This window comes from Leucopleurus acutus, assembly GCF_964270905.1.
Source record: "Leucopleurus acutus genome assembly, chromosome: 3".
NCBI classification, from domain to species: domain Eukaryota; kingdom Metazoa; phylum Chordata; class Mammalia; order Artiodactyla; family Delphinidae; genus Leucopleurus; species Leucopleurus acutus.
In genome coordinates, this window is record NC_139145.1 from 15,671,326 (window position 1) to 15,743,414 (window position 72,089).

Sequence of the window (72,089 nt, forward strand, 5' to 3'; positions counted from 1 at the left end):
ACACCCAGTCTCCTCTTCTTTTTAGTGCATATCCATGTATTAGTTTCACATTTCTTTTTAAATCAAGGTGAAATTCACATAAGCATAAACCATTCTAAAGTGAGCAATTCAGTGGCATTTAGTACATTCACAATCACCTCTTCCTAGCTCTGAAACATTTTCATCACCCCAAAAGTGAACACTCTGTATTCCCCCCTCTACCCCCCAGCCACTGGCAACCACTGTCTACTTTCTGTCTCTATGGATTTGCCTGTTACGGATGTTTCCTATAAATGGGATCACGCAATATGTGACTTTTTGTGTCTGGCTTCTTTAACTTGGCACAGTGTTTTTTGAGGCTTATCCATGTTGTATGTGCCGTTCCTTTTTTATGGCTGAACAGTATTCCACTATATGGATAGACCACGTTTTTGTTTATCCATTCATCTGTTATGGAAATTTGGGCTATTTCCACCTTTGGGATGTTACAAATAATGCTGCTCTGAATGTGACATGGGTGCATGGGTATCTGAGTCCTTGTGTGTATCTGGGGGTGGAATTGCTGGGCCATGTGGTGCTTTCTTCTTTAAGCATGAGTCTGATGAGCTTTCTCTACCAAGGCAGGCAGCTCTGCATACTTTATGCTTCTGAACCTGATAACCCCGAGAGATGATCAGATTTTAGACCGGAGCTACCCAACAGAACTTTCTGTAATGATGGAGACCTTCTATATCTGTTTTGTCCAATGTGGTAGCCACTAGCCATGTGTGGCTAGGGTGACTGAGAAACTGCACCTTTGTATTTAATTAACTGAAAATTAAATACGCCCTGTGGCTGTATTAGCTCAGCCTTAGAAGTGACAAAAGGACTGACTACCCCTTAGAGCACCTCCCACCTCACGCTTTTAAAAAATAATTAATTAATTAATTAATTTATTGGCTGCATTGGGTCTTCCTTGCTGCTCCCGGGCTTTCTCTAGTTGCAGTGAGCAGGGGCTGCTCTTCATTGCGGTGTGCAGGCAGGCTCAGTAGCTGTAGCGCACGGGCTTAGTTGTCCCGCAGCATGTGGGATCTTCCCGGACCTGGGCTTGAACCCATGTCCCCTGCATTGGCAGGCGGATTCTTAACCACTGTGCCGCCAGGGAGGTCCTCATGCCTCCATCCACTCCACTTTAGGAAATGAAAATCTGGAGCTCCATGATGATACTTGGAAAACCCAAGCTCCCTGCTCCTGAGAAACTTCTTTCTTAAATACCGCAGAAGGGGTTGAAGATATACAATGACCTACATGAATATCAACGCAAAAATCAAATTTAAGCTAGAATTGAAGGCTGTCACTGGAAACATAATGTATACCTCTCCAGAAGGCTCTATAATCTCTTCCATAATTCCTTGCAATTTGTTTCACTGAAATGGGTCCCACTGGGTAATGTGGGTCCTGCTATCTCTACCTACACTGCAGGGGAGTCTGGTGTTTTTTCCATCCACACTGATAGTTCCTATCAATTTTTGGTGCGAATAGTCTTATAGTGCTAGGATATTTTCTAAAGACTAGCAGATATGTGGTTAGCTCCAGATAGTGTCTAGGGAGCCCTGGTTTGAGTACATCTAATTTTAGTAAGATAACTATCTATTGTATAATATTCCTAAATTAGTTTACTGGCCTGTATTTATTGTTAAAATAAAAAAATTAATGGAATCACTAAGGATAATGACAGCAGGAATAGACATTTACTGAGCTCTTATACTGGAGATTTTTAAACAAGGGGATTAGTATAGATGAACTCATTTAATCCCTTCACTCCATGAAGTAGGTGCCATTAACATTCTCATTTCTCAGTTGATTTTGCAGGAGCATCTCTGGGACACTACAACCCCTATTTATAACAGAATGTGGAATTCAGGAAGTCATCTTCTGAAATATCCACATATATATTACTTAATCTGGTCCTAACAATGTTCACTTTAAATTTACTATATTCACAAACGTAATTTTCCTCATCAAACTCAAGGTACAAATTATTTTATTGACTTTAGCGATCAGTTTAAGGGGATGTCTGATTAACGTTTGACCAACCCAAATTTAACAATTGAAATTCTTTTAAATAATTATTCTATTTACCATGAGATTTCCTTTAAAAACTTACACCTACTTTCGAAATATAATTTGACATTTTCAAATGCTGACAAACCCTTCCCAAGACCTTAGAATTCCCAGTACGTTATACAATTCTGATCACATGTTCTCTAAAAAACTAAGTCATGCACTCATACATTTTAAAATGGAAATCATGTTTACCTATCAGAACCTCAAGTGGTAAAGTTTCTTTCAAGGTTAAACACTTTCAATACCAGATCAATCTACCAGATTTTCCCTGGGATAAAACAGCTACGTATTTGTTGTCTAAATCTCAGAGTGATGACACTTTCCGGAACCAAAGTAGCTTGTCACCAGTAATAACAAAGACACCTTCAGGATGAGTGGGATTGAAACCCCATGAATTTGATGGTGGCAAAACTCAAAACGGCCGCGTGTCAGACGCTATTCCCCGCACAAAATTAACACTTGAGCCCACTGTGCGCCTAGGCGCACCCAAATCATGCCTCGGGGTCGGTTTCCCGCGAGCCCTGCCTTGCGCAGGTTCGCACAGGAACGCGCTCAAAAGGACACAGCCCTCGACCAGTGCGGCTCTTTTCTAGAAGATATGGGTGGCTCTGAAAAGAGCCTTTGGTGTCACGGGGCCCCCGGGGCGCACAGCCGTTTCCGGCCCGCCTCCGCGGCCTCACTTGCCCTTGGCCTTGTGGTGGCTCTCCGTCTTCTTGGGCAGCAACACAGCCTGGATGTTGGGCAGGACGCCGCCCTGCGCGATGGTCACGCGGCCCAACAGCTTGTTGAGCTCTTCGTCGTTGCGGATAGCCAACTGCAGGTGGCGCGGGATAATGCGAGTCTTCTTGTTGTCGCGCGCCGCGTTACCCGCCAGCTCCAGGATCTCAGCCGTCAGGTACTCCAGCACAGCTGCTAGATACACAGGCGCACCAGCACCCACACGCTCAGAGTAGTTACCTTTCCGGAGCAGCCGGTGCACTCGGCCGACAGGAAACTGCAGGCCCGCGCGCGACGAGCGCGACTTCGCTTTCGCGCGCGCCTTGCCTCCCTGTTTGCCTCGGCCGGACATCTCCCAATCAGGCGCGGGGAAAGAAGAAAGCCGAGAAACAGAACCCCAGGCAACGAGGCCGTAATACTCAGGGAGTCCTTATATATGGTCTTGAGGTAGTGGAGCCGGAGCCTCCCAATTGGGTAGCGATAGTGGCCAATCAGAAAAGGAAGCCTCCATCCCCTAATTTGCATGCGCCTTTTCCAGTGATGACGTTGCGCTGCGCTTGATCCTATCAGAAACTAGAAGCTCTTGATTCCTCATTTGAATACAGGACGTATAAGTGGAGTTGCTGGAGGTGTATCGTTTTTTCTGTTTGGAAAGATCTGCCGTAATGCCTGATCCGTCCAAATCAGCTCCGGCACCCAAGAAGGGTTCTAAGAAGGCCGTCACGAAGGCGCAGAAAAAGGATGGCAAAAAGCGAAAGCGCAGTCGGAAGGAGAGTTATTCCATCTACGTGTACAAGGTGTTAAAGCAGGTGCACCCGGACACCGGTATTTCTTCCAAGGCTATGGGTATTATGAACTCGTTCGTCAACGACATCTTCGAGCGTATTGCTAGCGAGGCCTCTCGCTTGGCGCACTACAACAAGCGGTCTACCATCACGTCCCGGGAGGTGCAGACGGCCGTGCGCCTGCTGTTGCCCGGTGAGCTAGCCAAACACGCCGTGTCCGAAGGTACCAAAGCCGTCACGAAGTATACCAGCTCCAAGTGAGGCACGCCCCGGTTCCCGGGAACCCAAAGGCTCTTTTCAGAGCCACCCACAAGATCGAGAAAGGGTTTCGAACACGTGAAGGGTTATGTAAACGCATCGATGTGTGCTCCTTAGCGGTTCTTTGGTTACTGGGAGGACGTTCTCGTTCTCCCCGCTCCCTGTAGAGGTGTGTGCGCGTGTGTATGGGAGCGGAATGGGAGAATATCTGCTTTTTACGGAGATCGGGTATGGAATGGCGACCCAAAATAACAATGTGGGAGGCAATCAGAAACTGGGTGTCCACCCTCGCCTTCGCTCAAGGTTATTGACGCTTCACTAAACAAAGTAGGAACCCTGAACTCAAGTGTCCCTAGTGTGTGGAGAGTGCCATTCCCGGGGCTTGCGGGCATGGACTCTATGTCTAGTTTTTTGTGTTCGTGTGGTGTGAGCCTGTGGGTAAGGAACGCAGGTCACCTGCCCCCAGTGGGACCTCGTGCCAGTCTCTCCACCTCCGTGTCCCCGATGGGTGAACCCGAAGGACGCAGTTGGTGAGGCCCTGGGGGTTGTCGCGCAGCTCTGGCGGTGGCGCCTGGCGCTGCATCCCTGCCTAAACCAGACACCTTTATCCTAAGGCAATGAACCTTTCCGGGAGGATGTTTGCATGTCTGCATCCTTCAACCGCAGGATGTTTGACAACCGAAAGAAAAACGGAAGCGTAGTGGAACGCAGCGCTCCTTGCACAGGAGCCGGATGTAAAAAGCCGACCCCTGCTGCAGGTAGCTTTAAGGGGGGTAGGGGAGTGGGGAGGAAGTCAATTTAAGAGGAAAAATAACGTTTTTCGAAGCAAATGTAGTTTTCCCACTTAAGCCACGTTATTTTCTGTGACGCACTAGTGACGCAGAACTTTCCCTATTCTCTGATTTCATGGCATTCATTTGGAAAGTGTCATCTTAGTTCAAGGGAAAGCGCTTTGGCATGAAGAGTCTTCACTCTGAAGAAGACATCGCCTACCTTTTTTCTTGCCTTGTTTTTTCTCATTTGTAAGAAGGAGATTTCAAATAATCACTTCCTTGAGCCGTTTTGAGAATTAGATTGAAAAGTCGTGTCATCATCTCAGGCAAGGAACAGACGTTCAGTTAAAGGCTAATAATCATGTTTTTTGTGAATCATCTCCAAAGGAAGCGGGTTGCATGCCTGGTCCGGCTGGGCGGGCGGAGCTGGGGAGGAAACGTCGCCACCCCCACCGAATGTCTTCAGCCACGGCTGCTGGAAGCCCATCGTCCCCCCACCCCGCCCGCCCCATTCCTTTTCCTACGTGGGTCCACTCTAAAAGAATTTCTAAAACCTCACACATTTTAAAGTTGGCGTCCAAAACATTTTATGGCTAGTTCAAATAGTTGCAAGGATGCAAATCCCAAGGTAGGACGTTTTACAAAACAAAATGGTCTCACATCAATCTTTTAAAGGTATCTATTGAAACAGCAATTCGATACCATAACCATAGCAACTCATAAAATACACTATTAAATTACTTGTTAACACTGAGCGATTTTAGATAATTTTTTCACCTTGAACTCATATCTTCATTCAACTTCTGCCTCCGAATTTCATCCTAATGTAAGGTATATATATATATATATATCTTTTTTTTTTTTTTTTTTTTTTTGCGGTACACGGACCCCTCACTGCTGTGGTCTCTCCCGCTGTGGAGCACAGGCTCCGGACGCGCAGGCCCAGCGGCCATGGCTCACGGGCCTAGCCGCTCCGCGGCATGTGGGATCCTCCCGGACCGGGGCACGAACCCATGTGCCCTGCATCGGCAGGCGGACTCTCAACCACTGCGCCACCAGGGAAGCCCAAGATATATATATTTTTACACTGTTTTATCTATCTCCTTTCTCTACAAAAAAGGATATTGAAATTTTAAAATACTTGTAGGTGACCAGAAGTCAGTGTTTAAAAATCATCTGGACAGTACACAATTGTTTAAACATAAATAAGTTTTGATAGGTATATGTAAAACCGAAAATAAAACTTAAGTGACACCTGCCTCATTTAAAGAGATGGATAGTGGTCCCGCGCTCCCTGCCTCTCCCTCCTTTCCTTTCTGCCTCAATTAGTTTGTGCATCCATGGGCATATATAGTATTATTATGGTTACAATGATAGCAGTGTGCAGCATCATTTCTTTTCCTTTGTTCTCTTTTATAGATACGAGCTCTGAAACAGTATTAAAAAAAATAAATACCTCGACATGGGAATTTTGTCAGAGCAGTTTAACTCATTTCTTTGCCTTCCTAGTTGTAATACAGAAATTAAACAGTGGGGCTTCCCTGGTGACGCAGTGGTTGGGAATCCACCTGCCAGTGCCGGGGACAAGGGTTCGGGCCCTGGTCCGGGAGGATCCCACGTGCCGCGGAGCAACTCAGCCCGTGCACCACAACTACTGAGCCTGTGCTCTAGAGCCCATGAACCACAACTACTGAGGCCCACGTGACAGCTGCTGAAGCCCACGCCTGGAGCCCGCGCTCCACAACTGGAGAGGACACCGCAGGGTTAGAGGCCCGTGCACCTCAGCGAGGAGTGGCACCCCGCTCACCACAACAGGAGGAAGCCTGCATGCAGCAGCGAAGACCCAACACAGCCAAAGAATAAATAAGTAAATAGATAAGTAAAATAAATCTATTAAAAAAAAGTTAAACAGCGATCTGTCATCAACAAGTCCACACCTTTAATTTTCTCAGTAGATATCTGATTCATATTAAAAACTGCAAATTTCAGTCCTCCACTTTGAAATGGGGACCTGCTGACTGGGTCCAAGCCCTCAGCCTCCTACCAAAGTAGCTTGGGAGTCAGTATCGTAATGAAAACTTCTAGTCACATGAAAGTAGTCTCGCAGATTCACGTGATTCTTTACCTTAATGAGCTTAAACCATAGGTCTAATAAGTGAAAATTGTCTCCAGCAGAGAATGTGATATATAGTGCTAGCAGTAGGCAAAAGCACTGCTTAGTACCAAAAATAAAAGAAGCAAAATGAAGATTTTACAATAATTTGCAAATACAATTCTTTAAAAAATAAATTTTTCTGCGAATAATGCAAAATATCAATTAATTTCTCAGTTCTGTTGACTTCTTTGGCACACAGAATTAGCTTGAAGTTAAAAAAAAGGCTGCCTCTATTTGCTGAACAGTCCAGTGGAGGTTGTACACACAGCCTCAGGTGCAGACTGGGCTCGATTTAGCCCTCTCCTAGGAGGGGAATCTGTTAAGGAAGAGGCAAGGTGATACAGAGTCCCTGCTATTGAGATTTTTATGATCGAAAAAACTGAGAGAAATTGTATACAGAAACCATGTCTATCATATTGTTACAACAAAGAAATACACGTTCTGTTAAGTTGAAAGTTAAACTAGGGCAGTTAACCAAGTACTTGAGAATACATAGAGGCAAGGAGAACTAGGACTCAGCACAATGGAATCATTCTCTGGATCTGAAATAACCAAGGTAAGTGCTTAAACTAAGGACCTGGAAGGAACTGGAGGAATTTTGCAGGTATACAATCTGAAATGTATCAAGGAGACTCCTTTTTCATATCAGAAATTTCAAGTCAAATTTGTTAATTATTATGGAGTAAAGAAAGTATTTACTGGAGGGGAAAAACTGTCATTTTAATAAGAAATTGCAAATGCAAAACAGTATTTACTGTATAGGAGGTTAAATATTGATTAATGAGTGGCAGGCCCTGGAAATGATGTGTGTGAGTTCCTGAGGGAGGAGTCAGACGGCCATTGTCCACCTGAGGGAACACAGCTGTGAATCCAAATCTCACATAGCATTTTGGCTCTTGGAGACTGTGTTGTTCTCTGAAGGTGTTCTTCATGGTTTGGGAGTCACCGGCACTATGAGATATTTTTTAGAGTGAGAACAGCATGGGCCCAGTAAGGCCTTGCATACCTTAGTTGTTATTAAATGTGTCATGTATTTTGCATATGGTTAACAATTTTTTTTAAAGCGCTCCATTTGTTTTATTGAAAAGCTTCTTAAAAGGAGCATAAAGGAGAAGTTACAACAGACATCACAGAATTACAAAGGATCATAAAAGATTACTGTGAACAATTATACACCAATAAAATGAGAAACCTAGAAGAAATGGATGAATTTCTAGAAATATACAATCTTCCAAGACTGAATCAGGAAGAAATAGAAAATATGAATAGACCAATCACCAGGATTGAAACTGGATAAGTAAAAACACAAACAAAGCCTCCCAACAAACAAAAGCCCAGGGCCAGACATTTTCACAGGTGAATTCTACCAAACATTTAGAGAAGAGTTAGCACCTATCCTTTTCAAACTATCCCAAAAAATTACAGAGTAAGAAATGCTTCTGAACTCAGCAACACCCTGAAACTAAAACCAAAGATATCGCAACAAAAGAAAATTACAGGCCAATATCACTTATGAACATAGATGCAAAAATTCCCAACAAAATATTAACAAACTGAATTCAACAAGACATTAAAAAGATCATACACTATGATCAAGTGGGATTTATCCCAGAAATGAAAGGTTGGTTCAATATCTACAGATCAATGAATGTGATACACCATATTAACAAACTGAAGAATAAAAATCATATGATCATCTTAATAGATGCAGCATCCATTTATGATAAAAACTCCCAATAAAGTGTAGGTATAGAGGGAACATACCTCAACAGAATAAAGGCCACAAGCTCACAGCTAACAAACATCATACTCAGCAGTGAAAAGCTGAAAGCATTTCTTCTAAGATCAGGAACAAGAAAAGGATGTCCACTCTCACCTTTTTTATTCAACATAGTATTGGAAGTCCTAGTGACAGCAATCAGATAAGAAAAACAAATGAAAGGAGTCCAAATTACAAAGGAAGGAGTAAAAATGTCACTGTTTGCAGATGACATGATACTATACATAGAAAATCATAAAGACACCACTAAAAAAATGACTTGAACTCATCAACGAATTCAGTAAAGTTGCAGGACACAAAATTAATATATAGATATCTGTTGCATTTCTATACACTAACAACAAACTGGCAGAAAAAGAAAATACTCCCATTCACAATTGCCTCAAAAAGAATAAAATACCTGGAATAAATCTAACCAAGAAGGTTAAAGATCTGTACTTGGAAAACTATAAGACACTGATGAAAGAAATTGAAGATGACACAAACATATGGAAAGATATACTGTGTTCACGGATTGGAAGAATTAATATTGTTAAAATGACTAAACTATCCAAGGCAATCTACAGGTTCAATGCAATCCCTATCAAAATACCAATGGCATTTTTTTCATAGGACTAGAATAAATAATTCTAAAATTTGTATAGAAAGTCAAAAGACCCAGAGAATCCAAAGCCCTGTTGAAAAAAAAAACAAAGCTGGAGGTATCATACTCCCTGACTTCAGTTTATGGTACAAAGCTACAGTAATCAAAACAGCATGGTACTGGCACAAAAGCAGGCACATAGGTCAATGGAACTGAATGAATAGAGAGCCCAGGAATGAACCCACATTTATATGGGCAATTAATCTATGACAAAGGAGGCAAGAATATACATTGGGGAAAAGATATCTCACTAAAAATAGACTAAATAGACTAAAATAGACTAAAATAAAGACTAAAATAGACTAAAATAAATTCAAAATGGATTAAAGACTTAAATGGATTAAGACCTGACACCATAAAACATCTAGAAGAAAACATAGGTAGTACACTCTTTGACATCAGTCTTAGCAGTATTTTTTTGAATATGTCTCCTCAGGCAAGGGCAACAAAAGCAAAAATAAACAAATGGGACTACATCAAACTAAAAAGCTTTTGAACAGTGAAGGAAACTATCAACAAAATGAAAAGACTGCCTACTGAATGGGAGAAGATGTTTGTAAACAATATATCTGCAAGGGATTAATATCCAAAGTATACAAAAAACTCATACAACTCAACATAACCTCCACCCCAACAACCCAGTTAAAAAATGGGCAGAGGGCTCTAGAGCCCGTAAGCCACAGCTACTGAAGCCCGCACGCCTAGAGCCTGTGCTTTGCAACAAGAGAAGCCACCGCAATGAGAAGCTCATGCACCGCAATGAAGAGTAGCCCCCGCTCGCCACAACTAGAGAAAGCCCATGTGCAGCAACAAAGACCCGATGCAGCCAAAAATGAAATAAACTAAGTAATTTTTAAAAAAGCAAGGTCTTACTGTATAGCACAGGGAACTATATTCAATATCTTGTGATAAACCCATAATGGAAAAGAATATGAAAAAGAATGTATATATATGTATAACTTTGCTGTACAGCAGAAATTAACACAACATTGTAAATCAACTATACTTCAACAAAATAAATTAAAAAGAAAAAAAAATGGGCAGAGGCCCTGAATAGATGTTTTTCCAAAGAAGACATAAAGATGGCCAACAGGCACATGAAAAGATGCTCAACATCACTAATCATCAGGGATATACAAACTGAAACGACAATGAGATATCACCTCAAGCTGTCAGAATTCCTATTATCAAGAAGACAACAAATAACAAGTGTTGATGAGGCTGTGGAGAACAGGGAACCCTCGTACACTCTTGGTAGGAATATAAATTGGTGCAGCCACTATGGAAAACAAGAATGGAGTTTCCTCAAAAAAATTTAAAATATCAATAGAACTGCCATGTAATACAGAAATTCCACTTCTGAGTATTTAACCAAAGAAAACAAAAACATAAATTCAAAAACACCCTGATTTTCATTTCAGCCTTATTTACAACAGCCATGATATGGAGGCAACCTAAGTGCTCATCAGTTGATGAATGGATAAACAAGATGTGGTTTATATATACAATGCAGTATTAGCCATAAAAAAGAATGAAACCTTACCATTTGCAGCAACACGGATGGACCTAGAGGGTATAATGCTAAGTGAAATAAGTCAGACAGAGAAAGACAAATACTGTATTTCACTTATATGTGGTATGTAGAAAACAAACCAAATGAACAAACATAACCAAATAGAAACGGAGTCATAGATACAGAGAACAAACAGGTGGTTTCCGGGGGGGAAGGAGGGTTGGAGGAGGAGAGAAATAGGTGAGGGAGATTAAGAGGTACAAGCTCTTAGTTACAAAATAAATGAGTCACAGATATGAAATGTACAGCATGGGGAATATAGTCAGTCAATAATTATATAATATGTTTGTATACTGACAGATGACAACTAGATTATCATGGTGATCATTTTCAAATGTTTAGAAATATGGAATCACTATGTTGTGTACCAGGAATTAACATAGTGTTGTAGGTCAATTACACTTCAAAAACAAGCAAACAAGCTCATAGAAAAACATCAGATTTGTGGTTACCAGAGGCAGGGGTGGGGAGGGGATGGGGAATTGGATGAAGGCAGTCAAAAGGTACAAACTTCCAGTTCCTTAAACTTGTGCAATGCTGTATGTCAATTATACCTCAGTAAGACTGAGGAGAAAAAAGCTCTTAAACCGTTTATGAGGCATATGTTAAAAAAGTATACACTTTTTTTCTGATAAAAGAATACCAATCTAGTTTGAAGGATTATAGCTGAGTATGAGGGTCTAGTACCTGTACCTGTCCTCCTGCTGTTTTGATATTTCAAACAGAAATAGCGTTAGTGCTTATAAGGAGCTGCTCAAACTCAATGCTGCTTAAATGTTTTGAGCAAAAGCTCATGATGCTTTGCCTTGTAAACGCAGGAAGGACGGCCCCAAAAGTCGCTGCCTAGTCTGTTACAACACCCAGAGCCTCACCCAGTGTCATGTCCAGCACACCCCGGCCTGACCCACGAGGGGGTATGGGTAGAGGAAGAGGTTGGCATTAAGCCTTCTTGAAGGTGATCCGTGCCCCTCACTCGCAGGTCTCTCGCCACACGCAGACAGAAAGGCCTGGACTGGGTTCAACGGCTCAAGCGTCAGGGCTATACCCTCTCAGGCTTCTGGCTGGGGCCTAGACTAACACAGCAGGTCTCTTTCTGGCGAATATGCCATTAAGAAAAGAAGCTTAGCTTTAGTTCAGGAGCGCACTCCATCTCTCCCATAATCCCAACTGAACAGCACTTCACGACCACAACAGGTGGCACGCTCTTTTTCTAAGCACGGAGGCGGCGGTGAAAAGAGCCTTTGGTTTCTGGAGCACAGTGGCCCGCCTCACTTGGAGCTGATGTATTTGACAGTCTTGGTACTTTCTGGCACGGCACACTGCTCGTGGGGCTGCAGCAGGTGTGCAACCCTCTGAGCCTCCCTGGACCTACAAGAGCACTTGTAGCGCGCCAGGCAGCAGGCCTCGCTGAAGCGTGAGCTGTAAAGTGTCCTTGATCCACGAGTTCATGATACCCATGGCCTTAGAAGAGGTATCTGTGTTGGGAAGCACCTGCTACAGCACCTTATAGGCGTAGATGGACTAGCTCTCCTTGTGGCCGTGCTAAGCCTCCCTAACTGCCTTCTAGGAGCTCTCCTTGGGCTGCGCCTCTGGCACAAGTGAGGCGGCGGACATCACTATTTATTTTCCTCATATTCAAATGAAGGCTCCAAATCTCTAGAATCGGATTGGACGGCCCGCCCCTCTCTGCCTGGTCCACAAAGAATGTATGTAAATAGGAGATGCCGGCTCTTCTTTCCTATTGGACAATAGCCCAACCAATCCGAAGGCGCGTCTGCTGTGTTCATGGAGTCAGGTTGAGCGTTTTTGTTTAATCCCTTTGTTGTAACGGGAGAGGGGTCTTTGTTTAATTGCCGGTCTGGACCTGGGCAAAAAAATGAAGAAGGTAATAAAAACCCGTTTTAATCCCGTGTCTCTATTTTTTCTGGATGGGAGACAAACGCAAGGGGACATTTCTTCCTTAGCCAAATAGCTAGGGACGGGAAGCTTGTGCTTATTCAGCAGAGGGGTATGGCAGCTTCCAAGTGCCATTGCAATCATTTATTTCCTATCATCCCCCCCACACCCCCCCTCACCCCCCCCGCCCCCCCCGCCCCAGTGGCCAAGGAGATAATTCCTTTCAGAATTCAAGAGTAAATGCGAACGGTTCTTTCGGAAGTACAGAAAATAGTACTGAAAACATACTAAGGTATACTAAGGTACTTACATTGGAAGCAACAGGGCAGATTTTTAACTGGAGGGAGGAAATGAATAAGTTTCAAAGGAAACACTAGTCCTTCATATTGTTGTTATTGTTAATACTGACTAGACAAACTCGTTTGAAGTGACAGCTATATGCTTAGTGTTTGATATGTATGATCTCATGTGGTCTCCTAATAACTCCAAGGGTAAGATACTATTATTGTTCTCTACTTACCCATCAGAACGTAGGTTGTGGAACCGTTAAAGGATAAACTGAGGTATATTAAAAATTTAAAGAGTTTGAGCAAAAATCGATTAGAATTGGGCAGCATCCAGTCTAGCTAATAGAAAGGACCTCAGAGGGGCTGTACAAAATGAAAGACTTTTATAGCCAGAGGGAGCAGGAACAAGGAAAATACACTAGGCAAAAAAGCAGGTGTTACTCCAAGGTTACTTCCCTGAAGGGGATGGCAGGGGTCTATGGGGCCGATTACCTAACTAGTGCTGATCAGGCGATTCCTACTGACCCGTTTAAGATGTTCTTTCTAGGAAATAAGTCAAGGCTTGATTTGGTGATGGGGAGCTTAGCATAAGAGACTCCAGGGTTTCTCTGGTGGCGCAGTAGTTGAGAGTCCGCCTGCCGATGCAGGGGACACGGGTTCGTGCCCCGGTCCGGGTAGATCCCACATGCCGCGGAGCGGCTGGGCGCGTGAGCCATGGCCACTGAGCCTGCGCGTCCGGAGCCTGTGCTCCGCAACGGGAGAGGCCACAACAGTGAGAGACCCACGTACAGCAAAAAAAAAAAAAAAAAAAAAAAAAAAAAGAGAGACTCCATTTGGGGCCTGTCTTGTTTTTATTTTTTTATTTTTATTGTTTTTTTAATTTTTTTTTTGTTTTTTCTGCCTGTCTTGTTTTTAACTGAAGTCACCAGTCCCCAAGTTTACTCCTTATTAAATTAATTCCTGTATGCACAAGTATTAATTCACATTTCTCACTTGTTTCAGCACAGGAATACCTGGGGAGTCTATTAGAAATGCAGATGCTTGGGCCCCACCCCAAATGTATTGAGTCAGAATCTGCATTTTAAACAGATTCCTATGCACATCATAGTTTTTGAAGCACGGTTGTGGAGTTCATTTACCTGGCAACTTTTTTTTTTTTTTTTTTTATCCAGAGCATTATCCAAACAGGCTAGGAAACTTAATGGCACCCACAAAAGACAAAGTGGCTCACTGCATTCAGAGAAGTTAGCGAGGTGCTTTCAAGATACCTACACAAGGGCTTCCCTGGTGGCGCAGTGGTTGAGAGTCCGCCTGCCGATGCAGGGGACACGGGTTCGTGCCCCGGTCCGGGAAGATCCCACATGCTGCAGGGCGGCTGGGCCAGTGAACCATGGCCGCTGAGCCTGCGCGTCCGGAGCCTGTGCTCCGCAACGGGAGAGGCCACAACAGTGAAAGGCCCGCGTACCGCTAAGAAAGAAAAGAAAAAAAAAAAAAAAGATACCTACACAAGCATAAGTTTGAAGAAGCCCAAATAGGACCCTATTTGCCTTAGAAGGTTTGGGTGTGAAGAAAGTGGAGGAGAGATGCCAGGGGGCCACTCTTTAGATAGCCTGTGCTTAGCTCCCTACCTGGGGCTAATAATTCACCTCTCTGCCCCTCTACTTCCTCATGTATAAAGTGAGGATATCAATGCCTACCTAATAGGATTGCTGTGAGTGAATGTGTGTCAGGCAGATGGCGAGGTGTGGGCATATATTTAGTGCTCAAGTCCTCCTGACTCCATTTCATCCATTCCTTCTCAGAAGAGACCCAGCCGCAGCCGGGGCTGCCTCAGCTGAGCTCCCTCTGAGCCATGGACAGCTCCATCACATAAATATGGAGCATAAGTCTTTCTCTTGCCCACTAGAACATGGACTAAGCTGTAATCGCCAGGGCAAGAGATGTGTCTTTCACTTCTAAATCTCCAAGGTGGAACACAGAACTTGGCACATAGCAGAGATACAATCAATGTTTGTTGAATGAATAAGTGTTTGTTGAATGAATAAGCCCTGTGAGCTGAGGCAGTGCCCCCTGCTTGCAAATCTGTCCTCTGAGGTCCATCGGACATGTTGAGATTGTGTGTCCCCTGAGCTGCTTTGGGTATGCTCAGTATTAACTATTTTATCTGTTTACCTTAAAAATATATAGTTGATTTAACAAACGTTTCTAGAGAGCTCATTATGATCTACGTAACAACTTAATGAATACTTAGTTCAATTTAGTGCTCATAACATCCCTTCCACGTATATACTATAACTTCATCTTGCAGATGGGTGACAAAAAGGCAGAAAAAAATACGTCTCAGTGAAACAGCTGATGAGGTGGGAACCTGGCCCTGGAAGTCAGGCCAGTGGTACCAAGCTCTGCACTAACCACACCTAGATATTTTTGGTTTTGGATATTGAATTTCATTTTGAAGAGGGATGTGATGTGTAGGGAAAAAATATTATCAAAATCAAGATGCATTGCTCTGTGTTTAAATGTAAGTTTCTAGGGAAAAACACCAGTCAGATATCTTAAAATTTCTACTGCAGTAGAAAGCTGAAAGTACTGCAGATGAAATTTTACTCAATTCCACAATCTCCAAATCAATTTTTTAAAAATAGTCTTTGAATACAAGGCACCTTAGTAACAACTGTGTGCTTCTGGATCATTTATTCAAACTGTTTTTGTAACCATTATTTTTTTATACCAGAGACTTAATGACCAATGTATATAAATGATTGGTCCCACCCTGACCCCCAGCACCATTAGAAGAGGTCTGAAGCTTGATCTTGCACAGGAGATACACTCAAAAATCTCTTTCCTTTCGCCTGTAGATCTAGTTGGCACAGACTTCTCTGACTGCAAGCTGCCTTTTATTCTTAAAACTCAGTTAAGGCTCATTGGTGGTAGTTATTGAAGCTGTTAACACGTTTGTAATGTTATGGAGAAAAGACTTTCCTTCCACCCTCTTGGGTTCAATAGATGGGTCTATGAAGTAAACTGACAACAGGCAGAGTAACAGGAGAAAAGTTATACAAATTTATTCATTTTTACATATTATGTGCATGGGGGCATTGCAGGGGAAAAAAGTGAATACCCCCAAAAGCGATGAGGTTTGAGACCTTATATACCATCTTAATAGGAAAAGGGGAGAAGTAGTCATCTTAGAGGAGAGTAAATGATATTAGGAAAGGTGACTGGGCCCTTAGGAGACTAGACAGGAGTTATGATATCAATAGTTTGTGACAAAGTCTGTCTGGGTGTGGCATTGACTTTTAGTCTCCTCTCCTGTGATGAATCAATCTTCCTCTGCTGATGAAACTCTCAGGAGGGAATTAATGGCAGTTGAATTCATTTTCAAGAAACTGTTTTTAGGCAGATAAGGGGAGTTCAGAGAAAGTTTTTCCCAGCATTTGCTGTTTTTCAAGTGACTTCAGCCCAAAATAATCAATATGCCAAATGCGGCATATTTTGGGTGGTATGTCCGGAACCCCTTCAGTACCAAAAGTATTTATCCCAGGCATCTGGCATAGAAAATCTGTGACTTGAGGTTTGAGTAGGATATGATTTGGGTATTTTGCGGAACCAGGAACATGATTTCCAGGGCCCAGAGGAAAATGAAAATGTGGGTGCCTTGTAAAAAGCTATTAAGAATTTTAAGATGGACACAACAGAGCACTGAACCGAGCACAGAGTGCTTCTCAGGGCTGCTCTGGTGTCAGCCCAGGTCACTGGACCATGAAGCTGTCTCTGGATGGCCCTTGGCCTGCAGGCCATGCAGCAGTTTGTACAACCCACAGTCCCCTCCCCTCGTCTGGTTGCTGCCAGCCCCTGGAAAGCTGGTCCTTGCACTGGGTCCTGGTGAGGTTTCTTGGCTTCCTTGCGGCATAGGAAGGCTTGGAAGAAAACTTGGTGTGGGATAGGAAATGAGCATTCCTTGGAAGGGGTTTGGGTAAGAAGTTGTCTTTCCATGTAGGTCCTAAGGTTTGGAAACCGCTATCCTCCCACGTAGAGGGTGGTTAATGCCAGGAAATCAGAACCAGAATCTCATGGAGTGAAAGTTTGTGTTCCCCCGAATTCGTATGTTGAATGAGAGTAGAGCCCCCATGAATGGGATTTGGTGCCGTTATGAAAGAGACAGGAAAGAGCTTTCTTCCCCTCATCCTCCACCTCCCATTCTCCTCCTCCGGTTTTCCTTCTCCTTCTGCCTCTTTGTCTCCCCCTCCCCTTCCTCCTCCCCCACCCCTCCTTCTGCAATGTAGAAGATGGCCCTCACCAGAAACCACCCACACTGGCACCCTGATCTCTCTATTCCCAGCTTTTAGAACTATGAGAACTGAAAGTCTGTTGTTTAAGTTCCCCCAGGCTATGGTATTCTATCATAGCAGCCCAAATGGAAAAGGGACAGTCCTCTGGATCAAGGGCAACATTTTGTATTGACAGATGGAATACTATAGTGCAGGCCTGAGGTTTTCCAGAAATAAGGAAAGAAAGAGAGAAAGAAAGAAAGAGAGAAAGAAAGAAAGAGAGAAAGAAAGAAAGAGAGAAAGAAAGAAACAGAGAAAGAAAGAAACAGAGAAAGAAAGAGAAAGAAAGAAAGAAAGAGAAAAGAAAGGAAGGAAGGAAGGAAGGAAGGAAGGAAGGAAGGAAGGAAAGAAGGGTGAAAAAGTGACTGAAGGAAGAAAAGAGAGGGAAGGAGTGGTGGTGGTGAGGGGAGAGGAAGGCAAAGAAAGAACAGAAAAAGAAAAGCAAAGAAACAGGATCTCCAGCTTAACACTCAGGGACAGACAGTGCTTAGGCATAATAGCCTGGAAGAGTAATTTAAAAAGGGGTTTGGATGATTTTTAAAAACCCCAAAATAAACAACTTTTTTCCCCTTGTTAACATTTCTAGAGTACAGTGCCTAGATTCCATATATACATTGAATAAATTGTTGCATGCATGATGCCAAAATCTTGGCTCTCTGTGCACTGATGCCCAAAAAATATGGAGACAGAGTTTTGGAGGAATGAGAAAAATGGCTTTAATCTTTGCCTGGCAAAGAGGATAACACAGCAAGCTAGTGCCTCAAGAACGGTGCCCCCCTCCCTGCGGAATAGGGAAAGGTTATATAGCCTGGGCCTCATGGTCTGGGGTAGGTGTAATGAAGGCTTAAAGTAAGGCTCAAAGTAATGAAGGTCTTGCATTCCTTTTCTTCTGCAAATTCATGGCCAAAGCTGGCGTCAGGTGTCAAGCAGCAACCGGGTCTGGTGTCTCTGAAGTTATCGGCCCGTGACCTTCTTTCTGAAATGAAGAGTGCTACAAGGGAGTGTAGGAGGAGAAGAAATGCCAGGTGCAAAGGGGAATTCTTATGGAGTCAGAGAGTACTCAGTTTTGTGAAGGACACGACTAGCTACAAGTGTTTTTTAGTAGTAACAGCTGAAGAATAACCAAGATTGCTTAACTCTTTCACACCTGTGTCTGTTGTTTCCCAGCCTGTTCATTGTTTCCTTACTTTCCTTGTTTATCAGAAAAGTCTCATTTACATTTTTGCTGCAACAAATTCCCCACTGCTAGTTCATTCCCTCCATATTAATGGAGGAAGGGAAATGGGCTTCGTTCTCGTCTGGCTGAGGACAAAACTTCAGTTTTGCTCCATTTGACAAACACCAGCCCTTTGGCCCGGGGGCCCATCTGTTTCCTACTTCATGCATGAAATGAGCACGTTTTATCATCCTGGATTTTTGTGATGCACGAATGAAGCCATTCTTTCCTCCTAGGGGATTGTGCAGTAAGCTCTCTCCTCATTCAGGCAAGAAGTCAAATCACTTTAAAATTCTCGCAAACAAGCATTTCATATAACTGAAACATTGCAATGGCAAACACATATATTTCCCCCCCCTCCCTCAATAGAATGCTGATTCTTTGCATATCGGAATTGTAACACTTGCTATACACAGAGCCTGCTGGGAGGGAGGGAGGGATCTGCCTGGAGACAGCACCCCGCAGGTACAGAAAAGACAACACGGAGGCTTATTGAAGAAGAGTTTTAATTCTTTAGGGTTGAGCGCTGCAGGAAAGTGAGTAGTTGAAATTACAGGGCGTGCCGTGGAGCTCTGCAGAGAAAAAGTAAACCTCACAGAATGCAAGATTGAAAAGAAGGAAAAGACGGTTTAGGCAGCCTTTGTCCTTCAGCACAGCTTCCAGCGGACACCCTGAGGACAAAAGCCATCCTCCTGCCACCACCGAGGGATGCCCCGTGTGGCAAAGGGCTGGGGATCCCAGTCTCCAAGGCCTTGCCCTCCGATGCGCTGGCATCCAGGGCCCTTCGGCCGCGCGCACGCGCAGGACGCAAGATAGGCAGATGCTGGCCCGCATCCTGCGCAAGATAACTGAGTGGTGTTTTCCAAACACCCGTGTTGGCCAAATGACTTCTTTGCTCATTTTATTTCAGCAAATTAGAAAAGAGTAGGGCTGCAGTCTAATCCCAGAGCCAGGTGTGAATGAAGCACAGGCGACCACATCTGCAGAAGTGAGATAGGACGGCGAAACGAGATCTGAGAAGCAGCAATGGACGCACAGCTTGCGGACTATGTCATTTCCATCTCAGCGCCCACGCAGACACACAGACACACAGAGGAAGGGCACGCTCGCCCATCGGCTTCTGAGCTGCGACAGTCACACCCGGATAGACCGTGGGGACGCAGAAGGCGTCAGAGGCAAGGCTGGGGTCAGTGGGCACAGAAGGCACCCAAGCCCCTCCCCACCGCCAGCTCGAAGCTGCACCGGTGCATGGGCGGTTCTAATTGTTTGTTCTTCTAGGGAAATGTCACCCCTCCCCATGCATACACAGTGTTTATCTCTTACCTCCTATCTAACTACATTAATTAAAAGATCTTAAGGGGTGTTGAAAGTGAATCTAGCAACTTCCAGCAGTATTAAGAAAATACAGAAAACACAGACGAGATTTTATGACAATAATTTTTTTATTGCTATATTTTATATTTCTGGTATTTTCATGAGACCTAGTCTGGACCTGGGAAGGGAGAGCTAGGGGGTGGGGGAGAAGGACTGTGGAGCGGGGCATTGGGGGCTGTGGGGAGAGGTGTCCGGAGGAGGCCAGGAGCTGGGCAGGAGGAGGGATGGGAATGGTGGGTTTTACAGAAAGGAAAGCTGGGCAATGAGGGGTGTAGGGAGGGTCCTGGGAGATGGACGGGGTGGGGGCGAAGGGAAGGTGACGGAAGGTGACTGGGGGATGGGTGGGCAGATGGCCTCACCCGTGACACACACAGGGGACATCCCAGGGCTTGTCTGAGTGGTTTTGTCCAGCCCCTCCCCCCCGACCCCTCCAGCCCCCGCCCCAAAGCAGGAGCATTTCTGTGTTACGAGCGTGTCAGGAAATCACGATAATATCCAAAGACATGGGTGAAAACATTAAGTTAAGCCACAAATGTGCATAAAATACAGGAAATTGCAAACTCACACGCCAAATTGAAGGACGCTGCAGAAGTGGTGGAATAATAGAAAGCCTTGGAAAGCTCGAGGAGGCGCCTTAGCCAATAGGTTTGTCGTGAGGGGCGGGCAAGATTGAGTTTGAACCAATCCAGATGAGCCCTTTCGGGTAAATACCGGAGGCCGCCGCTCTTTCTGATCCTGCGCGGGCAGTCCCCAGAGTGTAGGCGGGAGCGGTTTCTTCAGGGAAGGTTCCCCTCCACCTCCACAACCCTCCCTCCCATCTGTGTCTTTGCACGGTGTGTGCCGCTTGCCATCCCTTTGCGTCCTGGCACTGCGGCACTCCTACGCCCTTGAGCTCCTCTATCTAGCACCCTTGAAATCCTATGTCCGCGCGTCCCTGTATCCTGCACCCTTGCACTGCTGCAGCCCCTGAGCCCCAGCGCCCTCCCGCGCGCTACTCATTCTGTGTCTGGGAAGCCCCGTCGCGCACGATCCCAGCGCCAGGACGGCCTGGGTGGGTGGGGGCTGTGCGGTCACCCTCCTGTGCACCATCCCCGCCCGTCGCGTCCGGGTCATGCCCAAGCACCCTCATCGAGCGCGCCGCATCCGGGTCCTTGGGCGTGAAATGGAGACGCTAACAAAGCGACTGGCTGTTCTGAGGCCACCCGCGCGCGGTATCAAGTGACTTGTGGGGGTTTTCCGAGTGCCCTTGGCTTTTCTTTCGCTGTCTTGGCGGGGAGGGGGACTGTCAGAATTTTGGGAGGGACGGAGCTTTTCCCACACTTTAGGAGGGGAAGAGCTGGGGGGTGGGGAGCGGAGCGGGGATGATGTGTTCGAGTTTGGAACTCTTTAATCACAGGCCTGGTTATGGTAACGAGCTCACCACCAGGTCTCCCTTAGAGACTCCTTCGAGTCAGGACCCGAGACCCCAGGCTCATCTTCTTTTGGTGTTGTCTGCAGCCTTAGATTCTGTGTACAGCATCCTTCCCAGAGTCCTATGCTGGAACACCAAATAAGTCCTCATACCTAAGCGCAAACTCTCTTTTCTAGAGAAGCAATAACCTCCTGTAATATTTTCCAATGTGGAATGGGCTCGAAAAATGATTTTCCAGGCAGGCTGGGAGTACAGTGTCCAGTGGCTGTGTTGGGTGGTGCCTTTGGTTGGCTATTTTAAACTCCTATTCCAGGTACCCACACCTGCTTGGGTTTATCAAAGGGCATATGCTACCATCTGCCTGTCCCCCTGCTTCTCATTCCACTTCCCTTCCCCATGTAGAGTAACAACTTTCCATGAATTCTTCCTTATTAGTTATACAGGTATTGTTTTTGTGTAATTGTTTCACAATATGTGATTTTGATATGCATAGATTTACCTAGTCTTTCTTAAGGCCTCCCTTCAGATTTTCTGGGAAAGCTCTAAATCTTTTCCATGACTGCATAACTCCTGGCTGCCCAGCATACATTCTATTGAACTCAACCTTTTCCCTGTAAATTGATATTCACTTTATTTACATGGCTTTGTTTCTCCACAACCAAGAATTGGCTTTGCCTTAGAAGTAAGCAGTTTTAATGCTTTTTGCAACTTCCTCAGATTCTAGAAAGGGGCTGGGTGCTGTTGCTCCTGGAAAAATGACAGATAAACTTACTCTTAGCCTCCCTTGCAACCCGGCGTCTGAGCATGGGGATATTACGGAACCTGGTCACATTCCCCTTCTGTGTAAGCCCTGGCTCTGCACACAGCCACTGATGTCCACCCATAACTAGGAACTTGTCTCCCACGGCTGCCTCTTGCTCTTGGCTTTGTCTCACTTTTAAAATACAGCCAATTAAAAAGCTTATTACTGTTGTTATTCAGGTATGGTGAGGCCAACAGATCAAGACATGACTGCCATTGAAAAGATAGCTGTTGTACTCACAGTTCCCAAGAGGAGGGGCACAACACACCTCACAGGGCCAGGCCACACTGAGAAACAGCAGGGTCTGCTAGGAAGCAGGGGGAGCGAGGGGAACTCTTGAGAAAGACCCTTGTTTTTTCTACAGGAAAGGCAAGATAAGGTAGGGCAAGCAGACTCAGGATTGCCTGTTTGAGTAATTTCAGCTGGCTCGGGGCATAGGGCCTGTCCCTAGTTGTGTGGTACCTGCCCTGGGGTGATGAGGGCAGGTGGACAGTGGCCTGCCCATGAATGTGAGAGGAGATGCTTAGGGTGTGGGCTCTGGATTGGTGAGTTCACATATGAAAGGCATGGTGCTCCTTGGTGAATTGTTTCTGATCTCTAGGAAACATTCCCTTCAGTGCCCTATCGTTCATTCCCTTCAGAGCCCTGGGAAAGAAACTCCTATTTCCTTAGGTTGGGATGATGGAATAACTTTATATGAGTTGTATATAGTGACTCAAGCCCCTAGAAATATTCTTAATATTGCTTTAAGCTTAGAAATATCATTGGGATATTTGGAATTTTTAGGACATTGAATTATTTAAAAGTTTTGACTAAAATATCTAAAAAAGTTAGCACTATATTTGCAATTAAAACATTAAATTGAGTCATTAGTTTTGACATGATTTTTGAGTTGAAAAAGTTAAAACATTGTCCAAAGTTTGTTTTTAACACTGGAGCATTAAAAGAAACAACATTTGCTATCTGTAAGTTTAATCATTAATTTTACAAAAGTTATTCCCTTCTCCTGGAGGGTGGAGGTTGCAGCTAGCATGTTCTCCAGGAGCATCCTGGCAGTGATGTGGGCTCTGGTCCTGGCTCCTGGGCATGGATAGTGGTCTCTCCTCACCTGGGTTATCTCCTGGAGTTGTGAGGTCATCTCCAAGCCCGTCAACTCCACAGCCTAGCAGGTGACTTCGTAGGCCTTCCAGTGTTCTCTTACTCATCTCCTCTCTTTCTTCCCTTGGCCTCCTGGCTAATATGTGGCTCCGTGTGGTCAGGCTTGCCCAGAATTTACTGCCTTTCTCTGGCTGGTGCTGGTCCCAGCCCTGAACAGGAGGTTTGATCACTCAGACCCTTTCCCTGGTCATGGCGACAATCTCAGTGACCAGCATGACACCAACTCTAAGCGTTGGTTGAGGCATTTGGAAGAGAGGAACTCTTGTTTACAAAAGGATTCTGACTCCAATTCCAACGTGGGGTGGGATTGGTTCTCCATACCACCAAGCAATTCTGCAACACCAGCTGGGTGTCTTACAATTCAACTCAATTCTGACACCATCTACCTGGAGATAGCATCAGATCCCACAGATTAAGGGTTCAGTCCGACAAGACTGCCCCCCACCACACACTCTTCAGATGCCAGTGACAAGTCCAGTTGTCTTCTGTGCTTCTGTCCCATCGAATCAGAGGTTCCCATGACCCCCTCCTTGGGTTTGATTAATTTGCTAGAGCAGCTCACAGAACGCAGAGAAGCATTTCACTTCCTAGATTACTGGTTTATTATTAGAGGACGTAACTCAGGAACAGCCAGGTGGAAGAGATGCACAGGGCGAGGCCCCGGGGAAAGGGCTCCAGCTTCCATGCCCTCTCTGCTTGTGCCACTCTCCCCAAATTTCTACCAACCCAGAAGCTCCCTGGAACCAGTCCTTCTGGGTGTTTTGGAGCCTCCATTACATAGGCATAATTGATTAAATTATTGGACATTGGCAGCTGATTCAATCTCCAGCCCCTCTTCACTCCCTGGAGGTCAGGGGGTGGTACTGCAAGTTCCAATCCCTTGATTACATGATTGGTTCCCCTGGCAACCAGCTCCCATCCTTAGGGCCTTTCCAAAAGTCACCTCATTAACAGAACAAATGACACCTTTATTGCTTTTATTATAGGAAATTCCAGTGGTTTCAGGAGCTCTGTACCAGGAGAAGGAGGAAGACCAAATATATATTTCTTATTATAGATCACAATAGCACAGTTTGCTAGGCTCAGATTGATTGTAGTAGAAGCTGAAGGCTGCCAATAGGAGACACCTGCCTGGGGACTCCACCAGAAGGAAGAGCTTGGAGAGAAGACGTAGCATATATCCTGAAGACATTCGGCCATTAGAAGCTCTGCTGGACGAGAGCTGGATGGCACAACACCCTTTCAGGAGTTCTGTGGTGTGAATAGCACTCCCCTCCAAAATTCATGTTGAAATCCCAGGGTGATGGTGTTAGGAGGTGGGGCCTTTGGGAGGTAATTAGGTCGTGAGGGTGGTGCCCTCAGGAATGGGATTAGTGCCCTTATAAAAGAGCGCTCCCTTGCCCCTTCTGTTATCTGAGGACACAGTGAGAAGTCATCAATCAATGAATCAGAAAGTGGGCTCTCTCCAGAACCCAAATTTTCCAGCACCTTGATACTGAACTCCCAGCCTCCAGAATTATGAGAAATAAGTGTCTGTTGCTTTTAATCCACCCAGTCTATAGTATGATAGCAACCCTAGTGGACCGAGATGAGGAGCCAAGGAAGGTACCTCCTGCATTTTCAATTCTATGGTTCAAATTAGTTTCTGTCACTTTTGGTCCTGACGCATCAAGATGAAATAGATTTCACTTCCTAGAAAATTTACTTGTGCCATTTTATTAAAGTACTACCCTGGTATTTACTTGAGCTGATGCAAACTGGCCCATTTTTTTTTCATCCTAGATTTGAGAACCTTGTGAGATAAGGGAGTAGTCATTCATTTGACTTATTTTAGTTAAGCAAGGACAGGCTTGAACAATGCAATTGAGATTTTAAAAAATCCAGGAAGAAATTCCAAATTTTATTTATTTATTTTATTTTGGTAAAAAACACATGAAATTACCCTCTCAAAAGATTTTAAGTGTATAGTACAATATTCAATTATTATTTATATTTTGCTATTTGTACAATAAGTTACTAATCATACTTCACAGCTCAAGGCTCATTACCATCATTGGTCTGTGTAATGATCATCTCTTGTTTATTTACATATATTCCCAAATATCTTCCCTGTTATGCCCATTTTCCTTGCTTACCTGCTTTCCAGTGCACTTTTTACAAAAGTCTAATGAAGTACTGGAAATATTTTGAAGGTGTGGTATTGTTATGTATAATAAGAAATATATATTTGGTCTTTCTCCCTATTCATAGCACAGAGCTCCTAAAACCCTTGGAATTTCCTAAGTGATGAGAATCATAAAGGTATCTTGATATTCAAAATGAACCTCTGTCGATGACACCAGACTGTGTTAATGAGGTGACTTTTGGAATGTCCTTGAGGATGGGGGCAGGTTGCCAGGGGAACCAACCTAGTGAGATGGGGTTGGAAGTTTCAGTCCCACCCTGACCTCCTAGGAGGGGAGAGGGGCTAGAGGTTGAATCCATTATCAATGGCCAATGATTTAATCAATCATGACTATGTAATGAAGCCTCCATAAAAACTCAAAAGAATGGGGTTTGGAGAGCTTCCAGGTCAGTGAACACCTGGAGATTTGGAGAGAGTGGTTTGCTCAGAGAAGGCATGAAAGCTCTGTACCCTTTCCCCATATCTTGCCCTATTCATCTCTTCTACCTGGCTGTTCCCAAGTTATATGCTTTCATGATAAACCGGTGATGTAGTAGGTAAAATGTTTCTCTGTATTCTGTGAGCCACTCTAGCAAATTAATGGAACCCAAGGAGGAGGGTATGAAAACCTCTGATCTATAGTCGGTGGCTCGGAAGCATAGATGACAACCTGGACTTGGGGAGGAACTAAAGGTTCTTGACTTTGTTTTATGGCTAAACTATTATTTTGTCTTGCTTAACTGTTTTCCTTTGTTTCTGCATTTTCTCATTTCTCTGATTAAATTTGTTCTTTGAGAGTCGGGGGAGGCCTAGGAAGCTAAAGCTTTTTTACAAACAAGAGGCAGGGGACACAGGGGTCAGCTGGTGTCTCTCTCTGGGAAGGCCCCGCAGAGTCCTGCTGGGTTTCCTAAATAGAGTTTGGAGACCAGAAGAGGGAGCTCTCATGTGCTGCAATGACAGCAGAGCCCAATAGGAAGAAGAAAGAATGCTCCTCTTTTCTGGCAAGGACTCAGCCAATGAAGACAAGAACTCTTTGTTTACTGTGGCCCTCCCAACTTTCTTTTCCTCTCTATAAAAGTGTTCTCCTTCCCTTGCCATGTGGGGATTTGCATGAGGCTCACCATGGTTGCAGACCCCAAGTTGCAATTCTCTGCTGATCCCAAATAAACTTATCTTTGCTGGAGAAATACTGACAGTCTATTTGTTTCAGGTTAACAGACTTCAACACTTCTTTTCATCTTTTTGCTGGACTCAATTCGATCCCTAACAAATGGTTAGTTCCTCTCCCCAGCCTCCACCCCCATAAATGAGTTTAAAGAAACCTTTCCTTTAAGTATGGCTTATTTGGGTCCCACGCATTTTGATGTAGTAATTTCAGTATAAATGATTTCTAGGTATTTCTGATATTTCTCATTTTCTACCATGTTTATATCTTAGGATCTAAAAAAAGTATAATTTGAGGTAAAAATGATCATAAATGACAAAGATGGACATTACATTCTGATACAGTGAACACTAGATCAAGTCAACATAATCATCTTAAGCATAAATGCACTTCATATCACTTCAAAATACCAGCTAATTGCAATCCATGTGGAAATGGGTAAATCACCATTGTCACAGATTTTTAACACCTATCACACACAGACACTGAGAAATCAAATACAAACTAAGCAGTGATATATTTTTTTAAATTAATTAATTTACTTTTTGGCTGTGTTGGGTATTCATTGCTGCACGCGGGCTTTCTCTAGTTGCAGCAGGTAGGGGCTGATCTTTGTTGTGATGCATGGGCTTCTCATTGCGGTGGCTTCTCTTGTTGCAGAGCATGGGCTCTAGGCACGCGGGCTCAGTAGTTGTGGCTCGCGGGCTCTAGAGTGCAGGCTCAGTAGTTGTGGCGTATGGGTCTAGTTGCTCTGCAGTATGTGGGATCTTCCTGGACCAGGGCTCAAACCCGTGTCCCCTGCATTGGCAGGTGGATTTTTAACCACTGCGCCCTCAGGGAAGCCCACTAAGCAGTGATATTGAAGAGCTCAATAACACAATTAATAACCTCAAGATTTTGGAACTATAACCAGCAAGCAGAGGACCCACTTTCCTTTTGAGCACACAGGGACCATTTGCAAAAATAACCCATCCATTCAGTCATAGAGGAGAGCTCATTAAATTCCAAACTCTTGTGTTCTACATCTGTAGTGTAGTAAAGTATAAATTATTAACCAAATTGTAGTTACAAATTCTGTATATTTGGAAACTAAGTAATATATAGCTAGATAATATCTGGGTTAAAAAAGAGATCATATGGGGAATTAAAAATATTTAGATCCTAATAAAAAGAAATACCACCTAAAAGAATATATGTGATAGAGCTTAGCTGTACTTAAGAGTGGATACAGCTTTAAATGTATCAGGAATAAATACATGTTTAAAAACAAGTTTTTAAGCATATTATTATGAAAATCTAGCAAAGTCTGGAAAACTATTCTCACAGATAATACCATAATTGCAATTTATATTTGCCACTCACCTTTTTCCTTTCAATACGTTTAATTTGTTGGAAACCAACAAATACCCCATCCTGATTTTTTTCCCTCTTCAGTTCTAAAATGAGACAATAATTTTCTTTGAAGCAGAAAAATACAAATGAAAATATGAAAGAGTCCTTATTTAAGGCAGTCTGGTAGTTTTGTGGAGGTACCACCCTGACGTGTGTGGCTTTCAGCCTCTTTATGTCAGACATGGGATGGACTGAACCATCCTGAACACCAATCTCAGCTTTAATACTCTGTGATTTTTGTTTTTCATTAGAACATGGAAAATTTGGAGGAATATCATTCCAAATCTGACACCAATTCTGATGTTTGTGTTTTTCTCACAGGCAGTTAACTCAATTCTGTCACTACCTAACTGGAGATAGCATCAAGTCTCACAGGTTAAGGGCTCAGTTCTACAAGCCTGTCCCCAATTCAGACTCCAATTGAAAGTTCAGGTTGTCACCTGTGCTTCTGACTGACCCCACTATAGATCAGAAGTTTCCTTGTCTTCCTCCTTGGGTTTGATTACTTTGCTAGAGCAGTTCACAGAACTCTGAGAAACATGTTACTTACTAATCACCAGTTTATCATAAAAGGATATAACTTGGGAACAGCCAGGTAGAAGAGATGCACAGGGCAAGGTATGGGGAAAGGGCACAGAGCTTCCATGCCCTCTCTGGGCATGCCACCCTCTCCAAATCTCCAGGTGTTCATCGACCTGGAAGCTCTCCAAACCCCATCCTTCTGGGTTTTTATGGAGGGTGGGACTAAAACTTCCAACCCTCTCTTACTAGATTGGTTCACCTGGCAACATGCTCCCATCCTCAAGAACTTTCCAAAAGATACCTCATTAACACAAACCGTGATGTCACTGACAGAGGTTCGTTTTGAATGTCAGGACAACTTTATGATTCTCATCACTTAGGAAATTCCCAGGGTTTTAGGAGCTCTGTGCTAGGAATAGGGAGGAAGGCCAAATATATATTTCTTATTATACATCACAATATCATAAACATAACGACTTCAAATTTGCCTCCTAGTAAGTTGTATTTCTTAGTCCTATTTCTGTCTTTTCTGAGAAATAAAAATTGCTTTCTATTCCTTTTCCACATGCCAGACATGAAATTTCCAGAGTTTTATCTTCTTAATCTCAACACCCTCAGCTCTTCAATCATTTCTCCTACACCTGTAGTTGAAGATCTCTTTACCATCCCCTTTTGTTTGGTTTGTGAAAACAGAATTTAAAATAGGGTAACTCGAAATGCAATAAAACACACATCAAATCATTAGGTTGATGTGCGATTACAACTTCCTTTAATGAAAAGTTAAGGAGAGAAAAACTTTTCTCTCTTCTCATCTTAGTTTCATTGGCTGAGACCCCATAATTAGACTGACAAAACAAACAAACAAACAAACAACCCATCGGATCAACAAGAGAAAAATAGTTTATTAATGCATATGGTGCACATCACATGGAAGAAATCTCAGGTTAGAACTTGGGCTTATACAGCATCTTAACAAATAAACCTGTAGAGAAGTGACAAGAGAAAGGAAAAGGGTTTTAGGCTTCCAGGGGTGTCAAGCTATGGGAAGGTAAATATTTGGCGGGAAACCAATGGAAGACAAGTGTTATTAGTGCAGGTCCATCTCGGCCCTGACTTTCCATCATCTTCACAGCCAGAAGACTTCCCCAGAGAGGGCACTTATGGCGGTTTTCATTTTTCAGAAGTTTCTGCTTTTAGTCAGTTAAGGAAACTCTGGGAAGGCATCTTTCTGCAACTGTTCATCCTCATTTGTGTCAGCTCAAAATGACACATTTTGGGGTGGTATATTCTGCTACCCTTAGAATCCTTTATTTCTCTTCTAGTGGTCTATTTTTTTGTTACCTTAAAAAAAAAAACTACTTTGTCACACTTATAGAAAATATTCAGATTTTTTCATTGTTACTAATTTAATTTCAAAACTTTATACTAACCTATTTAAAATCCAATATTGAGAAATATGGAATATGGTTCAGAATCAGCAAAACTGGGAATTCTGCCCTTTCATGGTGAGGCATTCTCTTATTTAGTTCTTTTTTTTTTTAATAAAGCTTTGGGTTTTTTAAATTAATTAATTAATTAATTAATTAATTTTCGGCTGCGTTGGGTCTTCGTTGCTGCATGCAGGCTTTCTCTAGTTGCGGCAAGCAGGGGCTACTCTTTGTTGCAGAGCACGGGCTCTAGGCGCGTGGGCTTCAGTAGTTGTGGCACAGGGGCTCTGTTATTGTGGCTCGTGGGCTCTAGAGCACAGGCCCAGTAGTTGTGGCGCTCAGCCTTAGCTGCTCCATGGCATGTGGGATCTTCCCAGACCAGGGATTGAACCCATGTCCCCTGCATTGGCAGGCGGATTCTTAACCACTGCGCCAACAGGGAAGTCCCTTATTTAGTTCTTTGATGTCTTTGATGTCAGCATCAAGATGCTCAGAGCCTGCCAAGTGTCCTACTGTATCGGTGGTATTTATGAAATATTATTCTGAGCAATAATTCAAACCATCACCCACTCTTATTCTGCCTCTGACCTGAAAGTGGGAGTCTTCAGTTCTCTGGATGGTTCAAGAAGCAGATGAGGGAGAGAATGCACATCTCTTCTTTGCCCTCTCTTCTCCCATTCCTTGTCTCTCGTCTGGAGGGTACAAAGGAAGATGGAGGGAAAATGCCAGTTTGAGTCTTTCTTGGAAAATGGGAATTCTGCACAACACAATTTTGATTCTGCTGGTCTTAACGAAGGATAGTGTGATACTGTGATGAGACCCTCTGGTCTATAGACATTTGTGATACTATAGTATCACAGGTGATGCTTGGATTTGTGATTGGCAACTGAAGTTGCAGGGGGGCAGTCTTGTATCACTGAGCCCTTAACCTGTGGGTTTGATGCTATCTCCAGGAGTGTCAAAATTAAGTTAAATTGTAAACACAGAGAATTGCCTGGTGTGGGGAAAAATCCACACATTGGAGTTGGGAGCAGGTCATGGATGGGTTCTAACAATGTTTGTCATTCCTCATTTCCAAAAATCTTTCATGCATACATCTTCAAATTGATGGCTGCTATAATTTGCTGAGTCATTCCCCTATTATTGGACTTTAAGCTTCCCCCCCTCCCAAATAGTGATATGACAAACACTTCTCCAGACCAAACCAAATGGCGATTTATTTCCACTTTGGGTTATTTTTATAGAACATATTTTGAGAAAAGGAATTCCAAAGGTTATGAAAAATCTGAAGATCCTTAACACATACTGCTACATTGTCTCCCAGAAGCAATATCTGCAACATCAGGGTTTTTTTGGTTGAAACCCAGCAGGAGGGACTTCCCAGGTACAAAATCCCCTCCACATCCCCCATTCCTTGTTTGTAGAAAAAGGCATTAGTGTCCTAGGCCTTCCCTGAGTTTGGAGGAGCAGACGCAGGCTCTAATTAGGGAAGTGATGGAAGGCAGAAACAAAGGAAAAGCATTAAGCAAGAGAGCTTTAAAAATAGTTCAGCAATAAAACAGAGTCCTATTTCCTCCTCAAGGGACATAATAATAATCTGATGCAAATTCTTGAGTTGTTCTGCAGAAACTAAGACCCCCACCCAGGTGGAGGATGGTGACTACATGCTGATGATCAGGTAGACCCAAGACTGGTTGGAACCAGTGCTGGAACCAGATGTTTAGGATTTCTGAAATATCACCTTGTTATCTCATCACCAGCCAGTCAGAAGAAAGTCCACCAGCTGCTTACCCCAAATGCTGCCTTTAAAAACCTTTCCCTAAAATCCACTGGGGAGTTTGGGCTTTTTGAGCATGAGCTGCCCATTCTCCTTGCTTGGCACCCTGCATACTTTCCTTCACCACAACTCAGTGTCAGCAGACTGATTGGCTTTGCTGCGACATGGATGAATGGACCCAGGTTTGGTTTAGTAACAGGGTCTCCCAACTTAATAGTGAAAAAAAAATGTCTCACTTTATGTTTCTATTTCTTGGTAACTGGTTAGAGTGTATATTTTTTCTCATGTCTATTCAGCATTTGCATTTTCTCTGTGAGCTGACAAATTCCATGGGGCAGGGGGTATTTTTCCGTTGTACTTTTCTGTTCCAAATTGTATGAACTCTTTGTATATTTGTGGCTGACATCTTCCTAGTTTGGTTATTTGCCTTTAATGGTTGTGCCTGATTATTTTTCACACTCACTGCATTATCATGGCCTTTGCTCATTGATTTTCTTTTTCTTCTTTTTCCCCATTTTTCTCTCCACTGTGTTCCTAGTCTACCCAACAAATCAGCTAGGCTCAGCCTGAAGTGCTTTCCTCCTTCTAACCATTGCTCCACAGAACTAACCTCAGTTTTCCAGTCACACTTCCAACCGCTCATTTAGTGCATTTTCAAGTCTACGCCAGTGTAAACAAAGAGAATAAAGAGTGTCACTCATCACCCTGTTATAGAAAGAGGTAAGTTGCAACCCACTACAGTTGCCCACTGACAGTGTGCCCTGAGGGGAATTCAAGATGGGGGAAAAATGATGAAACATTCTGCACTTTGGATTTACCAGGCCCCCAGACAGTTAAAATGCATATCTAAGGAATAATTTCAATGACCCCATATTCTTGCATCTTCCCATAGATAGAAAAGCACTAAAATCAGTAACTTGAGATATCTGTTCCTTGTGATTAGCAGTAATCTTTTATCAAAATGTATGCTTGACTACAAGTATTTCCCAGCCAAAACAATTCTAATATATACTGGCTCCTCCACTACCTCTTTGGACCAGTCCCTTCAGAGGTAAGGAGAGGCTGTGTGGATAAAGACAACCAGCTTGCCTTACTAGTAAACAAAGGATGTTGTGGCACCACAGCCACCCCAACTGTGCACCCTGAGGGGATTCAGAAAGGAGAAAAACAGGATACTGGCCCTAGATAATTAAGGTCCCTATCAAAGGAATGATTCCAATAAGCCCAGAGTATTGTATCTTCCCATACATTAAAAAAAAAAAGCACTAAATTCATTAATTTAAGATGTCTGGTTTTTTTTGTTTGTTTGGTTTTTTTGCGATACGCGGGCCTCTCACTGCTGTGGCCTCTCCGGTTGCGGAGCACAGGCTCCGGACGCGCAGGCTCAGCGGCCATGGCTCACGGGCCTAGCCGCTCCGTGGCTTGTGGGATCTTCGCGGCGGGGCACGAACCCGTGTCCCCTGCATCGGCAGGAGGACTCTCAACCACTGCGCCACCAGGGAAGCCCCAGATTCACTTTTAAAAAATTAAAAATTGCATTTTTTTTAAACCACGTGCTTGGTTAAAACAACAAAAAACCAAAAACAAACCACCAGACCGCTCCTTCCCTAAACCTTTTTTGTTTGTCTTTAAAGAAATGCTAACGAATTTCCTGGTATGGACTGGTAGCCCAGGGTCTTATCACAAGTCTTCACTCTAAATCAATGAGTTTCCTCGCCGCTGGATTCCCCGTGCCTGAGGCTCAGGGGCGAACTGGGGACCTAAAGCCTGGGCTTCAGGTAGGACGTTGGCCACCCACGTGGGGTGGCCCTCACAAGACGTGTTCCTCTGAGAGTCCACGCCGGACCTACGCACGCGGGGAAGGCACACGCGGTTCGGTTCATACAGAACGATTTCACGTGGCAGGGTGCCCAGAAAGCGTCCCACGCAGGCCGTATTCCAGCCCAGTCCCCACCCCGCGTGGGCGTTGCGCCCGGAGGAGGTGCTTGCAGCTCAGGTCCTAGCAGCTTACAAAAAAGACGTTTAAAATGGACTTTTCAAATAAAACTGTTTCCCTTTCGCACACGAGTCACTTATGGGAGAAGTGACAATCCCTGTAAGATTTCAGCGTGCAAGGACGTGGGTCGGCCCGCGGGCGGGAGACTGAAGCGCGTCACTGTTAGCTGGGCGGGGCGGGGGGGGGCGGAGAGAGTGTACATCGCTGCCAGGACCCAGGCGGAGTGTAGCGGCCTGTCAGGACCCGGGAGACTGGAGTACACCACTGCCAGGACCCTGCGTGGAGCACACGCCTGCCAGGACCCTGCGCCGGGCGCCCAGCTATCCCAGTCGCCATTCTTGTCCTTCGTCCCTGCTCGCCATCCCCGTCCGCACATCCCCGTCCCCGGCTCTCCGGCCGCGCTTTTCCTGCGTCCCGGTCCCCGGCTTTCCCCCGTGTCTCCGGCCTCGCCAGCCCAGCCACCTGTGCTCCCCGGTCCGCGTCCCTGTCTGCGCCCTCCTCGAGGGCCCCGCCGCCGCTGCCCTGGCGCTTCCCGCGGGCCCAGCCGAGGCCGCCTGCGCCCTGTGCCAGCGCGCGCCTCGCGAGCCGGTGCGCGCCGACTGCGGCCATCGCTTCTGCCGGGCGTGCGTGGTGCGATTCTGGGCGGAGGAGGACGGGCCCTTCCCGTGTCCCGAGTGCGCCGACGACTGCTGGCAGCGCGCTGTGGAGCCCGGCCGCCCGCCGCTCAGCCGCCGCCTGCTGGCGCTCGAGGAGGCTGCCGCGGCGCCCGCGCGCGACGGCCCGGCCTCTGAGGCGGCGCTGCAGCTGCTGTGCCGAGCCGACGGGGGCCCGCTGTGCGCCGCTTGCCGCATGGCCGCGGGGCCCGAGCCGCCCGAGTGGGAGCCCCGCTGGAGGAAGGCGCTGCGCGGCAAGGTGCGCGCGGGCGGCGTCCCATGCGCTGCCCTTCCCCGGAGGGTGCCCTGTCCCCCTTCCCATCCCCAGACTGCGCCCTGTCCCCCCTCCGTATTATCCGGATGGCGCCCTGGTCCCCAATCTCCATCTTTTGGACGGTGCTCTGACCACCCCCCCCCATACCCCAGTTGTTGCCCTGTCCCTTTTGCTTCCTCTGTACGGTGCGCAGAACCCTTTCTCCCATCCCTGGACGGTGCTTTGTTCCCCCATTCCCTACCCCCAGAAGTTGCTTCCTCTCCACTCCTCTACCTTCGGAAGGTATCCAGTCCCCCTTTCCCCATCCCTGGACAGTGCCCTTTCTCCCCATCGTCCCCCGCTTTCCCCTAGGTTGCCCCTGCCGCCTTCTCAGTGTTGTACTGGCCTGCCCCACCCCGCAGGGGCAGACAGTCCTGCTGTGGGCCCCGCCCCCATGCCTTGCCCCTTTTGTGTTACTGCCCTGCCCCTGGCGTGACGTCACGCTATGGTAGCCCTGTCCCCACGAGCAAAGTCCCCTCATAGGGGACGGGGCCTGAGGCTATCGGCCCCTCTGGAGTCCTGTGCGCCCCCCTCCCATTCCGTCTTCTTCCGAGTCCCCTAACTTACTTTGTTCTGGAACCTTTTCCACTGTGCTTTCTTCCGTTACATGTGGCACTTGATTCTGGGTCGGAACCTGCCATCGGAGAGTCTGGTCACAGCTGGGGTCTGGGGATCCCAGGGACCCGCTGTGTGTGTGGTGGGCTCAACTTTATTTCTTAGAGAATAAAGACAGCCAGGCCCTGGAATGGAAACAGTGTGGTCCCTGCCCACCAGAAGGGAGAGGGTAGCACGTTTGAGGGTACATGTGTCAGGGGTTGGGTCCTGGGGTCTCCTGGGTAAACAGTGGAGTGTAGCATCCAGGGGCTTGCTTGGGGCTAGAGCATGTGGCCAGGGGACTGGTGTTGGTCTTTCCTCCTGGTGAAGGACCCCACCTATCCAGTCAGTGCATGGAGCTGGGCAGGCCCTGGGTGTGGCCAGCCTCACCCCAAAGAGACCACCCTCCATCCCTACGCTGGGGACAGTAACACTAGGGACCCCAATGGATGGTCTTGTGTACAGTTACCCTGTTGGATTCTTAGCACAAATACTTCTCTCAGACTGGAGAGAGCATAGTGGGTCACTAAGACCACCCTCTCTGGTGCCTGCAGGGTTTTGAGGTGTCTGGTGGGCCAAGACCATGAACTGAGGCCTCTGGACCGTCAAGGGATTCTGGTGGTGCAGTGTCCCTCTGGACTGGGCTTAGGTGGGCCCCAGACCTTCAGAAGTGGCCACACACCCCATAACCAGCATCTCTTTCCAGGAGAACAAGGGATCTGTGGAGATCATGAGGAAAGATCTGAACGATGCTCGGGACCTGCATGGCCAGGCTGAGTCCGCCGCTGCTGTGTGGAAGGCAAGTGGGGTGGGGTTGGAGTCCATGTGAACAAGGAAACGTGGCTGTGTACCCTGACCCTATTTGGCAGGGCGGTCAGGGGACTCTCCTCCCTTGAGGTGGTCGGTGGTGGGGCGGTGGGGGGGGGGCGTCTCGGGGTAGCCCGAGGACACGGGTATCCCTCCCTGCCACCCACCCATCCTGTAGGGACATGTGATGGACCGGAGGAAGAAGGCCCTGACTGACTACAAGAAGCTTCGGGCCTTCTTTGCTGAGGAGGAGGGGCGCTTCCTGCAGGAAGCAGAGAAAGAGGAAGGGTCCCTGGACGACGAGGATGAGGACCCAGCGGAGAGGTTCAGGTCCCTGCTGCAGGCTGTGTCGGAGCTGGAGAGGAGGCACCGCAACCTGGGCCTCAGTATGCTGCTCCAGGTGGGCACCCTGTCCTGGTGGCCAGGGGAGTGCAGAGGGGGCATAGATTCAAGAATTAGCAAGGTGGTAGCTTACCAAGAGAGAAGCCTTTAGACCGCTGCCTGGCTTCCATTTGGGGCTGAATTTCAGGAATGAGTAATCCAGGAGACTCTCCAGCTTCCATGTGGGAAGAAACATTTGCAGAGAGGGGGGACTTGCATCCCAATATTGAAGCACTGGGCCCCTGCCCTGTCCTGGGGCTCTACACGTAGCAGATGGCTCTGAGGTCAGGAGAGGCAGGGATCCTGGCGAGGATGGTGGTTGCCATGCCCTCATCCTGAATGTCCTTTACACTGTGCCCTGAGGCTTTGCCTAAATCTGGAGATTCTGGGCTCTTTGCAACCCTAAGTCTGAGCCAGCAGCCAGCAGCCTCTGTCTTACCTCCTCTGAGCTGAGAGGTGTCATTCCACTTCTGGCAATACTGGTTAATCAGCTCCAAGTGGGTGGTGACTGTGGGTGAGGAGACGTGTGGGTCTGGTGGGGCTGGGTTCTCCAGTCACCTGGCTTCCAGGATAGAAGCTCCCTCACTCCTCTCTCTTCCCATGCAGTGATGTGCTGCTTGCCCAGGCACCGGGCAGAGGAAGCTCGTTCCATCCCTGGCCTGAAGCAGCTCCTCCATCCGCCTCCTTCTGGACCCCCCTGTCATCCTTCAAGACACCCCAACCCTGAGTGTCTTCTCCTAGGTGTAGATGTGGGCTGCGAACTCTAAGTGCCCACCTTGAGTTGCTGAAGACAGTGCTCCTCAGAAGAGTGTTTGTGTTCCCTTTTCCTCTAGGTGTTCATGTTTCTAGGCTATAAACATTTCACTGTAGAGATCTGTATTGGGGGTAAGTTAACCTAAGTGTATCCCAACTCCATAAAGCTCTTTTCGCTGCCCCAAGTCTTGTCAGATTTGCCGGGGTCTCCATGAGCTGTGGTCGTCATCTCCAGGAGGCCTGGGCTGTCCAGACCTGACACCTGCCCCATTTAAATGCAGCCTGTAACGGGGCTGCTCCACCAGACATGCACACCCAGGCCCACAGACCCCCACCCATGCATTGGGCATAGCAGTTAAGGTTAAATTTGGGGTGAGTGTCAAGGGAAAGGAGTGTTCAGGGTGCCTGGGTGGGGAGGGCGGGCAGATCAGACCTGTCACCTCTGCTTGCGGTCCTCCAACAGCGTATGTTGCACAAACCTACACCTACAGCTTGAGGTCTGTCCACAGAAACATGAGAACCTTGAGGTCCTCATGGAGTCTGTGTGTCAGGGGCAGTGCAGACCCTTGCTGGCCATATCCTCCAGGCTCTGTCCCTGCTCTGCCTCCGAGGGTGTCTACTCAGCCGGCTCTCATTTCTCTTCTCCATCTTCCATCCCTTGGATGCCAGTGGTTTTCCCCGGAGCCTGCCTTAGCATCACCCTCTATCTGCCCTGTCCACCTGCCTGTCCCTCACTGACCCAGGACTTTTCCTGGGGCAGGAGGAGCAGTCCCAGGCTCAGGCCATCCCCAGGCCTCGCCTTGGTGTTTCATTTCCCCGTACCTCTGGCTTCTCTTCATATTTCCTCTGCTGGACGAATTTAGCAAAACCTCTTAGTAGTAGTGTCATTGTGTAGATTCCTCCAAAAGACAAAACTGCAGCAGCGCAAAGTGACAAGGTCAAGGGGTCCAAGAATGGACACAGACAGGTGTTAAGGATGGTGGTTGGGGCTGTGAGTCATTCCCAAAAGTGCAGCTTTATGATCGATGGCCCGTTTATGGAGGAAGCCTCTCAAGATGGGTGTCACTGGCCTTTGGTGCTGCTGGCCTCTTGTGTTTCTGTGAGCTTGGGGGCGGCCTGCCTGGCTGGTAGCTGGTGCTTACAGAGCCCACTAAAGAGGGCTCGCTTCAACCAGTTTGCTTGGCATCCCTCCCCATCTATCTTCTCTCCATGCCCTGGCTGGTCTCTGAGGAGGCGCTGTGTCTGCACTGCCCCATGTCAGGGGTCTGTGGGTTGGACTTCTCCCTGATGAGCCCTCCACCTCCTGCTTCTGCCGAGTGAAATTGGGGAGCTGCCCCAGTTTCGCACAGCTGGAGATCCAGCTACCCGCTTTCCTCCTCTGGCAGAGAGCTGCTGGGAGGCCTGTCCGTTCTGCTCTCAGTTGGCTGCCTGGAGACTGATGTGTAGACAGGGCTGAGGTGCAGGCCAGAAAGGTGGTACCCCCCTGGGTGCCCAGTGCTGGGGAGAGATGGGAGGTTCTGATACCAGCATGGAGTTGCTTGCTTTCTGACGGTATGTGGGTAGAATTCTCAGCGCATGAGCTGTCTCTCCCTTTCTCTCACATACTCTACATAAGAATGACGAGCAGAGGGGTGGGAAAAGCTGCCTGGTTGTGTATGGGAGAGTTAAGGGGTCATCCTCTTGGCAAACCGTAGGACCTTGGCCAAGTAACGCTCATAGATAATCCTGACTCCTCAGATCAGGGGTAACACTAGGTGTGCCTCTGGTCCCCTCCCTGGCTCTAGTTTGAGATGCAGTGGGGACACAGGAAGGAGCTGCCGGCCTGTGTCCAGCAGGCCAGGAATGTCTCCAGCATGGATGGCCTTTGATTCCAGTAAGATTTGGCTTCTCACTTAGCAGCTCCTCTGAATGTCCAGTGGTGAAAGTTCTGTGTTGCCTGCTGGGCTGTACAACCGATCCCTGCCATTTCCTCACCGAAGTCAGCTCCCACTCTCTGCTCCCTGCTGACTGGTCACAGTGGCCTTTCTATTGTAGGCCCTTGTGCTCTGTGGAATAATGTTCCTCTTCCAGACACCAATGTATCCCATGGCCCCAGGCACACAGATCCTTCTATCAGGGAGGGCTCAGAGGTCACTTCCAGTAGTTGACTAGACAGTACATTGTGTGCTACCATATGACATGGCATTTCCAGCCCTGGGTTGGCGTGCCAAAGGGATGCCAGCATGGTTCCATGGTGTAATGTGCACAGGAGGGCTACTGAATCTTGTCTGCAGCATCAAGAAGCTCGAGGTGACCCAGGTCCCTGTTACTGAGGTAGCAGAAAGGTGGATATGGGGGATACCAGCATGGGGAGCAGTGCAGTAGAACTGTTTCTGCCAACATGACATGGGCACAGGGGTGCCCCAACCTGATTTTCATGTCCAAGAGGTGCAGAGAACTCCAGGGAAGCTGGTCTGCTGACAATGTCCTTGATGCAGATGTAGCTTTTTCCCATGGTATGACCTGCTGGGGAGGGTGGGACAGACCTCATGGCTATGGCCAGTCCTGAGGCTGAGCTCTGTGCAGACCTATGGATTGATGCCCATTCTCTTGCCGTTGTTGGTAGGATGTCCCCCTAGCACTGCCCTGCCATGGGGGACCGGGTGCGGGGCGGGGGGGGGGGGAGGTCAAGGAATACAAGAACTACACCCACAGCGGTTTGATGAGACTGCTGCCATTACTTTTCTGCCACCAGCTGACAGGCTGAGGACTATCTGGTGTTGGGGATGGTTTTCTCAGGTGAGATGGTCGGGCTTATAAAAATGCCTCCTCTACTCAACCAAGTGTCCCATGGCCAGAGTCAACACAGATAGGCAGAGCAGTAGAAGATGTCTGCAGTGCCCAGACCAATGTGGTTCGTACCGAAACTGCAAGGAGCTCCTGCAAATTGTGAAGAGCCAAAAGTGACTGAAGTAAAATAACACGGCAGAGGTGTGGACAAGGAAGTGCGTAAGAGGAACCAGAGGGCTCAGAAGCCCAGGAGGAGATGCTCAAACTCCTTAGTTTTTGGAGCAATCGCATGTCCATAAAAGTAATGACTCACACTGTTGGGCTGTTGGAGATGGGAAAGCTGCCACCATTTGTCCCGTGCACTGCTGCTGGGTTCTGCAGCACTGCTGCCAGGTGTCATCAGATTTAGGGCATGGTGACCCTGGACCCAGTGACCCACTCACAGGTGTTCCTTAGTCCTCTCCAGGCCCACAGGGGGATGCACCCTCAGGCATCCTCAGCACCATTGTCTTGGGGGTGGGGAAGACGAGCCAGTGCCCCTCAACGGGGGAGGTGGAAGGTCAAACGGGGGATGGAGGCTATAGAGTATGCTGAAGCCCAGAGATACAGAGGAGCTTGGCACATAGAGACATAGGGGAGCTTAGGGCACAGAGCTGTGGCACCATGCTGCAAACAAAGTGAAGTATAAAACAGCACTGTTTACCTAAACGTGTGCACATAGAACACTTCATGGAAGAATGCTTCAAACTTATAAATGGAACCCATTAGGGCAGTTTCCTACCGGAGTGGGGAATCCTATTGGAGTGGGGAATAGCAACAAACAACAGGTAAAGAACCAAGGTGACACACAGCACTGTGGGGTGGGAAATGGGAAGGGGAGATTCTTTGGTCATCCTGAGACCACCCTAACTCAGGACTTGACGTTAGGGAAGGAAGTTAGATTCCAGGGTACTTCAGGTCACTTTGGCGTTTCTGTAGTAGCTAGCTAGTTCTGTAACTAGCTCCCTATCAAATCTGGGTGTCTGGTGTGTGTGAAAGGAGCCTTAGAAGTTTGGGAACGTTAAGGTGGTATGCATGCTGGAAAAAGTTGGAGGCCCCTATATATGAACAAAGAATACTTTTCTTATTTTAATGTGCAAGCACATTGGTTCGATCTTACAGACTCAGTGGGTGTCTGGCCATCCACCTCATTCAAATTTCAGGGGACCTTCCTCCAGATTCTCATTTTGAGAATTCCGGAGGCTGTGCCCTCCCACCTTGGAGTGTCTTCATTTCTTTTTACTTGTTTATCGAGCTCCAGTGATGGCAGCTTCGAAGCCCTCTGCCCTGGACCTCTGTGCTTCATTCTCCCTCGGGTGTGGGAGGAGTGGAGTCAACTGTTTTCACCGTGTTCAGAAATGGCCTCAGTGCACACCTAGTGTTTTCTCAAGGGAAGGCTGGTGCCTGCGAGGGGATGAAATGCCACAAACTAGGTAACAGCTGAACTTAGAAAGTGAGGTTCCCACAGGTATCATGCTGGACAGAGGGAAGCACTCTGGGGGTGCCGCAGAGGCACCCCGACTCCTCTTCAAGTCGGGTGGTACAAAGTTGAGGTGCTTCATTTCCTAATTGAATCTTAGCCAATTTGGAGATGGATAATTTAAATGAGACAAAAATCCTTAAAGCTTTTTTTTTTTTAAAGATAACCTTTTGGACTCTAGGGGTTAATTAAACCTTCGTTCCTGAAGAAGGATGTGCCACTTCTACTAGACAAACAAGTCTTCAAGTATTTGTAAAACTATTTAGAAATGAAAAAAATGTGCATTAAACATTGTCATCAATACAACAAATGATCGAGTAAGTCAATCAGTCAGAATTAAACTTTCACAGGCCACGGTAACAATTAAGGAAGAAAGGAGTCTGCGGAAAAGGCAGCCACGAGAGGTTGCTCGGGTTGTTTTGTGAAAAACAAGAGTAGGCAAATTTGAAAAGAAGTCAACAGAAAACCGAACACATTGGTCATAGATACAAAGACTCCTCACGTCTGCTATTTGTCAGTAGAAGACTCTCCTTTTGTAAAATTTCTCAATCCCACATCTTGTATCAACCACTGATTTCGTTCAGTGACCCAGAATGGTGTCTCTTCCTCCGCACGAGCAACCTCTCCTGGTTGCTTTTGCCACAGACTCCTTTCTTCGTTAATTGTAAAGATTTCATCCTCACGCTTAGGCTGCTGGACACCACTCGTCTGCCTCTGGAGAGCTAGCAAGTCTGCGGGGGCTTCCCCGGCACCTTGACCCGGGGCTAGGCTGAGCTCAGGGCTGACCGCGCCTCTGCGGAGATCTGGCCATCCACGCGTTCCGCCACCTCCCGGGGTCTGGCGCCCACCAGTAAGGCGACATTCTTGGGCAAGACCAGCCTGTCGTGGGTTCGGTGTTTCTGTGGCTCCTGGAAAGCCACTCTCGGCCGCAGCCCGGCGGGGCGTCTCGCGCTCCCCCTGTCCCGTAGGGGCCACCAGCATCGGAGGAAACCGGAGCGTGAATAGGGATCTGAGGAGTGCGGCCTAGCCAAAATGCCCATTCCCCTGCCTTCCAGCCGGCAGAGGCAACCGGGCAGCCCTCGGGCCCCCGTAGACAGTACAGTCGGCAACGAAGCGCGTACACGAGCGCACAAAGCACAACACTGCGTTCTGCGCCCTGGCTCCCGGCCCGCATGCAAATGAAGTGACTTTTCAGGTCTCGTCTGATTGGACAAGCCACAGGGCTGGTAGCAGAGGAGCCAGTGAGGCTGCGAAACTGCAGAGCGCCTTTATCCTATTGGTGGTCGCAGCATGCGGCAGCGTACTCCCCGAGTATAAAACCTACCGGCCGGCGCTTGACTCAGAGAAGTCTGGTTGTCAAAGCAGGGAGGTGCGCGCCGCCTGCTGTTGGCCATACGCAGCGGCCAGGAGCTCAACAAGCTGCTAGGCCACGAGCCCATTGAGCAGGATGGTGTCTTGCCCAGTATCTAGGCCGTCCTGCTGCAACACCAAAGGCTCTTTTAAGAGCTACTCACGTAGCCAGGAGAAGAGCTATGATATATCGTTTCCTCTTTCTTCTGCCCTTATCCTTTCTTGCCGCTGCGCAACTGAAGTCTGAGAGTCAAGGTTGGTGCACGAGCTGGCAATGGCCCTGGCCCTTAAGTAGCAAAGGTGCCTATCACCATTGGCCACAGCAGGCACTTTGGACCTGGGCCATGGAAGCACGTTTTGTGCCTTAGTCCTCTGCGAGAATGCTGTGTGGGGTCGGAGGCACACGTGGATATGTTGTATCAGGGGCATGGAACAGGTTTCCCGGGGGCCCCGTCTGAGGGATACCTTCTGTGGCCCAGGGCCCTCTGGTCTGCAGCAGGCACCGAGCACCTGGGCAGAAGTCACCCCTGGGAAAGAGCTTGGCTCAGTGTGGGCTCCACCCTCCTACTGCTTCACACAGACCTTTACCGCCAATGCTTCTTTTAATGACCCCATCTAGGACACAAAGCTTTCTGTTAGCTTGTGATGGGTTCAGGACACACTACAGCTGAACATGGCACCTTGGCATATTGAATATCTTAAGCTGAGGAGTTTGAGAAAATGGCAGAAGAAGGAAGGTCACTCTGACCTCCCTCCACCTCACCCTTCTCCCATAGGCCATAAACCCTCACTTGAGATCCTCCCAATACCCAGAGGAAAGGAGCATCCTTATCTCCAAAGACAAAGGGACTCTGACAAGAATCTGAACAAACAGGCCTTGCTAAGTTTCCTGCAGTTCACTACACTTACCTCATCTTCCTTACCTGTCATATTTACCCACAACTATCTACTCTTCATCAAACTCAGCATAAAATACTCAGGTCTAAGGAAAACCTTTCTTTCTTTCACTCACTTACCTTCTTTTCCCCATCACGTTGTAAATTATACAACTAAGAACCCTAACTAGGTAGAACTGGTCCTTCAAAGCGGCCATGGCCTGAAGGAAGTATGGCACAAATGACCTCAGAGGTGAGACCTAATCCAGTCTCCTGGAGTCTTGGCCCAGTACTGCCTGTGGAGTCCGTGTGCCCTGTTGGGACGAGGGAGGCAAATTAAGGGGAGAGAAAGGTAAGGCCAGAAAATGTGTGAGCTAACAAGATGGTCTTTTGTGCAGAAGGGCCACAATTGTTTCTACTAGGATGCAGAAACTGCCGTCCAGGCAACCTTCCTCTGTTCTGCTGATTTCCAGTCCCTGGTCACACAAGTGTCTGAGCTCTTCCAGAATCTTCCCCTCACTTGGGATGTGTGTTGGCTGATTCTGAATTTCGACAGAGCCTGAGAAGTCTGTAGGTGCCTGTTGCTAGCCTCTTTCCTAGCTAAGAAATCTAGGAACACAAGGCGACTCACCAGCCTGTGCAAAAGGGGGCTTTTTAAAAAACCAAAGACATGAAGATTCATGGCAAATTGGTCATCCTGTAAATGTCCCCAAGCTGATCTCTGGCGTACGGGATGGCAGTAATGTTTGTGTGTGTGTGTGAGGCCTAATTCACGTAACGTAAAGTTAGCCGTTTAAAAGCGAGCAATTCAGTGGCATTTGGCACATTCACAGTGTTGTGCAACCACCACCTCAATCTAGTTCCAGAACATTTTCATCACCCCAAAAGAAGCAGTCACACCCCACTCCCCTCTCAAGACTGAGAGACACGGGAAGGTTGGAACTCAATAACTCTTTCTTTCCTGGAGATGCTCTGAGGAGCGTGAATCACGCAGAAGGGAGAGCACCGGACAGAAAACCCAGAGCTTCCCAGTGTGATCCTGAGGGTCTCAGACAGTGATGCTCATTCTGCTCAGCTGTATTCTTCTTAACGGGGAGATTTCAGGCCTCAGCTTATCGCCTTCTTCAACCTGAGCTGTCTGCCCTGTGTCAACTTTGCATGCCTGCCTAAACACAAGTCATTTCCCTGGGAATCTCTTAGGTTTGCGAATAATCCTGGCTCTCGGAAACACTAGGCTGTTCTGAACTCTGGAAATGTCCCAAGTGCAGGAACTTCTGTCCCCATAGAATTTGGGGTGCACCTACCTCCTGGCATGGCATGTGGATGTGTTCACTGATGAAATAAAATTCATACTTTGTGGAAGACAAGAGAAATTTGAACATAAAATTTGTTCTCTGCCCCTTTGGGCCTCCACCATCCCATTTAGTGTGTACTGTGCACCTGCATTAACCAGACCTTCTTAGGAGATAACATTCCTTCTTAATCTCGTAAGGGGTCATGATGAGCCACTACTTGCTTTGTACCTGCAGATCTGGACTGTGTAAACTATTAATATGTCATTTGACATATAACCTTTTGTCTCAGAAACTGTGCTTGACTGCTAACGGGAAGAACTGTCCTCAGAGCTTTCTGAGAGACTGTCTCTTGGGTTATAATCCTCAGGTTGGCTTGAATAAAGTTGACTATTTTTTCATTGACATCACTATCCTGGAAGCTCTCTGAGCCCTCTCTTTTGGGTTTTTATGAAGGCATCATTACATAGGCATGATTTGATTAAATCATTGGCCACTGGTGATTGATTCAACCTCTAGCCCCTCTCCCCTTAGGTCAAGGGTGCAGCTAAAAGTTCCAATCGCATGGTTGGTTCCTCTGGCAACCGGACTCTATCCTAGGTGCTTTCCAAAAGTCACCTCATTAACACCTTTACCCCTGTCATTACAGGAAGGTCTCAGGGTTTTAGGAGCTCTGTGCCAAAACCTGAGGGGCAGAGACCAATATATATTTCTTGTTATGTCGCACTTCTCTTTGCAACTTTAGTGTGCTCTTTTAGGAAAAAAAACACAAACAATTCTGCTGCATCAATTCTATTATGAGTCTGCCCTCCTATAGACACAGTTGGGGCCTGCATCCCTTCTCGTTGGACCCCTAGAATAGGCTCCTGCGTCGCTCTCGTGCTCCTTTCTCCATAGGGCCAATGGAGCAGCCCACTCCCCACCAGCCCTTCCACAGTCTCCTGATGCTTCAGGAGAACCTTCAAAGGCCTTTCTGGGCCCCCCTCCCAGCACTTTCTCCACCACACCCTCACTCTCCCCACAGTTGCTCAGGGATCCCCAGCTCCAGGTTCTTGCTGTCCTCCCTGCTCTGCGAGTGTCCGCTGCACACACTTCTCCTGCCTCCCCTCAGTCTGGAACTCCTACCTCCCCTCTCTAAGGACCTACAGGCTGATAGGCATTGAGAGTCCCCAGGTCATTCCCTGCCTTGCACTTGGTTTATCCTTTAGAAGCACTCGGCCCTTGGAGGTACCTGAACTTTGCATGCAGTGAAGTTCATTCGTGGACAGACCTGTTCCCCTTGCTGACCTAAGGGACCAGCAGTGGTCTCCCACAGCATCTGGCCATTACTTAGTAGACTTGGTTTGGATTAAGAGGGGTCCCAGGCTTTCTCACACAGTGGAATGTCATTCGTCTTTGAAAGGAAGGAAATTTTGACACATGCTAGAGGTGAACCTTGAGAACAGTATGTTGAGTTGAATAAGCCAGTCACAAAAGGACAAACACTGTGTGATTCCGCGTGTATGAATGAGGTCCCTAGAGCAGTCAAAGTCATAGACACAGAGAGATCCAGGGGCTCAGGGATGGATGGGAGTCATTTTTAAATGGGTGTAGAGTTTCAGTTTGGGAAGATGAAAATGTTCTGGAGATGGATGGAGGGATGGTTGTACAACAATGTAAATGTACTTAATGCCGCTGAGCTGTATACTTAAAATGGTTAAAATGGTAAATGTTATGTACATTTTATCTCAGTAAAATAAAGGTGGCACAGTGTACTTTGCCACAAGACTGGCTTTTCAAGATTCTTCTCCTTGACCCATGTCTTGGGTTTCCCCTCGGAAGCTGATTCTGAAGTCCATGCATGTGGTTCCCCCAGGGACACTGTGGGCACAGCATGGTGGGGATGGAGATCAGGCTGGAAGCATCACCACATCTCCTCTGAGCTCTGGGGCTGGGCAACCCTGTAGAACTGTCCCAAATGGAGGAAGCTACTATAGTCCAGTCCATGCATGAAAAGTTCCTGTAGCATCATCTCATTTCTGTGTTTGAAACATCTTGTTTTCTATTCTATTCTGTTTAGAAAACTGTTGATCACTATCCACTAAATGGATTTGAGAAGCCGCGAATGAGCTGTCACCTACATCTGGGAAATTCTGCATGAGGGGAGTGGGCAAGGAGGGACACTTCGGGAGGTCCGGAACACTCAGTCTCATCTCATTCTGTGGTTGGTTTTACTGGCTTATGTGCCAGAAGCAACATGCGGCTCAACAGGACAGGAAGGAGATTGGGAGGGGGCATGTCAGGTAGAGAGATGGTGCTCCCTCAGAGATTGCAGGGGAGGATCCTTCCTGACTCTTCCAGCTTCTGATGGCCCCAGTATTCACAGGCTGTGGCCCAGTCACCCCAAACTCTGCTTCTGTCTTCATGTGGCCATCTCCACGTGTCTCCTCTCTTTTCTTATAAGGACACTTGTCATTGGATTCGAGGCCCACCCTAATCCAGGGTCATCTCATCTCAAGATCCTCATCTAATTATATCTGCAAAGACCCTTATTCTAAATAAAGTCATCTTCCCAGACTCATGGATGTGTCATTTTGGGGAGTCACCATTCAACCCACTAAACAGGGTATATTAGCACCAATCCTCTTGGCCATCTTTTGAGGAGGGCATATGTACCTAACGCCCCCATTTCACAGATGAGGAGACCAAGGCAACGCCGACACACATAGCTACTCTGGTCCTGCATGTTTGTTTCTTCTGTTCCTTCCATCTGAAATGCCTTTCCCTGGCTTCTCTGACTTTGTATACACACTGTCCCCAAATCAAGCCTTATGACACTATACCCTTATTCAATACCGTGGGGACCATGGCTGGATAGAGGAAGCTGATTAACCATGAATAGCAGTCCCCACCATAAATACTGCAGCCATCAGAGATACCAGGGCTGTGCCCTCCCTGAGGGAGCTATCTGGACAAAGGGACCTCCAGCCCTGGCTCTGAGACACACCTCACGTTACTGGGATTGCCCTCGTTCTCGAAATCATAGGTTCATTGAAGGTGTCCCCAGTCTAGGTTTCATTTTCATAATTCATTCATTCCTCTGTATTCCACATTTTGGGGGGTGTCAATAAACATTGTTGAGTGAACAGGTGACCCCACATGCTCATCCTGGCAGATGATGGCAGCATCTTTCTCCCCACCCCTCAGAGCAGATTTTAAACTTTCAGGGGCATAAGAAGCAGTCTGAGAACTGTTATGGGCTGACTGTGTCCCCCCAAATCCACGTGTTGAAGCCCCAATCCCTAGGACCTCAGAATATGACTATATTTGGATATGGGGCCTTTAAAGGGTGATTAAGGTGAAATGAGGTAATATGGGTAGGCCCTAATCTAATATGACTCCTGTTCTTATAATAAGAGGAGATTAAGACACAGACACACACAGAGGGACAACTATTTGAGGACACAGGGAGAAGATGGCCGTCTACAAGCCAAGGAAAGAGGCCTCAGGAGAAACCTGCCTTCCCACACCTTGATCTCAAACTTTCAGCCTCCAGGACTGTGAAATAATAAATGCCTGTTGTTTAAACTATCCAATCTTTAATATGTGTTTTGCAGCCCAAGCTGACTGATATAAGAGTTTAGTAAAAATGAAGATTCCTGCCCCCTCCCATGGAACTGATCTTGTAGGTCTGTAGTGGGACCCAGGTTCTGAATCGCCTCATGCATCCTCCTAGGTCCCCGGAATCCACTCTGAGAAACATTGCATTCCAGCTTAGACTCACAGGGGAAAAGAAGTAATAGGATAAGGTGGTGCTTCTCAGTCTTTATTTCATCTTCGCCCCCCTAAGACTTTTTAGACATTATGTTTTTTCTAACTGTCCCCATCTCCATGAAATTTTCACACCACAGATACACTGGGTATCTGTTTATGCACTGGGCCTTTGGAGGGCCACAAACCCTGTATCTGATTTCAGCCCCAAGAATCAATTTTTGCCCCCATGGGAGGGATATTGCCCTCATTGAGAATGCATGGAATGGAAAAAATTGCCATAATTTTTGCATGAGGAAAGTGTTGCCTGAAAACGTCTCACCTGTGGTATTGGGAGCTCCATCTCATACTACTTATGCATTTGCAGCAGTACCAGGATGCATTTTGGGATCACATAGAGCAGCATGGCCAGTGGTGGGTGGGTGCTCAGGGCTGAAGTAAGTAGATTTGAGGTCGAGCGTTCTGGCTCTAGAGCTAGACTGTCGTGAAGCCTGGCTCTCTTGGGTTCTTTATCTGTACAAGTGAGACCCTGATGCTTACATGCAACGTTGTTGAGAGGTTAGAATGCGTGCTGCAAAGGGCTCAGTGTTCCACCTACATACTCCAGGTGGTGGTATTTTCCCCATTCTGGTTTCATCCTAATCAGGAGAGATCCAGGTTTCACTTGGTCTCAGGCACTGAGTGTCCTCAGGTGGTGTTTTCATTATATCTGACATGAAACCATTAGATCTGCTTGTTAGGTCATTTGGGGAACCCTAGATTCCATCTGCCTATAAAGTAATGGAAACCTGCTTTGGATTTCTGTGACAAGAGATTTGCTTCCTTCTGGCTCACAGGAAGGAGATCAGTGTCTGCTTGGGAAACAGTTCCTCACATCTGCTGTCCATGGGCACAGGAATCCCTTAGGCAGCTGCTCACTCAAGGCCCTCACCATCTTTAAGGACTTGCTGGCAACTGGCCTTAGGTGTCCTGCCTTCTGTGGAGCAAACCAGCCTAATCTGTCTGCAACAAATAGGGCAGGTGCAGCTCAGGGCATCAGCAGAGAGCCCCTTGTGTGTTTGGATGCGAGAGCATCAGCCTGTTCAACTTAACCATGAACAAGGCAGATTTCTCTTGCAAGTCCCACTAGATTTTATATATATATATACACACACACATATATGTATATATAAAGAGAAAGAATTTATATATATATAATTTACATATGTATATATAGAGAGAATTTATATATAGAGAATTTTTACATATATATAGAAATTATATATATAAAATTTATATAGAGAGGGAATTTTTAAATATATATACAGGAAATTTATTTATACATGTACATAGAGAGAATTTATATATATATCTAGAGAGAGAGAGGAAAAATTTATATATAGAGAGAATTTATATATGTATATATGCATAGAATTTATATATAGAGAGATAATTTATATATATGTAGAATTTATAGAGATAATTTACATATAAAATACATATTGAGAATATTATAAAATATTTATATAAGTAAATTGAGATACTGATCTACATATATATAAAATGAGAAATATATATAAATATATATATTTATGTATTGTCTTAGTCCACCTGGGCTGCTATAACAAAAATACCACAGACTATGCAGCTTATAAAAGACATTTACTTCTCACAGTTCTGGAGGCTGGGAGTCCAGTGTCAACTTGCTGGCAGATTTGGGTTCTAGAGAGCGGCCACTTCCATTGATGGCCATCTATTTGCTGTGTTCTCATGTGGTGGAGGGGTGACAGAGCTCGGTGAGGTGCTCTTTAATAAGGGCACTAATCCCATTCATGAGGGTTCCACCCCATGACCTAATCACCTCCCAAAGGTCCCTTCTACAAACACCATCACACTGGGGGTTAGGATTTCAACATAAGATTTTTGGGGACACACAAACATTCCGTCTATAATATATATTTATCTATGTATATATTGTATATATTTCTAAATTGATCAGAGGGGGTTTCACTAACTGCTACTCATCAAGTAGAGCAGGATGAAATGAGAGGAAAGTGCACAATGACATTGCAAATCACCTGAGCACAGCACTCATGAAATGGTGAACCATTCCCTAGGCACTCTGATGCACAGGACTGATTCAGAGCTCCAGAAAGTGAGTGCAAAAGAATGGTGGGTGAGTGGGGAAAAATACTCCCTGTGTATCTCTCTTTATTCTCCACGACTACCACACTCAACACGTCTGACACCAGTTATGTGAGGGTTTTCCCCACACCAAGCGATTCTCTGTGACACCAGAGGGGTGTCCTAAAATTTAATTCAATTCTGACACTAACTGGAGTTGGTGCAGACCACACAAACGAAGCGCATTGTCTCACAAGATTGCTCCTACTTTAGTTGCCATTCACAAATAATAGGGCCCCCACATTACCCACAACTTCTGTCTGTCTTGGCTGTAAACCAGAGGTTCCCATTCAAACATTTGCTAGAACAGCTTATAGAACTCAGGAAACACTTATATTTACTTTTTTATTATATAATAAAGGATGTGATAAAGGACACAGATGAAGAGGTACATGGGGCAAGGTCCAGAAGGGTCCCAAGAGCAGGAGCTTCTATCCCCATAGAGTTGGGATGTACCACCCTCCGGGTACTTGGATGTGTTCACCAATCCAGAAGCTTGCCAACCTCTACTATTGGGATTTTAATGGAGGCTTTGTCATGTAGGCATGATAGATCATTAACTCCATTTTCAGCCCCTCTCCCCTCTCTGGAGAATGGGGCATGTGACTGAAAGTTCCAAGTTTCTAATGATGATTTTGTCTTTCTGGTGACCAGCCCCCATCCAGGAGCCCACCCAGAGTAGCCTCATTAGAACAAAAGATACTCCTATCACCCAGGAAATTCCAAGGGATTTAGGAGTTCTGTGTCAGGAATTTGGGTCAAAGACTAAATGTTAGAACTAAAAATTCTCCTAGCACCTCTGTTTACAGGGGTCAGGAATGTGGAGCAAAGATCAATATACATATTTCTTTTTTTAATATAAATTTATTTATTTTTGGCTGCATTGGGTCTTCTTTGTTGCACACGGGCTTTCTCTAATTGCGGCGAGTGGGGGCTACTCTTTGTTGCGATGCGCGGGCTTCCCACTGTGGTGGCTTCTCTTGTTGCGGAGCATGGGCTCTAGGCGCATGGGCTTCAGTAGTTGCGGCGAGTGGGTTCAGTAGTTGCAGTGCGTGGGCTCTAGAGTGCAGGCTCAGTAGTTGTGGCTCATGGGCTTAGTTGCTCCACGGCATGTGGGATCTTCCCGGTCCAGGGATCGAACCCGTGTCCCCTGCATTGGCAGGCAGATTCTTAACCGCTGCACCACCAGGGAAGCCCAATATATGTATTTCTTATTATTTTACAGCAGGGAAGAAAGGAAGAGGGAAGGTCCCAGAAACAATGCCATTGAGGGAAAGTCTAGTCTGCTTGTGGATCTCCAGGACAAGCCCATGAACTTGGCATAAAAATCCTGGAGTGTTGTACCAGGCTGAAAGTTAATGGCTGTAGTGAAAGATGCACAGGCTGGCACTACAATACTAGGACGGGGAGACATTTTAATTTTATTTATGTGACTATTGCATGTCACTATGCCAAGGGTTCTCCAGGCCTCGTGGAGTTTAGGATTAGAGCAATGGGCAGACACAGAAGCAAGGGCTGGGGACCAACATTAACCAGACTGTCACAGGTCACATGAGACCACAGGAGTGGAGGGGGAACGTTGCCCAGGGCCCCTAGAGACAGAGGACTAACACTTTGATTATACATTTCTCAATGAAGCATTTGGACATATATTTTGGCTGTAAACTGGTTTTTAATTTCCAAATCCCAATGGACTTAAAACCCTGCTCTGATGGCTGAGTGATGTGGACCTGACTGGAAAAGAAAAAAATGACCAAGTGTGTGTGTGTGTGTGTGTGTGTGTGTGTGTGTGTGTGTGCAGAGAGAGAGAGAGAGAGACAGAGTTATTTTAAGGAAATGACTTGTTTGATTGTGGGGCTGTTAAGTCTGAAATCTACAGGGTAGACCAGTAGCCTGAGACCCAGGGAAGAATCCAAGTCCAAAGACCATCTGGAGGCGGAATTCTCTCTTCCCTGGGGAACCTTAGTCTTTGTTCTTAAGGCCTTCACCTGATTGGATGAGGCCCACCCACATTATGGAGAGTCATCTGCTTTACTCAAAGTCTACTGATTTAAATGTCAATCATATCATTAAAAAAATACCTTCATAGCAAATCTAAACCGGTGTTTGACCAAATATCTGGGCACCATGGCAAATTGACAGATAAAATTAACCGTCACAAGGAGTGAAATGTCAGCAGGTCGAAAGGCCTCAGGATTCAGAAAGCTGGGAAAAGGTGAGGAGACAAGAAGCTAGACTCAAGGGCTCTTTGTCAAAGCTTCCATTGTTGCCATGCTCCATTGTTTCCTCCTTAAAGTGAAACAAAAAAGTTAAAAGCAATTAATCAATCAATTAAAAAAAAAAACAGCAAGACTTAGAATCTGAGAGATGCCACACGACAGACTTATTCTGGAGCAGGAGTCCAGACACCGGACTGAATGCGGGCTCTACCATTTGGCTACCAGTCCTTCGAGCATTCCTGGAGGGGACTGGCCCAAGGAGAGAGGTTCAGGAGCCTCTTCCAGGTTCCCATCTCATGCCCTCAGGTCTACCAGAACCTGCTATGCCTAGCCAAGGAGGGAGGGCCAGATCCTGAGCTGGAATTGTAGTGGTGGTTGGTCAAGCTTCCATGGAGAAGCCCTGAGGTCCGCAAAGAGTTCTGAATACCTTTGTCCTGGAGGTGGCTCTCTGCTTCCCCTACTCTACAAGGGCCTGATAGGATCATCCTTGGCTGTTGACATGCACCATGAGACGCAAGGCCTACCTGGTCTTCACTACAGTCCAGACACCTTCCATCCCAGCCACTGACCCCCATCCCTTCATCCCGAGCCTTACCCCACCTCACCCCAGTGATCTCAACAGGAACCCATCTGCACCCAGCCCTCGCCACACAGGACACCACCCCTTGAACCCTCCACCCACTGGCCACTGTGGACCTGATCCCCAGGGCGAGGTCAGCCCCCCACCCCTGGCCCTGGCCTCTGAGACCCTGAGCCCACTACCCACCATACCCACCTTGCCATCATCCTGGGCATGAGCTTTCAAGCAGGGATTGGGACTGCCCCTGTTCTGGCACGGCTGGCCCTGTCTGCCCTCAACCCTTTCATTTTACTTATGATAAACTTACACCTTCAGACCTCCCATTCCCTGGACCAGGGATTCAGTGGTGGCCGGGGAGCTGAGAGGTGGGTGCTGCACACCTGCAAAGAAGTACAGAAAGACTAAGGGTTGGGGGATGAGGGAAGGTGGGGAGACACATATGCAGCCTCCTTGGAGGCCTGGCTCCACTGCACATCCCTGCCCGGGCAGAGGGGACAGCCCTGGTGAGGGGACCTCCCAGTCTGAGACTTAGGTTTACACTGGGGTATTTGGTTCCTTCATCCGTGAAGCCTGCCTGATTTGCCAGGGCCAGCAAGCATGTCAGGCCAGCCTGCAAGGTTCAACAAGGGTTAATTAGGCTGATTAGATGACAAGGCAGTGGGGACAAGTGAGGCTTTGTCATAGCCTTGGGGACCAGGAGCAGCTCCTATTGGACCAGCCTTAGATCCTATGGAATCCCAAGTCCTCTTCTGCTCTAGATCCTTCTGGCAGACTTTGGGGTCACTTCCTTCAGATGTGTGCCCAGGTGCCATCAGTAAGGCCTTCCATGACCTTCCCACTGAAACTCCTGCCTTCCTTGTTTTCCATCTCCTTCCCTTCTGTGCATTTTCACAGCACTTAATACCACCTGATATTTTACTTATGAACAAACTTAATTCAATTATTGAAGTTCCCATCTAGAGGATAAGAGCAGGGCTTTTAAAAAAATTATTATTTTTTGGCATGTTTTGTTTGCTGCTCTGTCCCTGGTGCCTGCCACATCAAAGAGGCTTAAATGAATAAATGAAATGTCAGAGCCTAAGGTGATATTCACAAAATCCACTTCGTTTATAGATGGGGAAGTGAAGACCCAGAAGGCTGGAGGGCCTTGAAGTCACATACTCAAGGTCAGCTTGGTACTCATATTTGATGAACTCTTAGCTGCCGTGATGAAATAGGGAGCTACTGTATATGTGTGGAGGAGAGCTGTTCTTGGTAGGAGACCCAGGCTTCATTTCTCTGGCCACACACAGGGCCTGGAACACAGGCCTTCAAGATTGGGTTCTCTCTGACCATGGTCCACCCACCCCCTTCCCCTCTCCTCCAAACTTCTAGGTCTTGGTAAAAGTGGGGATAATATTACCAACTTTACTGGGTTGTATGTGAAGCTGCTTTGTAACAATCCGAGTATGATTTTGCATGTTGAGGATTTAGACCAGGCTCCCTTGAGGCATCTGAACATCCAACAGCTAGAACACTAGAGGTTGGAACCCCCACACCTTCTGTTTATAGGAGGGACTGGAGACGGAGTGAAAGGCCGAAATATGACAAGGGAAAACCATGAAATTGGTTGAAATATGACAAGGGAAAACCATGAAATTGGTTGAAATATGACAAGGGAAAACCATGAAATTCGTTAGTTTCCTGGCTGAGAAAGACAGGCTACCTGCATATATGGGATTCACACCAAATAATAGCTCACTTTCTGGCACACTGTCAAGAAGTTCATGGTTAATACTTAGTGTCAAGGAAAACAAAATTCTCCCAAAACTGTGAAATGAGCAAACTGTCCTTTGTAACTTGGTTGAAGCTTGAGAGGAATCAGAGGCAGCAGCTTGGAAGCCAAACTTGCACCTGTTGGCTTAGCTGCTCCTGTCAGGGGCTCCTGCCTGGTCAGCTGCTCCTGCCTGCAGACAGCCTGCATTCTCCCAAGGCATACTGGGCTGAAAACCAGCAGAGGGTGGGTTGACAGCCTCAGAGGCAATCTGATCATTAACACACACACACACACGTTTATTTTTATATTTAATTACTTTCTTGGTTAAGAGCCAACATTCCAGGCTTCTCAGAATATCTTGCTCCATATTTCCTCCTAGTAATTGATAGGAACAAGCTATTTTTATCTTGCCTTAGACAACAAAACTGCCGTCTTCATCTGATTTGCTGCGTCCTCTTTCTTTTTTCAGCGGGCCACTTTTGTGAACATTGCTTGCCAACTCTATCACCCCTCCATTTCATGCCCTCTCTACACTTCCACACACATTTCAACTTTTCTTTTTGCCCTGCTTGCATAGCAGTCTCTTTTCCATGGACTAACGGTTGATTTTGCTAATTTAACATTAGCAAATTAGCAGTGCCACACGGTCACAGGAAATGTAGTATTATTTAATGTTACAACTTTTGTCCTGTGGGTGTACAATTTGCATTATGATTATGCCAAGAACGATAAAGTAGAAAAATTGGTGCGTATTCTACTATGTGTTTGAGAGATCAAGAAATGGTAGGAAGCTAGAAACTTTATCAATTAAGATACTTGTTCCAGGGCTCTGCTCTAAGTAACTGGAGAAGGGTTTTTTATTTCCTGCCTAGAGAAAGGAATAACCATGCAAACTAGGACTCCAACTAACTAAATGGCCAGGAATACCCTGCATTGCTCAATGAATTGACTTGTCAGTCTTTAAAAGCAGAGAAGTGCTGACATGACCCTTGGCAGCTTGTTGGATTCCTGTACAGGGCATAGAGTGAGACGGGCCAGGAAAGGTCCAAGTGCTCTCTGGTCATACCTGTCCGGGCTCCCTCCAAACAATTGCAGGGGCTCCCTGTTCTTTGCCTGTCAGGGTGTTCAGCATGGTGGGTGAGAAACACAGATGTATAAATGACAATTTGCGCTGCACTAAACTCACAGTCCAATGGGAGGCTGGGGTGTGAATGGTCACTCAGCAGAAGGAAGAGTTTAAAAGCAATTACTCCTCCGTTGCATAGTCCCCAGTGGAGCGTGGAACTTCCAGTGTTCAGAAGAGGCTCCTGCCTCATGTCTAGAAATGTCAGGAAAAATTTCAATGGGGAATAAAAAGAGCTGTGTGTTGATAAAAGGGAAAGGCAAGGATGTTCCTGGAGTCAAGAACAGCATGGGCACATTTCCTAGTGTTTGCTTCATAAATTATATTAACCCACTCGAATCCACCCTCCAGGCACCAGGGGAGTCCTACTCCAGCTGTGAATCTCTTGCTAGTAACACAAACCCTCCGATCACCTTCGTTCCTGGTGGCCAAGAAATGTCGGCACAACTCACATTTGAAGTGTCATCAAGGTTATGCATTACTGTTTTCCCTACAATTTCTTCCTGGCTTCTAACCTGGAGCATGGTGGTACCCTCAACTATGTTTGTTAAGAAAGCTTAGTATAAAACAACCACCATGCCCCCCCACCCCACCACTGTCGCTGTCCTCCAGATTTCCTAGGAAGGGTTCATTGTAACCAGGGAAACCACCCCAGGCCAGAGAGATGGCATAGATGCATCAGCAGAGGGAAATGTCACAGTAACTCCTTTTTCTTTCCCATGCTTGGTTATGGTTGGATACAGACAGAGTCAAGCCCAACCATACCCCAGCTCACAGGTTGGCCTGCAGGTGGCTTCTCCGCCCCTTCTGCTTGCTGGCAGCTAGAGGAGAAATGACAGCATTTGCTTTGATGGGCCAATAAATCCCATGCCTTGACTGCTGGGTCTCACATCTTCCTCTCTGCAGAACCTATACATCTGACCTAGACAAAGAAGTTTATTTTGAACGGAGTCAGGGTTAGCCCACACCTGGAGTTCTTTTCGGCCTGTATCTGGGGGACAATTGTCCCAATGTCCACAATAAGTTCTGATTATTAGTGACTTTTCTTCGCTAGCACATCAATGATTTGTCAGCCCAAGTGATTTGACTTCCCGGATTCAAACTAAGACACCTAGTTATTGGAATGCAAAATGTGTCATAGCGTTGATACGGTAAGTTACTCACTGGTTCTTTTACTATTTTCTTTCTCACAGAATATAGCTGCTGTATGCATGCCCAACCATATGCATACTCTGCCTGAGTCTTGCACCCTCAGATCCCCTCCCTCACATACACACTACATATTGACACAGTGCCAAAATCTTCACCAGACCTTTCAGGAGGCTGGATTTCAATATGACCTTTAAAAAGCCAAATTCCCCTGCTTATATATAAAACCTATCCCAGACGACATTTTGTGTGCAAAATTCCTAATGTGAAATGTAAAAATAGCTCTAAACACAGTCCTTGTCTGTGTATTCTGCTTCTGACTGTTTTGTTTTTCACTGGCTTCACCCACAGTGAACAGTAGCTGGGGCGGCGCTTCCAGTTTTCAGCGACTGTCACGGTGAAGTCAGCCAGCCCAAGACCCCCAGTCTCGATTTCCCGGCTTCCGGATCGACAGATTGAATAGGCTGCTTCTGCCTTTGGTGGATAAATATCATTTTCAAACCCCACTTCCAATTTCATAAATTTCATTAAGATTATAAAAATCCTAGATTGATCCAGCCAAGTTTGGATTCACCACTGCGGCCCTCCCCTGGCCTGCGCATTAACACTGGCAGCCCACCGTCGGGTCAGAAGCCCCTTAGACGACGTGTGCGGATCACAGGGGACGCTAGTCCCTACCAGACAAAGCCTAGATGCAAAAGTAGTCCCGACTTGACCGAAAATACAAATTAGCCAGCACGAACCGCAGTCTAGGTTCAGTTACGTTATTTTGTGTTGTGAACTGAAGGCGACCTACTCAACTGAGAATGAATTAACTCCCAGAACATAAGCCACTAAACATGCGTAAATTTCCAAACCCTAACGTGCTGCCTTTAAACAAAAAACATTTTGCTGCAACTCTTATCACGTTAAGCACACCCAGGGTGCTTCAACGTGGGGTTCCTCCTCTCCCCTTGCAGTTTGACCAGTGGCAGCTCTGCTATGGATAAGCCCTCGGGGAGACGCTCCGGCCGGTGCAGCCGGCCGGGCAGCCAGGAAAACGTGCTCCCACTGACCAAACGTGGACACAACCTCCGCGTCGGCCACGCGGCCACCACAGTTCATACTCAAGGGCTGACGTCCGACCATGTTCACTGGAGAGTGGCGAACCGCACGACCACTTAGGAACACCCAGGTTTCCTCTGAGATACCACCAACCCACAAGATCAACGCTTACACACTCCTATACGCCAAACGCGGAAATACTAAAAGCCACGTACTTATCACCTTACTTTATAAGCAGCCATCGTACCAGATTGAAAACCACAAACTCAAGGTCCGATTTCCTTGCCAAATGCCGTCCTTTAGATTTGGCGTCCTTTCGGGAGGAAAGGATGCCACAGGATGTTTTTTGCTCTTAGATTCACAATTTATACCCGGATTTAGAAAAACGAAACTGTGGCCCGGTTAACGTTACGGACAGTCAGAAAGGAAAATGACGTAAGTCAGTTTCATATTTTAACTTTACATTTCAGTTTAAAAATAAAGTAATACTCTTCTTTCAGTTAGACATATTTTATTAACTGATTAATTTCTAAAGCTCAGCCAGAGGATGAATTTTGGGGACGAGGTCAGCAAGTGACACATCCTGGCTTCTTTATAGGCGCACCTGGCCCAATGAAGGCCAACACGTTTTTTTTTTTGTTTTTTTTTTTCAGCTGTGGCGAGCTCTTCGTTTTTAAGAAAGGGCGAGGCAAATGCCATTACCTCGTTCAAAGCTTGCCTGCAATGATTGACTTCCACAAAAGTGGTTGAGACATAGAAAGACACCATAAACGTCTTCTATCTTGTTGAAGAAGAAGAAGAAAAAAAAGGCTTATTTAGGGTCTTAAGAATTGCAATTTGGGAGACACAGATTTGGTAAAACCAAAAGACTGTTCTGGGGATGAGAAAGTCAGGGGCTTATAAGGACAAAAGCCACAGATGGCTAAAGTTGCTTGACAAGAGCAAAAGTCAGGATGTATTTGTCCCTAAGGAATCATGAGTTATTTTAGGGTAAAGGTCTGATGAGTGTCTTGAGTTTCTGGTAGATGTTCTGGACGCCTTTGTTAGGACAATAAGTGGTCAAAAGATCAGATTCTATCCAGGTTGAGATGTGCATGAGTCATACTTCCTTAGTGGATTCCTGGCTCTGTTTTAGAGAGCTGTCTTAGTGATACTCCGTTTTGATCTTCCTTCCACAGCCTCCTGAAGAAGCTGACAAGAAATCTTCTTGGTAGAATGCTGCCTGGGGCAAGGAGCTCACGTCCTCACAAATCAGCCCTTTCATCATTAGATGGTTCCACAAGTTAGAAAGGTCTTCCCTGTCTGTCTTAGGTCCCAGATACTCACCCATTCCACCAAGAGAGGAATTGCACATTGGCAATTCAAAGTGTCGGGTGCTCTTTCAACCTTGTCACTTAGATGAGCTCATTTCACCCTCTCAACACCTCTACAGAACACATGATTGCTGATTATAACTCTTACAGATAAGGAATCTAAAGCACGTAAGAGATTAAAGATTTATCCCAAGCCACAAAATTTAGTCTGGCTTCAGGCAATCTTCCTAGTCTGCATTGGGTGAATACTCAGGCAATGGGACGACTTGTGGCTGGATCTGTATCTGAGTGCCAATTACAATGTTTGTCTGCCTTTCTCCCAGTCAGACCATCTGGGTTTGTTTTCCTCCTTTGGGTCAAAAGCAATAGTGACAGTCCTAACCAGTGTCAGTTAAACATGAGAAGATGTGTCAGTTTTAACTATGAAGATGCATCTGGCATTGGCAATCATGCGTGTGCTGGTAAAGAAAAGTCTCATCTTCTTGGGATGTTTGTATCCCAGATAGGGAGCTGAAAGACAATTTTAGATGTGTTGTAAAAATGTAAAAGAAAACTTGCACTGAATTAGTTAAACAGGCAAAGAAAACTTAATTTAAGACTATTGTAGTCAGTGAGAGGGATTGAACCTGGCACTGAATATAAGTGGGGGTTTACAGCCAACAGGTGGGTGGGGTGAGGTAGACAATGGAAAATTACTAAGAGGACCTTGGTTAGGGATCAAAGGTAGGGGGATTATTGATAAACTGGGTTAGCTGAATTCTTGCTAAAAATGGACTGGAAGGCCAGGGACATGGTCTAGTTGAGAACAGGCCTCAGAGGATCCTGACTAAAGTTTGGTTTCCTCAAAAGAGACAACTCAGGTTGGGCTATCCCTGACTGTAGAGATTCAAAACAAGAACTTTTCACGAGGTCAGACATACAGGTCATATACTTGGTGAAGCTGGCACTCAGGCCAGTGTCAGAAGATCCCCTCAGGTCGGCCTCACACAGATCACTTGCTTGCATGGACCACTGAGCCAAGCTGGGTCTCACATCTTCCTGCCTATGGGTCTGACCTAGAGAAAGATTCTTGATCCCTCAGGCACGTGACAGGGGTCTGTGGGTCTGACCTGAGGGCCTCCTCTGACACTGGCCTGTGCACCAACCCTGCCAAGCATGTTACCATCATGCCCCAGGACCCCCAGCTAGGGATCCACGCCCATGGGGAGCAAGCCTTATTTTGATACTCCTATTTCACCATCCACAAAACTCTTTACAGAAGATAAAGAGCTGTGAAAAGGGAGAAGTCGTCTTAGTTCTGCAGGTCATCATCCACAGAGCAGAGGTTATTAATAGTTGTCACCACACAGAGCCCTTGCTCATTCTTGGCTATGTCCTATGTCATTTACTGTGTCTAATCAGTTGTCTTCTTCTGTGTTCATTTTATAGAACGAGTGAGTGGAAGTGTTGCTTCTTTCTCTTTGGAGAATGTGTGCCACATGAGGTTTCTCCAGAGAAATAGAACCAATAGGACATGTGTAGTTATAGACATCTACACCTACACCTACATCTACATCTATATGAGATTTATTTTAAGGAAGTTGTTCATGAGATTATGGAAGCTTGGTGAGTCCAAAGTCTGAAGAAGAAGGCTTGCCAGTTGGAGACTCAGGAAAGAGTTGCAGTTTGAGTCCAAAGGCCTTGTGTTGTAGAATCAGGAAGAGCTGACACTGTGCATGGATTCTGAAGACAGTCTGCTGGAGAATTCTCCCTTGCTTGGAGAAAGTCAGCCTTTATATTCTATTCAGGACTTCAACTGATTGGACAAGTCCCACTTGCACTGGGGAGAGTAATCTGCTTTACTCAAAGTCTATTGATTCGATTGTTAATCTCATCTAAAAGCACCTTCACAGAAACATCCAAAATGATATTGGACCAAATATCTGAGCACCATGGCCCAGACAAGTTAACAACTAAAATTAACCATCACACATGCTATAAAGATACAGTTTCTGGCTTCTCTGGTGGTGCAATGGTTAAGAATCCGCCTGCCAATGCAAGGGACACGGGTTCGATCCCTGGCCCGGGAAGATCCCACATGCCGTGGAGCAACTAAGCCTGTGCACCACAACCACTGAGCCTGCTCTCTAGAGCCCATGAGCCACAACAACTGAGCCCGCATGCCACAACTACTGAAGCCTGTGCACCTAGAGCCCATGCTCCGCAACAAGAAAAGCCACGACAATGAGAAGCCTGCGCACTGCCACGAAGAGTAGCCCCTGCTCGCGGCAACTAGAGAAAGTCCGCGCACAGCAACGAAGACCCAACACAGCTAAAAATAAAAACAAAAAAAAGATACAGTTTCCTAAAGCACAGCTGTTCAATGTGTGGCAACTGCCCCTTCACTCTCTCTTGGCTCGGCATCCCTCTGGGTGAATACTCAGGCAATGGGAGGACTTGTGGCTGGATCTGTATCCGAGTGCCATCTCCCAAAGCTCCCCATCTCATCTGGGGAGCTTTTGATCCTGCTGCGTTAATGTAATATCCTTTTGAATTTCCTGTCCTTGATTTAGCCCTCATCCAATTAATCCACACAGCCGAGAGGGGGTTTTCAAAAATGCAAGTCTTCTGGAATGAAGTTTGTTCCTTTGGCATACAGTGCCCCCTGTCCTTTCTTTACAGCCTGTCTCTGAGGCTGTCCAACTGGTTTGATCTCTGGCCACATTTGGGATGTGCGTGCCTCCCTTTCATGCCCCCACACCTGATTCACATGCTGCCTTTTTTACATGGATGGCCCAACTTTGCTTGTCGGAATGATATATTACTAACCATCCCTGCTGTGGTCTGAATGTTTGTGTCTCCCCAAAACACATATGTTGAAACCTTAACCCACAAGGTGATGATGTTAGGAGCGGGGTCTTTGAGAGATGACTAGATCGTGAGGGCAGAGTCCTTATGAATGGGATTAGTGCCATTATAAAATAGGCTCCAGAGAGATCCCTTGTAGCTTCCACCATGTGAAGACACAGTGAAAAGTCAACTATCTGCATCTCAGATGAGAGTCCTCACCAGAACCTGACCATGCTGAACTTCCAGCCTCCAGAACTGTGAGAAATGAAAAATGAATATCTGTTGTTTATAAGCTATATGCAGGCCGTAGTTTTTTTTATTACAGCAGCCTGAATGGATTAAGACAATTCCCCCAGTTTTAGCTCAAAATCTCTGACTCAGTCAGGCCTTCCTTCACTGCCCCAATCAGACTTGGGTGTCCTTCTGTTACTGTTAGTACTTCATACACTTCCAGGAAGCTGTGGTGTTCTTTGCTCTGTATCTCTGTTGGAACAGAGCACCCTTTTGTCCTCAAACACCCAACACCTACAATATGACAGGCTTGGTCTGGGTGTTGGATGTTCAAAGACGAAGAAGAAAGAACAGGTTGTCCCAGCCCCCAAGGCTGTCCCGAAATAAAGGACAAGGTTGACAAAGTGATTATTAGAACACATTGTTTTATGTGCAGCAGCACGGGGTATGTGACAGGATATCATGGGGACAGAGAAGTAGTGCTCTGTTCCAGGTGGGGAAGAGGGTCCAGGAACCCTCTCTGCAATAGAAAGTCCCCGTTCTAGAGAGAACCAGGTGAGCAAAGGTGGGAGATTATGGTTACCAGGTGGAGTCATGCGGGCTCCCATCCATCTGCCTGACGGACCCTTTGGCATTAAGATGAAGCCCATAGACCCCTTTCCAAAAAAGTGCCTAAAGTGCTTAAAGGCATTTAAGTGCCTAAAATAAAATACATGATATTTTAAGAGAAACCAGTTGCACTGAGATACATTCTCACCAGCAATACATTCTCAAATCTTTTGTAATATGATAATATATGGGCTTTTGGTTAACTCATTAAACAGCAAGGTGATACATTTAATATGTAGGCAATTTAAAATTCATATTTTAAAAGATTGTGAAAACAGTTGCTGCTTAGTTTGAAGAAGAACATTAAGCTGTGTGTGGGAAGGTCATTTTGACAATCCATGCTCATGTCATGTTGGCTATCCATCATGTTCATATTTTGATTTGATGGTTACAAATGTTGAACCAGTAGCAGTAAGAATTCAGTCCTGAGATCGAAGAGTTCATCTCTGACTCCATCAACATCATCAGTACTGTGTGATAAAGAAAAGCATGGCAGGTTCATGGCACAATGTTGATGCCATCAAGACAGAAATAACTTTTCAGAGTCCTGAGGTGTTTCCAAGTATTTACAAAACTCTGTTTTCAAATATGTGGACAAAGAACTTTGTAGAAAGGGGACATCAGAAAGCATAGACTTGCCATGCAATTGAGAACACGGAACTTCACATCTGGTGGGCACAGCTCTGCCCATGGCTGGCCTGCTGTGTTGCATGTGCCCCCAAAGACAGAAAGACTGTCATGTGCAGTGAATTTCAGGACTATCACCATGATTTGCAGCAGGAATATGTGTGAATGATATTTTTAGATACCAGTAGGAACTATATTTTAAATCATGTATGAAAATGTCTATGGTTTCTGTGGGTGACAAAGTCACAGGTATTGCTAACCTTATTGCAGTTTGTTGCTGACAACCGTAACCAAAGAAATGCTAGATGTTATTACAGGTTAGTGAACTTGAAAAGTTTACTTTTTTTCTTCTCAAGTTCATTGATCCATGGAATTGAGAGCCCTGCAGCCCTGAATTGTGATGAAGGAAGTGGCTGGGGATGTGCCCAGGGCTGCAAGGAAGGTTCTTAGGGCCAGGACCAGGGACCTTAACTCCTTTGTGGTCAATGAGATGTGATTGAATTATGTCAGTGAGGAAGTTATGTCTCAGATTTGTGTTTTAGATTCTGTGGAAGGTGGATTTGAAGGGGATAAAGCCAGGGTCAGGGAGGTGATCAGGGAGACTTTAAGAAGTTCAGTTGAGAAAAGATAGGACTTGAACTGGGGTAGTGACAGAGGAAGGAGAATTTGAATATGTAATTTATACACTTAAACAGTATGTTTACATGTGTCTGTATTGCTTTATAGTTGTGCATTTAATATTTATATATACCCATATACTTTGGAGATAAAGTGAGTGCCGTTGGTTGTTTACTTGATGTTGTAAATGAATGAAGGATAGAAATGTGGCAAGAGTGACTTCAACCTTTTTAGCTTGAGTGACTGGGTTGATGGTGATGACCCCAAAGAGAAGATACAAAATGATGCAATTGATTTGAGGCATGTTGGGCTTGGTGAAGGAACCTATCATATACTCCAAAAGTAAAAACATATCAGATGATGAAGAAATGATTGAACAAGGTAAACAATGGATAGAATGAAATTGCATAGAAGAATCCATAGGTTAAGAAAAGTGTAAACCAGGTGGCAAAATAGATAATGCATGAAAAGGATGTGGAGAAGGCCGGCAGTTGAGAGTAATAAGGAGCTGAACACGGAAAGCAGAAAAACAGAATGTCATGGGCCTCAAAGAAATAGAGTTCCCTGCCCAGACATATATGTTGGGTTATTTCATGGGGGTGGGAGCCATACTGGAATTTGGAATGAGGGGGACACTGTTGCCATATGATGGTCATGGATAGACACACAGGGCATGAGAAAAGAGAAGCCACATCCTTATGATTTGCACAATTTTAACTCACATTTCCCCTGAGTATCAGATTTATATACCCAATAGTTGGGGATGTCCCCCCTTGGGTGATCATAAAGTCCTAATAATTTATAGTGATTGAATTCTTATTACGTTTCATGCACAGTTTTACTCAGCTTATCTTATTGGATTCTACAACTTCCCAATAAGTAATTTCTAATTTTTCTTCCCTTTTTATGGATGAAGCTGCTAAGGCTCAGAGAGGTTCCGTCACTTGTCCAGCATCACACAGTTAGTTAGTAAGGCAGTTGACCTTAGAGGCTGTTCCATTGACCTTCATAATCACAATGTCCCCAGTAGACCTCCTCATCCTTCCTTTTTTTCCGGTCATGGACATCACCACCAAATCTGACTCTCCATTTTCAGCTGACTGCACTAGATTTTAGTAATTCTGCCAAGATGTATGTACTTCAAGCACTGTCCTTCATTTCACTGTTCAAGAAAGTAAAATGCCTCTTTGTTGGATGAGGCCATGTTTCCCATGGGAAGATTCTCAGAAAACCAGGTTCTGGAGATATTTATTAGGTATTACATGAAGAAAGGATCCTGTGGTCAAATACATTCCACCCCTTAGCTTTACTGAGGTAAAATTGATATACAAAAACTGCACATAATTAATGTATACAATTTGGTGAGTTTGGACATATGCCTACATCCCTGAAGCCATCACCACAGTCAAGGTAATAGACATATCCATCACAACCAAAAGTTTCCTTCTGTCCCTTCATTGTGTGTGTGTGTTTAAAATTGTGGTAAGAACAAATAACATGAGATCTACACTCTTAATAGATTTTAAGGTGCACAGTTAAGTATATTGTTTGTACTGTTAATGGCAGGCACTATGTTGGACAGCAGATTTCTGGAATGACTCATCTTGTGTAACTGAAACTTTATAGCTATTGAAGAGCAACTCCCCATTTCCCTGTCCCCCATCACCTCATAGCCATCACTATATTGTTTACTGATATATGTTTGACTCTTTTATATGCCTCATATAAGAAGGATCATGGAGTATTTGTCCTTCCGTGTTTGGCTTATTTCACTTAGCATAATGTCCTCCAGGTCCATCCATATTGTCACAAATGGCAGGATTTCCTTCTTTTTAAAGGCTGATGAAACAGCTCAATAGCGGGCTTCCCTGGTAGCGCAGTGGTTGAGAGTCCGCCTGCCGATGCAGGGGACGCCGGTTCGTGCCCTGGTCCGGGAGGATCCCACATGCCATGGAGCGGCTGGACCCGTGAGCCATGGCCACTGAGCCTGCGCATCCAGAACCTTTGCTCCGCAACGGGAGAGGCCACAACAGTGAGAGGCCCACGTACTGAAAAAAAAAAAAAAAAAAGTGGGTGAAGGAACTGAATAGACGTTTTTCCAAAGACATAAAAATGGCCTACAGGTATACGAAAAGATATACAGCATTGCTAATCATCAGAGAAATACAAATCAAAACCACAATGAGGAATCCTCTCACACCTGTTAGAATAACTATCATAGAAAGACAAGAGATAACAAGTGCTAGTGAGGGTGTGAAGAAAAGGGAACCCATGTGTACTGTTGGTGGGGTTATAAATTAGTGCAGCTAGTATGGAAACCAGTATAGAGGTTCCTCAAAATATTAAAAATAGAACTGCCATGTCATCCAGAAATTCCACTTCTAAGAATATATTCTAAGGAAATGAAAACACTATGTTGGAGAGAGATTTGTATCCCCACGTTCATAACAGCCTTATTTACAATAGCCAAGACATGGAGACCACATAAGTGTCTGTCAGTGGGTGGATGGATAAAGAAGTGGTGTATATATTTACAAAGGCCTGTCCCTGTCTTCATCCACATTCTGCCTGAGTGGTGATGGATGCTGTAGATCTCAGTTGTTGCTGAATTCAAGGAAGTGTACCACAACCCCTGCCTCTCCACTGGCTGCAATTGTTTCTTTTTATCAGCAGGACCCACCTGGGGGATCCCATGCCAGATGCAGGTAACTGGGTTCCCAGGGGTGAAAAGGAGGAGGTGCAAACTTGGAGAAGTGTCTGGGTGCTTAAGTGGGACCCTTCACCCTGGCACCTGATTTGCTGGGGAGTGCCCAGCTCGGCTTACTTCTTTTGGCCTCTGCTTACCCACCCAAACCCCCTCCCTGACTCCTTCCATTGGGGGAGGTCGGCCATTCTCCCCTTTTTGACTCAAATCCCTACACTACCAGGAGGGGGAGAATGCCAAGCTATCCACCTGGGGCCAGGAATGGCCCCTGCCATGGTCATCTCAAGCACCCGATCAGCATCTGCCCAAAAGTCAAATTCTAGCCTGTTGGTCACTTTCTGCAAAGCCTCCTGCAAGTTACAACAGGTCTGGACATGAGTTTGCTTGTCTACAACATGGCTGTTGTTATTGACTAAATTGTGACCCCTCAAATTCATATGTCGGAGTTCCAACCCCCAGGACCTCAGAGTGTGACTCTATTTGGAGACAGGGTCTTTAAGAGGTGATTAAGTTGAAATAAGGTCATTGGAGTGGGCCTTAATCTTATATGACTGCTGTCCTTATAAGAAGAGGAGATTAGGACACAGACACACAAAAGTTTGACCATATGAAGACATAGAGAGGAGATGATCATCTACAGACCAAGGAGAGAGGCCTCAGGAGACACCAGCCCTGCCTACACCTTGACTTTAGACTTCTAGTCTCCAGGACTGTGAGAGAATAAATGTCTGTTGTTTAAACTGCCCAGTCTGCGGTATTTGTTATGCAGCCTGAACTGACTGACACAGCAGTCATAATAATTCTTACCTGAGAGCAGAGTAGGTGGGTTGAACATGTGAGTATAATATACAAAACTGTCAAAGGCAGGTTTTGTGTTTGCCATCACCATCCCTCCACTATTAATTGTTTCAAACATTTGTCAGAGGCCTGATGACCAGCATCTTTCCTGCTCTGTCTGCCTCATGCTCACAGCTGACCCAGAAGATGTGAGTCTTCATTTTCATGCATGCTTCATGCATGGAGAAATTGAGGCATGAGGAGACTGCCTGAGTTGCCCAAGCTCAAGAGCAAGAAGCTGGAGAATCCCAGGTCTGATTGGAAGCTTTCTCTGTTCCCCGCTTCCAGTGAGCTGGCTCCTCCATCGAGCCTCAGTACACATACTCACCTCCTTTCATATGTTATGTGGGCTTTCACTACTGTTGTCACCATTTCATTGAGGTGTGACTGACTACAGTAAACTGCACATTTGAAATACACTATCTGACAACATACATATATACCTGTGAAACTGTCACCACAATTAAGATACTGAAGGTATTTACCATTCTCAAGTTTCTTCTTGCCCCTTCATTATCCCTCCCTTTAGACCCCCTACGATGTGTGTGTTTTCCAAAACCACCAAGCAATTAACTCAATTCCTACACTATCTACTTGGAGGTAGCATCAGGCCTCACAGGTTAAGGGCTCAGTCCTAAAAGACTGCCCCCTAACTTCAGGTGCCAATTGCAAGTCTAGATTGTCACCTGTGCTTCTCACCAGTGGACTGTAGATCAGAGGTTCCCATGACTCCCTCCCTGGGTTTGATTAATTTGCTAGAGTGGCTCACAGAACTCAGAGAAACATTTTACTTAGTAGATTACTAGTTTATTGTTAAAGGATGTAACTCAGGAACAGACAGATGGAAGAGATGCATAGGGCGTGGTTTGTGGGAAAAGGCATGGAGCTCCCATGCCCTCTCTATGCCTGCCACTCTCCTCAAATCTCCACACTTTCACTGACCTGGAAGCTCTTCAAACCCAGTACTTTTGGGTTTTTATGGAGGCTTTATTACATAAGTATGGTTGATTAAGTCACAGGCCTTTGGTGATTGATTCACCCTCCAGTCTCTCTCTGGAAATCAGGCGGTGGGACTGAGAGTTCCAACTGTCTAATCATGGGTTGGTTCCTCTGGCAACCAGCCCCCATCCTTAGGCGTTTTCCAAAAGTCACCTCATTAACATAAACTCAAGTGTGGGGTTGGCAGGGACTTGTTGTGAGCAACAAAATACACCTTTATGGCCCTCATTACGACAATTGCAAGGATTTCAGGAGCTCTGTGTAAGGAATGAGGATGAAGACTGAATATATATTTATTAGAAACCACAACGTCACCCCCCGCCCCCAATCTCCAGGCCTCCCTAAGGAAAAACTGATCTGCCTTTTCCCCCCGTATTGATTAGTTTGCATTTTCTAAATTTCTTTATAAATAAAATCCTTCTGTGCATACAAGTTTTAGTTGGCTTTCTTTTACTCAGATGATTGTACCAAGATTCATCCATGTTGCAGCGTTTATCAGAAGTTTACTGCCTTTTACTGCTATTGTGGATACCAAATTTGTTTATCCATTCACCTGTGGACAGACATTTGGGTGGTTTCCAAGTGTTAGGCTATTACAAATATAGCTGCTATAAATGTTTGTGAGTCTTTGTGTATACCTATGCTTTCCTTTCTCTAGGATGAATTCCAAGGAGTGGAATGCCTGGGATTTCTGTTAGACATATGTTTAACTTTTAAAGAAACTATCAGTGTTTTCAAAAGTTGTTGACCCATTTCACATTCTGAACTGCAGTGTATGAGAGTTCTGGTAGTTTCACATCTTGCCAACACCTGGTAGGGTCTGTCTTCTACATTTTAGGCATTCTAATATTTGTGGCATGGTACTGCATTGTGGTTTTAATTTCCACTTCCAGAATGACTAACCATGAGCCTCTTGTCATGTGCCTCTGTGTCTCATCCTTGGAGTGTGTCTGTTTAAATCTTTTGCTAATTTAAAAAATTGGGTGTTTGTTTTCTTATAGAGTTTTGAGAGTTCTATGCTTTATAGTTCTAGGCTTGACATTAGTTTTATGATATGTTTTGAGTTAAATTTTGCATATGATGTGGATTATAGATTCAAAGTTTGGGAAGATATATTTTATCCAATTATTCCAGCACATTTTCCTGGAAGGACTATCCTTTCTCCCATGTCAAAGATCAGTTGACTATATATATGTGGGTCTATTTCTAGACTCTCTATTCTATTCCATTGATTTTTAAGGTTATCTATATACCAATATCATACTGCCTTGATTATTACAGCTTTATAATAAATTTTGGAGTCAGATAAATTTAGACCTCCTTTTATAAGTTGTTTTGGGTGTTATAAGTCCTTTTCATTTCTGTATGAATTAAGAATAAGCTTGTCAGCTTCCAGACAAAAAGCTTGAAAAGGTTTTGATGGAATTGCATTGAAATTATAGGTCAATTTAGGGAGAAGATTTCTGGTCCATGAATAAGATGTATCTCTTTATCTATTTAGGTTCTCTTCAATTTTTCTCAGCAATGTTTGTGTTAGTTTTTAATGTCCAAGTCTTACACATCTTTTTATTCTTATGTATTTAACATTTTTTGATGTTGTTGTAAGTGGTATGGTTTTTTAAATGTCAATTTACGGTTGTTTCCTAGCTTACAAAAACACAATTGGGAATTCCCTGGTGGTCCAGTGATTGGGACTCTGTGCTTTCATTGCCGAGGACAAGGGTTCAGTCCCTAGTTGGGGAACTAAGAGCCCACAAGCCATGTGGCACGGCCAAAAAAAATGCAATTGATTTTTAAAATTTTGATCTTGTTTCCTACAATCTTTCTGACTCATTTATTAGTTCAAGTAGGTTTTTGGATATTCTGTTGGATTTTCTGCATAGACCGTCATATCATTTGCAAATAAAGACAGTTTTACTTCTTTTCCTACCTGGATGACTTCTGTTTCTTTTTCTTTTCTTGTTGCACTGGCTAGTATGTCCAATACAACACTGAATGTAAGTGGTGAGAACAGGCATCTTTGTCTTGTATCTGATATTTGAGAAAAAGTGTTCAGTCTTTCAGCACTAGATGTGATAAGAGCTGTAGGTTTTTCATAGATATCCTTTATCTGGTGAAGTAAATTTTCTTGTAGCCTGCTGAGAGTTTTATTGGGAATAATGATGGATTATGTAAAAAAAAATTGTGTTTGAGATGACTGTATGGTTTTTCTTTTTCTTTTCGTTTCTTTTCCTTCCGTCTGTTAATGTGATGAATTATTGATTTTGAAGTTAAGCCAGCCTTTTATTCCCGGAAGAAATCTCACGGGGTCATGATGTATTTTAATTTTTATGCATTATTGGATGTAACTTGCTGATACATTATTAAGAATGTTTGCAACTATATGTGCTGGGGGTATTGGTCTGTATTTTTCTTTTCTGATTATATCTTTGTTTTCTTTTTGTGTCAGAGTAATGCTGGCCTCATAGAATAAATTGGCAGGCATTGTCTCTTCATCAACTATCACAAAGAATTTGTGCAGAATTGGTATTATTTTCTCTTTAAA

The 72,089-nt window shown here is 45.7% G+C and overlaps 3 protein-coding genes across 3 annotated transcripts; 2 read left to right on the plus strand and 1 right to left on the minus strand.

The window, feature by feature from the left end:
* Nucleotides 1-2,729: 2,729 nt before the first annotated feature.
* On the minus strand, nucleotides 2,730-3,154 carry H2AC25 (H2A clustered histone 25; the record flags this gene model as incomplete). The annotated part of the gene is made up of 1 exon (XM_082836720.1): nucleotides 2,730-3,154. One exon carries the CDS (start codon nucleotides 3,152-3,154, stop codon nucleotides 2,762-2,764), a length of 393 nt encoding a protein of 130 aa, XP_082692846.1. The 3' UTR covers nucleotides 2,730-2,761.
* A 295-nt stretch (nucleotides 3,155-3,449) lies between these two features.
* Nucleotides 3,450-3,848, plus strand: H2BC26 (H2B clustered histone 26; the record flags this gene model as incomplete). The annotated part of the gene is made up of 1 exon (XM_082836722.1): nucleotides 3,450-3,848. The coding sequence occupies exon 1, from the start codon at nucleotides 3,468-3,470 to the stop codon at nucleotides 3,846-3,848; it is 381 nt and encodes a 126-aa protein (XP_082692848.1). The 5' UTR covers nucleotides 3,450-3,467.
* Nucleotides 3,849-20,984: 17,136 nt separating this feature from the next.
* Nucleotides 20,985-37,367, plus strand: RNF187 (ring finger protein 187; the record flags this gene model as incomplete). Its single annotated transcript, XM_082834990.1, has 5 exons — nucleotides 20,985-21,084; nucleotides 33,959-34,599; nucleotides 35,954-36,046; nucleotides 36,233-36,454; nucleotides 37,042-37,367. The coding sequence occupies 5 exons, from the start codon at nucleotides 20,985-20,987 to the stop codon at nucleotides 37,042-37,044; spliced, it is 1,059 nt and encodes a 352-aa protein (XP_082691116.1). The 3' UTR covers nucleotides 37,045-37,367.
* Nucleotides 37,368-72,089: the final 34,722 nt, after the last annotated feature.